We start from the raw sequence: 72,089 nt of genomic DNA on the forward strand, positions 1-72,089 counted from the left end.
CTACTATGTTATAAGTGAATATCAAATTATTATGAAATCGTTTTGAATAAGCATTTCAAAGGATATATTATCATGTTATAGTGATTTCATAAACCACCTCTGGGATGTTTGATTGGTTAATGATTAGCTATAGTTAATGGGATCATAAGTGGATGAACAAGAATGATAAATGATTAACTTTGGCTAATGGCATCCTAAGTGGATGACCAAGATGAACAAATGATTAGATGACCAAGATGATAATGATTAGCTCGGCTATTAATGGATGACCGGGATGATAATATGATTAGCTTCGGTTAAAGTCATCCTAAGTGGATGACCGGGAATGATAATATAATTAGCTTCGGCTAATGGCATCCACTTGGGATGAACAAATGATTAGCTTTGGCTAATGGCAACATAAGTGGACGACCTAGATGATAAATTATTAGCTTCATCTAATGGTATCCTGGGATGGATAAATGATTAGCTTCGGCTAATGGCATCTTAAGTGTATGTTCGGGATGGATAAATGATTAGGTTCAGCAATTGGCATCCTAAGTGGATGACAGAGATGAATAAACAATTAGCTTCCGCTAATGGCATCCCAAAGTGATAACCGGGTTGTTTGTTTCAATAATTGATGCGTTCATGTGTCCTATATTTTGAATATACCAAGTGTATGAAAGAATTATAATTGTTATGCTTTAAATAGAGAATAATGTTAGTTTTGTTGATTAATGATATTCGAGATGGATGACTGGGTTTGAGTATTGTAATTAGTCTCGGTAATTGACAAATTATTAAGGGTGGTATTTACATAAGTAAGGATAAATGAAATAATTATACTCTTTTGGTCCATGAATGAAATGTAACGTTAAATATTGCTAAGTTATTATGTTTCTTTAAATTGCCTATAATGCTTCAAATTACCTTATGTTGTAATAGGGATGACACAATCAAAAAATTGATGTCTTATACCAAATGTAGGAGTATCAAAGTAATAAATAGCTCGGCAAAACCGGGATCGAACACAGGGAGGTTTAAACTAAATAAATTATAAATAATAATAATAATATAATGAGTTTAAAGAAGTTTTGAGATGTGAGATTTAATGTGAGGATTAAACAATGATAAAAACAATGTCAATGTTAGAGGATCCATTAATGATATTTCAAATAAGTATAATATAAGCTATTTTTATTACTCAACTGGAGAAACCACACACAAAGGAGGTTTCAATCAAATGATTTGTTCATTAATAGCTCATTATAAATTGTTAACATGATCATATTAGTTATCTTTATTTAAGTAACACCAATACTTTTAAATATTGTCAGGAATTCATGATGCTAACTTATGTTAACAACAAATCAAGTTCCTTTCATATCACATGTGTCGATTATACCATAGAGTTGCCTACAAAGGATCAAGCATTTATTGTACCAAGTGTTATACAACACAAATCTAAATTAACCATTTAAACAAGTAAGGTATTAAGATTAGTAAGATAGAAAGATAAGACATGTTAATAACAAACTTTCTTGGATATAAACATTAAGTCCATCTTGATTTATATAATACATATTCTAAACCATTAGTGAAACCTTTTCACCTTGACATAATTAACATAGCTAAACATAATGAAGAAGAAGAAGAAGAACATAAATAAACTAGATAGAACATAAGTTTATGATGAAAAGCATAAACAAGAAATTAATGAAAGCAAAACTTAAACGTTACAAAAATACAAAGAGGGAAAGCAAGAATATGATCTGATCTGAAAACCAAGATACTAAAAGCATGGTAAAGGCTTATTTAATAGGCTAAAATTCAAAACTATTATTTGAATTTGACTAATTGTTGTTGATTTTGAGTATCCACCTCTTGACTTAGTAACAATCCTGGTGTCTTTTGTCTACTAAAAAATGTCATTGCTAACATCATAATTTAAATGATAGTTGACTCATGAAAGTTCTAGAAAATTTATCTCGGCTTTTCAAGAAAATAAAAATGATTGGGCTTTTATTGGAAAAAACAATATTATATTCTTAATGTTTTTTCTAAGGTTAAACTCCTTTGGGTTGAGATTATTATTATCATTTTCTTTTCTTTTCTTTTCTTTTAAATAAAACACAATGCATCCATAACCCATATAACGATCTTTAGGCTAATGACTCGTAGACCAGTTTGGTCTTAGGGCATTAGGTGTTGAGATACCGCTTCTTCGAACTTAGTAACTCAGGCTGCAGATACTAATATGAAGATAATGCAATGTTTGATTTACTTAAGCTTTTCGCCCCAACCTATGTAACGAGCTTTGGGCCAAAAGTTCCCAAGTCAATCGAATTTAGGGTACTAAGTGTTAAAACACCAACTTCAGACTTAATTGCTTAAGTCAATGAGGTTATGAAAACCAAACTTATCTATTTTTTATTTATTAAATTTTTAATAAGTGTGTGTGTGTGTGTGTGTGTGTGAAAATAAAGGTTTATGAATACTTGTTTGCTAGGTATATGAGCAGAATCAATTGATAATAATGTAAGAGTTTGTAAACCCGAATATCATAAGAAGTATTCTAATATACCTTGTTAAGAATGTTTACTAAGATACCTCTCAAGAGTCACTAAAATTCCTCCTTTACTCTACCGTCATAGTAACAATAGTTTTGCAAATGGTTTTAATAATACAAAACACAGTTAGTTAATTTGTTTTTAATATCAACCACAACCCTCTCCCCCTAACTAAAATGAGATATTGTCCTCAATGTCCTAAGGTAGAAAGATAGAGTATAAAGACATCACCTGAAACAAAGAACACTGACAAACCTAAAACGCACTTAAACAAATATAAAAACGAACAAAACACAAATAATATGCTATTCATAAAACCAAAAGACACAAGGTTTTATAAACTAAGGCTCAAATCCAATCTACGCTTTTTATGGCATTCTGTGATTGACCAATTGATTTGACTCATAGAGGGATCAACTACAAGGATGAAATATTGTAGTTCATCAATCAATTGCTCAACAATAACAGCAAATATGAGGATTTATCATGCTGAAAATGTTAGAAATTGTTGTTCCACAACATAATCAAGGAAAGACAATAAATTAGTATAAAAACCATTAACATTTAACAAACCTATAGGTTTATGGTGAATGTACAGTTGGGCCTAAGAGGAAATATGAAAGATCTCTTCCAATGTGCCTAAACCACCTAGTAAGGCAATGAAGGCGTCAGCATAGTTAAACATTGTAGTCATTCGATCAGACATTGTGGAGACCTGTAGTTCCTCTCCAATTATTTTTCCAATGATATCCCCTTTGGCTAAAGGTTTGGGGACAACCCCCAAAACTTAATTGCCTCCTAAAAATGCGGCTATTGACACACTCCCTATTAAACCAAGGCTGCCTCCTCCATACTATAAATGAATCCTTCTCTTAGCTATTACCTGACCAAGATGATTTGTTGATTCTATAAACTCTGTCTTTCTCAAGATAGGATCCACCAAAAACATAAACATTTTTTATTGTAAGAGCTGAGGATGCCTCTATTTGTTACACTACTCTATTCTTGGTGGTTGTATGGGTTGAGTAGAAATAAGAGGAAGGAAAAGAAGATTTATTGGTCCATAACCACCCATATTGCATCATCCCCTCACCTTTTTTTTTAAACCTTTACAGCTTTACCTTTACATCATAAAGAGCTAGTTTAAATTGTTCCACTATATGTAGACTAGCAATAACCTTTTATGTAGAATCCAACATTAAACTATTACATTTTCATACAATTATATTTGCAAAATTCAGCACATTCTTACACCATCATGATGTTGTTATAACCTTTAATCGTACATCATTAAGTTATCCAACATGACCTTTGTTTGTCCGTAACTTATTTATCAAAACAACAACTTCGTCTCCCTCTTTAAGGCCTTCACTTTAGTTCTCATTCCTCGGATTTTAAATTATGTTCACCACCTTTGGTTCTTTAGACTTATATAAATTTTAAATTTGCTTACGCTCCCTTCACTTTCATTGTACCGTGATTTTCTTAATTTCATTTGTATGAATTATCTCAAATCATTCTCATCACGTGATTTCCAAGTGTACTCCATCATGCTCATCGATCATATCACAAGATGTGTATCATCTTGTGCTATATATGCAACATCCATTTATATGCACAACTTTCATTCCTCCCAAACATTGTCGGTAAGAATACGATTGGGTATAGTACTTTATGTGATATTTTACTGAAAATGGTTCGGCATCATCGTTTTTTGTAATAAATATTCAAAACAAGTACAAAACAAGCATTTCATTACAATTCATGTGCAAAATCCCATCTCACCACTTCCTCCTTTTATTTCCTATTTAATTAGATTTTCCATTTAAGAAATCATAACAAAATCCCTTACATTTTCTTATCAACTTTATACACATTTTACATTGAGTCTACACACATTTTAAAACCTTTTCAAAACACGACTTCTAGAATTCCCATACTATATATAGTCAGTTCATATATTTCTACATTTCCCAGTTAATTTCTACAAATTCAAAAGAATCAAGCTCAAAAGACAACTTTCCCAATCGTTTTGGAACCATTTGAAAAGGATCATATGCTTCTCCTCCCTTTTTTTCTTCACTCTCTTATGGGCCCTTCCAATTTGTTCGGCAATTATGTTCAATATTTTACTAATATAAAATCATACATGTCATCATAGTGTTGGTCATATAACCGTTCAACATTCAAAATGGGTCCAACCTTTGTTAATTCATCCATCTCCTTAAAGTTCTCCTTATAATCCATCTAAATCATAAGGTTTCATCCCTAGCTCTTTATAAGTTAAGGGATCAAGAACCGCATAGTTGTTGATATCTTTATCCTGATTTGTCTAAACCATATAAGCAACTTAATTTCTTCATATCTGAAAAGCTTTTTATTATTTTTACTACCATTATATAACACTTATCAATACAACAATTTTTATTTGTGTTACCTTATGCATCATTTGCATCTTATAAACTCACTAAACCTTATCCGGTAGTTCTAATACCAACTGTAACGCCCCAATTTTTCATACGTGATTATAGTTACTTTCCTATGATTTGGTATGTAAAAATACAGAATTTTTTTCCCAATTCTCATATACAAGTTTACCGAAATTTCCACTAAAATTTTGGAAGAGTATCCCCTATACTAGAAGGTCCTAAGTTATTGACATATACCCTGTTTACACTTTTAATATCTTACATCTCATAACTCAATCATAACCCAATCATCCTGGGTCTCAATCCCACAAACATCATCATTAACATCACAACCACAACATATATAGCATACATTGAACAACAAATATCATTATAAATGAATAAGAGGGATAAACACACATACATCAAACATGATTATATGAATTTCATAATTAAGTTCATCTATTCAAGTTTAAACATCAATTATACAAATTAAGTTATAGAAAACTTTTTAGCATTTGTTGGTGTTCGATTGTTCCTTCCCCACTGTATAACATCTTCTCTACCTACTGTCTGATTATTGAGGGTCTCTCTTGTTTGAATCATGGGGAAATCTAAAAAGAAACTGATGATGCTTCGCGATGCCTAATTTGATAGTCCTCGCCTCACAACATAGGGCTTCCCTGCCGGACACCATTGCTCTCGACCTCTTCAAAGTGATTCACCCCCCATCTTCTCAAGATGTCCTGACTATTGGGTTGGCTTATCCTGACTCTTTGTCTTCTACTTTGTTGGCACCAGATTCTGAGGTGGTGGGCTTGCTACCTGTAACCCTAATCCCTTAGCAACAACCATATTCGTGCTAGCCACCTCTGCTGGACTGGGTAGATATCAAGCCATTATGGCTTATGGAAACCTAGAGGATTTGATAGGAGCTGGGTCGTTAAGGGCCATTATGGTGGTCACGCCTCCCTCTACTAGGATGGCTCTTGGTAGCTTTGAGAGCGCTTCGCTTATGACAATGACACTCACCTCTCCCCTACCAGGTATCTCTTTGTCCATTATTGATGATGATCATCCTAAGATTTCTATGCTACCTGTAGCTAAAGGCCCTGACCTTAAGTATATTCCATCCTCTAGTAACCTTGATTCATGTTCTCTATTACCTGAGGATTTTGGTGAACTTAAGGATATCTGGAAACAATGCTTGATTGGTTACTATTTTGGTAAACCTCCTAGATATACCATAATTGGAAAATTTATGGCTCATGTATGGAAATGTAATGTCACCCTGTATCTTCATGATTTGGGCTAGTTAATCTTTTGATTTTCAACAGAAGAGGATATGTTACATGTCTTGAACAGAGGTCTATACACTGTCTAAGGTCAACTGCTGGTTTTAAAACCAATGACTCCTTTTTTTATTTTTGTAAACCAAACTTGTCATCTGCACCGGTATGGGTGAGATTTCCCAACCTTTCTTTGGAATTTTTGTCACAAGCTTGTTTGTCAAAGATTAGTAGTATCATTGGCAAACCCATCCGCCGTGATGCTCCAACAAATTCCATGTCTCGGGTTTCATTTGCTAGATTTTTTATACAAGTTGATCTATATATGGATCTACCACCCTCTAGTAACATATCCATGCCATATGGCATCACAATTAACCAGAAGGTTATCTATGAATCCCTTCCAAAGATCTGCCCACAATGCTACAAGCTTGGGCATTCTGGTGCTACCTACTTGAACCTTGGTGCTAGACCTAAAGACTTGCCTACCCTTGTGCTAGCCAAACATATGCATGTATCTTCTACTCATATATCTTCTACTGGCCCTTCGGAGACCATGGCTAATGTGAAACCTGTCCTATGCCCTCCCCTAGGATTCTACACTATGGCTACAACTGTAACTAGAACTTGGGAAGCTAATAGAAGGAGGAAAAAGGCAAAACTTCCTGGAGATGCTATATTTGACTTGCATGTCTTGCCTAGCAATCTTGCAGATTCCTCTGGGTCTGATTTCTTTGGAAACAAGAAGCTTGGTTCTCCCTCTAGTACGAGCAAGGATCGTTCTCTGCCTAAGTGTGCTAGGTTAATGCCACAAGGTACTCCCATTATCTTGTCTGATGCTACTCTTGGTACATCTAATAGGAAAAAACAAGGAAACTTGTGGATGATTACTCCGCCCCTTGGATTTTTTTGATTGGTGTAGATACTCTGCCTATTTGGTTTGATTCATCTGTGGCTTGTTGTTTCTTGTTTTTGGTTCAGCTGATTGCTACTATTTGGGTTTTTCTTTTGGTTCGATGGCCAGAAGGGTCCAGTTGGTTGTTGTTGTTTGTTCTTTTTAGTGCTGTGTTTACTTGTTGATTATGATGGTTGTTGAAATGCCCTTTTTCATTAAGGGCGTGCTTGTTTTCGGAAGATTGTTCTTTGGCCTTAGGTTTTTGTTTCCACAACTTCGGTCTATATTTTGTCCATTTAAATATGCTAGCTTACATTTTTCTAGGGAGGCTGTTCCCTGTGCTTGTAAAGCAGGATCTACTGCTATTAATATCTTTTCGGATATATGGTTGTGCAAAGGAGTATGTTCTCTTACATATATTTCGGATTTATGGTTGTTCAAGGGAGTCTGTTCCCTTTCTTGTTCCTTATGTAAATATTATGTACCTTGCTGGTTCTCCAGCTCTATTTTTTATCTATATATTTCTTAAATTTGATAAAAAAAAAGTTATAATATTACAAAATACAAGGATATACTCCCTATAACCTAGACTATAAAAAATAAACTTAAGCTAGGATCTACTCTTGTCGTCCATGCGATGGTCCTAGAAAAAAATACATATTATTGAAACATGAAAAATCATAATAATATAGCAACACAAAAATTCAACAATTTAAAAAGACAATCATGCATTCATATTTTCTTCACTTCTCCCTTCTGGTTTTCATTGGAAACTCTTTCTCCTTCAATTACTAAAAATCATTTCCTCTTTGACACGACCAAAAGATTGATGTCTTCTCCCAAGTGCAGGAGTGTCGAAGTAATAAATAACACGGCAAAGACCAGGGTCAAACCATAGGATGGTTAACGATATATAAATTATAAACAACAACAACAACAATAATACTAATACTAATAATAACAATAATAGTAATAGTAGTAGTAGTAGTAGTAATGATATTAATAATAGTAATAGTAATAGTAATAGTAATAATAAAGAGAGCTTTGAGATGTAAGATTGATGTAAGGAATAAACAATAATAAAAACAAATGTCAATGTTAGAGGATCCACTAATGGTACTTCAAACAAGTATAGTATAAACTCTTACTACTCTATTGGAAACCACACATAAAGGAGGTTCCAATCATATTATAAATTATTAACATGATTACATTAGTTATCTTATTCGAATAATGCTAATACTTGTAAATGTTGTCAGACATTCATGATTTTAACTTATGTTAACAACAAATCAAGTTCCTTTCATAGCTCAGGTGTCGGTTATACCATACAATATGGGCTATGAAAGTGCCAAGTATTCGTTGTACCAACTGTTAGACAACATAAATCTAGATTAACCATTTAACAAGCAAAGTATTAAAAGTGAACAAGATAACAAATATAAAACATGTTAGTATCCAACGTTAAGGTCCATGTTAAGTTTATATTATACTTATTCTTACACCATTATTGTACCCTTTTCACTTGACATAATTAACTTAGTTAACATATTGAAAGAAAGAAACATAAAATGAACAAGATAAGAACATAAATGAGAAAGAAGTTAACTAAATAACAGAAAGGAAATGAAATGCATAAACTTAATTTTAATGAAAGCAAAACATAAGCAATACAAAAAGAGAAAGCAAGAGCATGATCTTGATCTAGAAACCAAGATGCCTAAATGCATGGCAAATGCCTCCTTTTATAGGCAAAAATTTGGAACTATTGATTTGTTGACTAATTGATGAGTGGGTGGCCACATCTTAACTTGGTGACAATCCTTATCTACTTGTCTGAGCAAAACATCATTGCTAACATCATAATTTGAATAAAAACCTCATAAAACTGTAACATGGACCTTAATGGTTTATAGATACCATTCCTAAAAAATGACATGTCGCCTTACAAGTCCATCTGGCACATCTGTGACAGATTTTCAGTCATTTTGCACAACGTTACTTTGCAAAAGTGCTTTTACCTGTTCCAAGCATGCTTCAGAATGACATAATTTAATGACACTACTTACCTCATTGTCAAGAATGCATCTTCGAAATATTTGATCAGAACAATATTTGAATAAATAAGGGTTACCCCAATAAAAGTTTTTCACTTCATTCAAGAACTTTCTTTTGTCTTGGGTACTCCAATGAGCTTGCAATTATCCTGAAACAAGAAAATTAACAATATTAGAAAATCAAGGCATTGTAGAAACAAAAAGTAAAGATTCATCGGGAAAGTAGTCATCGATTGGTATGATGTCAGATTTCGAATTTGTTGTCAATCTTGACAAATGATCTGCGACAACATTTTCGGTGCCTTTCTTGTCTTTGATTGTAATATCAAATTCTTGAAGTAACAAAATCCACCGCACCAATCTAGCTTTAGAATCTTTCTTAGAAAAAGAATTTTCAATGTTGTATGATCACTAAAAACAACAACAGATAAGCCAACAAGATAAGACTTGAATTTATCGCATGCAAATACTACTGCAAGTAATTCTTTTTTAGTAGTGGTGTAATTCATTTGAGTACTATTTAAAGTTTTACTTGCATAGTAAATCACATAAGGTTTCTTATCTTTTCTTTGTCCCAAGACAATACCCACGGCATAATCACTAGTGTCACACATTATTTCAAAAGGTCATGACCAATCAGGAGGTTGAATGACAGGAGCAGAAGTAAGCAAGTTTTTAAGTTTAACAAAGGCTTCTTCACAATGTTCAATCCATTAAAAAATATTATCCTTTGTTAGAAGGTTACTCAAGGGCTTAGATATTACACTAAAATGTTTGATGAACCTTTTGTAAAAACCAGCTTGTCCTAAGAATGATCTAACATATTTAACAGATTTTGGTGTTGGTAAAGTTTGGCAATTAACTCGATTTTAGATTTTTCAACCTCAATTCCTTTCGATGAAATAATATAACCAGTACAATGTCGTTTGTTACCATAAAGTGACATTTTTCCTAATTCAGTACAAGATTCTTCTCTTCACACTTGCTCAAAACCTTTTCTAAGTTAGTCAAACAATCATCAAATGAATCACCAAAAATAGAAAAATCATCCATAAAAATCTCAAGAAAACATTCAACCATATCACTGAATATGCTAAGCATGCATCTTTGAAACATGGCTGGTGCATTACATAATCCAAAAGGCATCCTTCGATATGCAAAAGTACCAAATGAACATGTGAAAGTAGTCTTCTCTTGATCTTCCAATGCAATTTCAATTTGATTTAACTTGAATAGCCATCTAGGAAACAATAAAATTCATGACCTACAACTCTTTCTAGGATTTGATCAATCAAAGGTAAAGGGAAATGATCTTTTCTAATCATTGAATTAAGTTTCCTATAGTCATTGCACATGCGCCAACCAGTAACAGTTCTAGTTGGAATTAACTCATTTTTCTCATTTGTTATCACAGTGACTCCAGACTTTTTGGGTACAACTTGGGTAGGACTTATGACACGACCAAAAGCTTGATGTCTTCTCCCAAGTGCAGGAGTGTCGAAGTAATAAATAACCCGGCAAGACTGAGGTCGAACCACAAAGAGGTTAATTGTATAAATTATAAATAACAACGCAACAATAACAATAATAACGATAATAACAACAAAAGTAGTACTAGTAATAGTAATAATAATAATAATACTCAGTACGTGGCGTTGTTATACCTGAGAATGATCTAAAAGATCGGGTCACAGGTTTCCAGCCTATATACTAAGTTTATGAACAGATAACAACAACAACAACAACAACAACAACAATAATAATAAAAAAGAGAAGGAAGAAATTAATGAGAACTTCGAGTTGAAAGATTAATGTAAGGATTAAACAACGATAAAAAGAAATGTCAAGGTTAGAGGATCCACTAATGGTACTTCAAACAAGTATAGTATAAACTCGTATTACTCAATTGGAAACCACACATAAAGGAGGTTCCGATCAGATTATAAATTTTTAACATGATTACATTAGTTATCTTATTCGAATAAAGCTAATACTTGTAAATGTTGGCAGACATTCATGATTATAACTTATGTTAACAACAAATCAAGTCCCTTTCATAGCTCAGGTGTCGGTTATACCATACAGTATGGGCTATGAAAGTACCAAGTATTTATTGTACCAAGTGTTATACAACATAAATCTAGATTAACCATTTAACAAGCAAAGTATTAAAAGTGAACAAGATAACACATATAAAACATGTTAGTATCCAACGTTAAGGTCCATGTTAAGTTTATATTATACTTATTCTTACACCATTAGTGTACCCTTTTCACCTTGACATAATTAACTTAGCTAAACATAATGAATGAAAGAAACATAAATGAACAAGATAAGAACATAAATGAGAAAGAAGTTAACTAAGTAAAGAAAAGGAAATTAAGTGCATAAACTTGATATTAATGAAAGCAAAACATAAGCAATACAAAGAGAGAAAGCAAGAGCATGATCTTGATCTGGAAACCAAGATGCCTCAATACATGGTAAGTGCCTCCTTTTATAGGCCAAAATTTGGAACTATTGATTTGTTGATTAATTGATGAGTGGGTGCCCACATCTTGACTTGGTGACAATCCTTATCTTCTTGTCTGAACAAGACGTCATTGCTAACATCATAATTTGCCCAGAATCCTTAGGAATGTTCTAGGAAATTGTCTCAGCTTTCCAACAAAAAAAAGATGAGGTCATTTGGACTTCTAGAACTCAAGATATGGGCTGAACACTAAATAGTGTCCGGGCTGCAGGACAGCTTCGGACTTCTTCGTTGTTCCTATAATTTGGACTTGAAAACGGCCTTCTTAGATCTTGGTGTTCAAATGAAAGTTGTAGGCCTATGTTTTACCTTTCCATCCATATAAAATGGACCTAAATCCGAGATCTAGAGCTCCAGATATGATCCAATTACCGAGCAATGTTCCGGATTGGACTGCACCGACATCTCTTTTCTAAGTTTGGCCATCTCTTTGTCCTTTAACTTTCAATGCTTAAACTCATCAATCAATCCTTTTATTTATGTGATAGTCCTGCATTTAACATAAATTAAGGTATCTTATAATATCAAACTTGTTATTATAAAACATGCTTTAGTTAAGGAGTTATTGATACTTCAAGTGCAAAATGATGATATAAAACCTTGATAAACATGCACTTTTAAGTACTTAATCACACCCCCAAACCAGCTTATTACTAGTCCCTAGTAATCTAAAGCGTTAAAATAGAGAAACAATTTGCAAGTTCCACAAAGCAAGGCATTCATCATTCAACTTCCATTAATCTATCTAGATAAACAAACTCTCATTAAATTTATATTCCTGCTTCATACTTCTTAAACAAGATATTAATAAACCTTCTTTTTTGTGTGCTCAATGAAAACATAGATGATGGGGCTTTTGTTGGAAGAAAACAATATTATGTTCAAATGTTTAAGGTGAACTTCCTTGGGTTGGGATTAATTTTTTTTTTTCTTTTTTTTTTTATTTATATACACATACAACTTAAAAACACAATGTATCTTTAACGACCATGTAACGAGTTTTAGGCTAATGACTCCCAGACCAGTTGGTCTTAGGGCATTAGGTGTTGAGACACCCCTACGAGCTTAACAACTCGGGTTGCAGATACTGATACGTAGATAGTGCAATGTTTTGATTCCCTTAAGCTTTTCTCCTTAACCCATGTACAAGCTTTGGGCCCCAATAGCTCCCAAGTCAGTTGACTTTAGGGTATTAGGTGTTAAAAAACACCCCCTTCGGGCTTAATTGATTAGGTTTAGGGAGGCTACGAAACCAAACTTATCTACGTTTTATTATCATCAATACTATCTTTTTTTTCTTTTTTCTTTTTTCTTTTTTTGCAAATTATATACTATCCTTTTCCCTTAGTTGTTACCTTCAACAAAAGAACATAATTAATGTAATAATCCAATGTGCAACCCACAATCATATGTTAAAGTGTGTGTGTGTGAAAATGAAGGTTTAATAATTACTTGTTAAATGAGTATATGAGCAGAATCAAGTGATAACAATGTGAGAGTTTGTAAACCTGAATATTTCAAGAAGTATTAATGATAGACCTTGGTAATGAAACTTACTAAAGATGCGTCTCTAGAGTCAATAAAAATTGATTCCATACTCTGCCATCCTAATAACAATTTTGTCAAATGGTTTTAATAATAGCAAAAAACAGTTAGCAAGTTAGTTTTTTTTTTTTTTTGAAGTACTACCCTCTCCCCCAACCAAAACGAGACATTGTCCTCAATGTCGTAAGGTAGAAAGATAGAGTATAGAAGACATCACCTGAAACAACGAATAATGACAAAACCTGAAATACACTTAAACAAACATAAGAAGTAACAAAACAAAATAATATGCTATTAATAAAACCAAAAGACACAAGTTTTCACAGATGAAGGCTCAAATCTAATCTAAGCTTTTTACGGCTTTCCTTAGTTGACCCAATCTAGGCGACTCATGCAGGGATCAAATGATAGGTGATGAAAGATTGTAGTTGGTCAATCAATTGTTCAGCAGTAGCAGCAGAGATTATGATTTGTCGTGTCGAAGATGTTAGAATTCCTGTTCCACAGCTTGATCAAGGAAAGATAGCAAAACTTATCATAAAAACCATTAACATTTAAACAAACCTATAGATTTTATGGTGAATGTGCAGTTGGGCCCAAGATGAAATATGAAAGATCTCTTCCAATGTGCCCAGACCACCTGGTAAGGCAATGAAGGCATCAACATGGTTTAAACATGGTATTCAGTCGGTCAGACATTGTTGGGACTATAGTTCCTCTCCAATTGTTTTTCCAATGATGTCCCATTTGCTAAAGCTTTGGGGACGACCCCCAAAACTTGACTGCCTCCTAAAAATGCAGCCATTGAAACACCTCCCATTAACCTAAGGCTGCCTCCCCCCATACACTAAATGAATCTTTCTCTCAGCTAGTACTTGACCAAGATGATTTGCTGATTCTAAAAAACTCTTTTTCTTTCCCAGGGCTAGATCCACCGAAAAACACAATATTTCTTATGTGATGACTTGAGAAACCTGCCATTTCTACACACTTCTATATTTGATGAATGTATGGGATGAGTAGAAATGAAGGGAAGGAAGAGAAGAATTTATAAATGAAAAAGTGAAAATACAATCATACCACCTACATGTAGGCCAGCTGTAGTCTCACACTCTCTCTCTTTATTTATTTATTTTGACAAAGCATGTATGTACAGGTAGTTGTGATTGTGGCTCACATCTTCCCTTGGTTTTACGTCCAAGAACGGCTTAAACACCTTCTATGGGTCGGGGATAGGCTTCCCATCCAGTTTTCTTAAAAACTGGCAAAACAGGGTCTTTTTAGTCAGATTCCCAAGACTAAGTCGATCATGTTCTTTATGGAATTGTGGCCATAAATCATGAATTACACGATGCACATCTCCACTAGGATGCGTCTCAAGGGTCAATAAAAGATTATCTAAAGACCCCTTACTCAGGCCATCCTTAATGAATTGTATTTTATCTTCACGATTTACAGATACCATTCCTAAAGAACGACATGTCGCATTACAAGTCATCTGGCACATTTGTGACAGACTTTCAGTCGTTTTGCACGACGTTTCTTTGCAAAAAGTGCTTTTACCTGTTCCAGGCATGTGTGAAATGAAAGAATTGGAGGACTCACCTGATAATCGGACCTTTGCTTCAATCAGCCAACGAATATCATTCAGGAATTCCATGGTTCATTAACAACCTCAATCTTTCACACCTAGCACGGTAAATTTTGTAATCGCATTCTGAGGCAGAGCGGGAAAATACTTTTCAATTTTTCAAGAGTGGTGTCCATTTTTAAATGTGAATTGGATGGGAGATTTCAAAGAAAGAAGAAAAGAGCAGAGAATTGCACAATTATATACACAGATATCAGTTATCATGGGAAACTGAAAGAAACCGACTTAAGAGTCACGGAGTACCGTTATCCGCCATTTGACCGGGGTGAGAGAAACTAGCAAAACAAAAGATACACCAAAACAAACACAAAACAATGTGAGAAAAGAATCAATCTTTATATACAGGATCACTCAATTCAGTAGAGTCATTTTCAACTGAAAAATTGTCAAAATAAACTTTCAACCGATGCCCATTTACCTTGAAAACATTGCCATTCTTTGAATTCTCGATATCACAGGCCCCACATGGATACACATGTTTCACAATAAAAGGACCGCTCCATCTTGATCTTAGTTTTCCAGGAAATAAATGGAGTCGAGAATTATAAAGCTAGACTTTTTGACCAACATTGAATGTTTTTCTCAGTATTTTCTTGTCATGAAACTCTTTGATTCTTGCTTTATGAATTCTTGAATTGTCATATGCATCATTTCTAATTTCCTCAAGCTCATTTATTTGCAATTTTCGCAGCTGACTAGCATCATCAATATTTGAATTGAAAGCTTTAATAGCCCAATAAGCTTTATGTTCAATTTCCACAGGCAAGTGACAAGGTTTTCCATAGACTAGTCTATAAGGTGACATACCTAATGATGTTTTATATGCAGTTCGATAAGCCCAAAGTGCATCATTAGTAATAATAATAATAATACTCAGTACGTGGCGTTGTTATACCTGAGAATGATCTAAAAGATCGGGTCACAGGTTTCCAGCCTATATACTAAGTTTATGAACAGATAACAACAACAAACAACAACAACAAATAATAATAAAGAAAAGAAGGAAGAAAATTAATGAGAACTTCGAGTTGAAAGATTAATGTAAGGATTAAACAACGATAAAAAGAAATGTCAAGGTTAGAGGATCCACTAATGGTACTTCAAACAAGTATAGTATAAACTCTTATTACTCAATTGGAAACCACACATAAAGGAGGTTCCAATCAGATTATAAATTGTTAAGTATGATTACATTAGTTATCTTATTCGAATAAAGCTAATACTTGTAAATGTTGGCAGGCATTCATGATTATAACTTATGTTAACAACAAATCAAGTCCCTTTCATAGCTCAGGTGTCGGTTTACCATACAGTATGGGCTATGAAAGTACCAAAGTATTTGTTGTACCAAGTGTTATACAACATAAATCTAGATTAACCATTTAACAAGCAAGTATTAAAAGTGAACAAGATAACAACATATAAAACATGTTAGTATCCAACGTTAAGGTCCATGTTAAGTTTATATTATACTTATTCTTACACCATTAGTGTACCCTTTTCACCTTGACATAATTAACTTAGCTAAACATAATGAATGAAAGAAACATAAATCAACAAGATAAGAACATAAATGAGAAAGAAGTTAACTAAGTAAAGGAAAGGAAATTAAGTGCATAAACTTGATATTAATGAAAGCAAAACATAAGCAATACAAAGAGAGAAAGCAAGAGCATGATCTTGATCTGGAAACCAAGATGCCTCAATACATGCTAAGTGCCTCCTTTTATAGGCCAAAATTTGGAATTATTGATTTGTTGATTAATTGATGAGTCGGTGGCCACATCTTGACTTGGTGACAATCCTTATCTTCTTGTCTGAACAAGACGTCATTACTAACATCAATAATTTGCCCAGAATCCTCAGAATGTTCTAGGAAAATTGTCTCATCTTTCCAACAAAAAAAAGATAAGGTCATTTGGACTTCTAGAACTCAAGATATGGGCTGAACACTAAATAGTGTCTGGGCTGTAGGACAGCTTCGGACTTCTTCGTTGTTCCTATAATTTGGACTTGAAAACGGCCTTCTTAGATCTTGGTGTCCAAATGAAAGTTGTAGGCCTATGTTTTACCTTTCCATCCATATAAAATGGACCTAAATCCCAGATCTAGAGCTCCAGATATGATCCAATTACCGAGCAATGTTCCGGTTTGGACTGCACCGACATCTCTTTTCTAAGTTTGGCCATCTCTTTGTCCTTTAACTTTCAATGCTTAAACTCATCAATCAATCCTTTTATTTATGTGATAGTCCTGCATTTAAAATGAGCATTTACCGTAAATTAAGGTATCTTATAATATCAAACTTGTTATTATAAAACATGCTTTAGTTAAGGAGTTATTGATACTTCAAGTGCAAAATGATGATATAAAACCTTGATAAACATGCACTTTTAAGTACTAATCAACTTACCCATTTGTTGTCAAAAATAGGATAAATGATTCCATTATCTAGAAGATTAATGACTCAATTTTTCACTACTTCTTTCATATTAGGATTAAGCCTTCGTTGCATTTCTCTAGAGGGTTTAGCATTTTCCTCCAAATAAATCTTGTGTGTGCAAATCAAAGGGCTAATTCCTTTTATGTCAGCTATGGTCCATCCTAATATATTTTTGTGCATTTTTAGAGTCTGTAATAACTTACCTTCTTGATGTGCATTGAGACTTTGAAAGACTGAATATGGAAGTAAATTTACACTAGCTCCATCATCAAGTAAGGCTCTTTCAATTTTATGTTCTCCAATAAAGCAAGAAATTGTAGAACAACCAGAGTCTTTATATTTCAAAGCATTATTGTTCTGAAGAATGACACTTACTTGTTCAGCTAAAAATGCTTTCTTTTTCACATTCAGTTTTCTCTTCATAGTGCACAGATCTTTCAAAAATTTAGCATAGGAAGGAACCTGTTTAATAGCATCCAACAAAGGTATATTGATCCTTGCCTGTTTAAAAGTTTCAAAGATTTCAGAGTTGTGATTGACTTTCCTTAAAGGTGCATATCCATGAGAATTTTGAAAATTATGGTGTGCATTGTTGCTATCACTCTTCCAACTGAAATTTGGGTGATTTCTCCAACCAGGGTTGTACATTTGTGAGTATAGGTTATGGTTGGGCCTTTGAAAACTGTTTAAGCATGAGCTTGTTCAATGGAGGGCATTCCCTAAAAGAAGGAAAAGTTGGACAATCATTTGTTGAGTGTTTCATTGGTTTCACAGATTTTGACACACAATGTCTTGAAAGATTTAATTGACCATTCCTTTTCAATTCAAGTGCTTCAACTTTTCTAGCTAAAGATGCAAACTTGGCCTAGAGGTCATGATCTTCCCTAAGGTTGTGCATACCTCCACTAGATGTATGAGGTTAAGTTTTACTTGCTGCCTCATAAGTACTTGTGGTGTCCTAATTTTGAGCATTTTCGGTTAGCAAGTCTAGGTACTCCATTACTTCATTAAAGTCTTTATCTTCGAAAGTTCAATTGCACATCAATTCAATCATTTACCTATCTCTAGATGTTAACCCTTCATAAAAATGTGAAACCAATCTCCATGTTTCAAAACCATGATAAGGGCATGTATTAAGCAAGTCTCGATACCTATCCCAACATTGGTAAAATGCATCTCTTTTCTACGTTTGACCATCTCTTTGTCCTTTCAATTTCATTACTTCAAATCATCAATCAATCCTTTCATTTATGTGATAGGCCTGCATTTAAGATGAGCATTTACCATAAATTAAAGGTATCTTATATTATTAGATATGTTATTATAAAACATGCTTTAGTTAAGGAGTTATTAATACCTCAAGTGCAAAATGATGATATAAAACCTTAATAAAAATGCACTTTTAAGTACTAATCACTCTTCCATTATCAACCTCCATTAAAGATTTCATTAGATAAACCATGATCATTTTCGCTTAACACATTACTGATACCAATTTCATTGGTATCATTATCACCCCGTAAAAGTCGATGCAAGGTGATCCCTTATCCCAGGATTCCTACAAACACTAAATGTATGCTAGCCAATATATGGTGATCCCCTTACCCGAGATCCTAATATACATTAAATGTATGCTAGCCAACAGGTGGTGACCCCTTACCCGGGAATCCTAACATACATTAAATGTGTATGCTAGCGAACACGTGGTGATCCCCTTACTCAGGATCCTAACATACACTAAAATATTGCTAGAGTCGAAACACATATTAACACTTCTCATATTTTGTTTGTTAATGGAATTCCATCACTTGGCAATGCACACAAGGGTAGTCCCCTTAAACACACATATATTTCAGAATACTACCGAAAAAACATCATTACATATACCAACTTCCATCATTTCACATAATATCCAATGTTGCCCATTTACATCTCACATTATTAACATATTAAAATCTTAAATTTAACTAAAAAGCTTAGGTGAGGATCACCTACCTGCAATAGAAGCTCTACTCGTGCTCCCCTGTTATTGTTGTTGCACAACACTTGTGGTCCCTCCTGCAAATCACAAGTTTAACTCATAAATTTTCCTTACTCAATCATATGTTTTATAATAACCATATCAACAGCCAATAAGTCTTTCTTTCAATCATTTCTTCATATTTGAACTGTTACTGTCTAAACCTTGAATTGTTACTGTCCAACCTCTTCTTAGATTTTTTACTATATCTAGAGTTATAGAACTCTGTTTCAAGCAAAGATTGGCCTTGTTGGAAATCTAAGACATGAGGCGGATTACAGGTTATCTGAGCAGAGAAAAGAAGGAAAACCCAATTCTGTCTCTAAGATAGTCAAATTTGCTCATGCAACGGCCTTAACCATAAGATTGTTACTTGTCCAACAATTATTGTCTTGATATTGAACTGTTACAAGCTCCAACCTCTCATTAGATGTTTAACTATAGCTAGAGTTATTGAACTCCATTTCAAGCATGATTAGTCTCGTTGAAAATCTAAGACACGAGGTTACAAGTTCTTTGAAGGAAGCAAAACCCAATTCTACCTTTAAGACAGTCAAAATTGCTCATCAACAAACATTGGACTATTACTGTCCAACAATTATTGTCTTGATATTGAACTATTATTGTCCGACCTCTCATTAGATGTTTAACTATAGCTAAAGTTATAGAACTCCATTTCAAAGTGTGATTTGTGTCTCTTTGGAAAGCTAAGACACGAGGCTACAAGTTTCTCTCTAAAAGAAAGGAGAATCCAGTTTCTGTCCTTCAAGACAGTCAAAATTGCTCATCAATAAACATTGGACTGTTACTGTCCAACTGTTACTATCTTGGATATTGAATTGTTAATGTCCGACCTCTCCTCAGATGTTTAATTATATCTTGAGTTTTAGAACTCCATTTCAAGCGTGATTGTTTTCATTGGAAAGCTAAGACACGAGATTACAAGTTCTTTGAGAAAGAAGAACCTAGTTTTGCCTCTAAGTCAATCAAAATTGCTCATCAACAACATGGTATTGTTACTTTCCAACTGTTATTGTCTGATATTGAATTGGTTTATTGTCCGACCTCTCCTCGGATTTTTAACTATATCTAGAGTTATAGAGTTACATTTCAAACACAATTTGTCTTGTTAGAAATCTAAGACATGAGGCTACAAGTTCTCTAAAGGAAGGAGAACCTAGTTCTGCCTCTAAGATAGTCAAAATTGCTTATTAACAAATCATATCTATTGCCTTACAAGGTCTGTCATGACCCAATCTTTATTGGTGACCCATAGTTGGAGTTCTACAACTCAAAATTGAGCAAAATCAATTTTCTTAGTTAGCTAACATCCAAAACTATAATTACTATAAAGAAACTTGATTCCTAATTCCCTCATTCTTCTACTCGAATTCTCTTCCAAAAGTTAGGAGGAACAAATGTGTCCAGATTCATCAATCCTTTTTGTCCCATTTTACACACAACATCCACATTTAACTTTTTTCCTCTTTTAAACTCAACCCCTAGTCCGTATCAAAAAACATGTCAATTTAAGAGTGTCAAAAATATCTTATTCAAGAGCCAATTTAAAATCTTATTTATTTCAATCTTCCCTCTTAATGTCAAAAATAAAACATTGTTATCGATTTTTACAAACTTTTCCCCAAACAATATTATTTCTAAACACATCAATGACAACATTCAATCAACCATAATAACAAACGATAATATTACAAACAATACATTTACGATCAGTTATTAATGGCATTATTATAGTATAGAACATATTAAATATCAATTTCATCAAAATTGGTGAAATTTCTAGAAATATAGGTTTAAACCGAACTGACCTCAACTTGCCCAACCTGCTATGCGAGAACCAACAACTTTCTATATTAAGTGGGTTATTTCTTATCTCCATCATTTAGAAAAATCTAGAAAGCATCAGGAAGAACAAACATATCCAAATTATATCTGAGCCAAAAGTGGCCCGAAGGAGAAAGCAGTCAGCCGAAAGAAGACTGTCCAAAAAGGTGTATTTTCCCAGAAAATTGGTCCTCCACCGGCGATATCTCTCAAACCGAGGACTGGATATAGAAAATATCCCTTTGGTGCCAATGTACAATGAACAATGGTGAGGAGAACAAATAATATCCAAATATCCGTTCTAATCCAACAATGGAAGGTGGAAGTTTATTAACTATCGTATGTTTCTGCCATCATATGTCTTTCTCTCCAGCCTCTCTCTAAACTCTCTCTTGCTCTTGCAAGTCACTCCAAGAGAGAATAGAAATGATATTATAGTTTCTATCATCTTTGTTAATTGCACATTTATCCCTATCCTTTTTATCATTTGTACAATAAACTCTCAACCTTCGGTTAATTTCAAAATATTGACATCTCTTGGTCTTTACGTTTCATTTATCCTCACAAATATTTTTCTTTTCAACAATTTTAGTAACTATATTCACTTTTTTATTTTTCTTTAATTCACTATTTTTATCTGGATTTAGGTTTCTTTACTTTAGATCTAACCCATTTAACTATGGTTAAATTTTCTCAATTTTAATTAACCTAAGAAAAATTTATAACGGGGGGTTTAAACATAGGCCTAGTCCAAAAAGAAAAAAAAAAATCATTTTAAAAAAAATTTCTATGTTTTTCCCGCGTATTTTTTCTACCAAATCACTTTAATAATGGATTGTGTTTTATTACTGTAAAGATACAAAATCAAAGTATTAAAATACCTAGTTTTCAAAATCAAACATTAAAAATAAAAAATGTTTTTTGTTTTCATGCATACGACCAAAGTTCTCAAAGCAAAAAAAAAATCATATTGGTATTTTTCAAACGACAAAGACAACTTCAAACAATAAATTTTAGCATGCATTTTAGCTTTAATAACTAGTTTATTAAAGTCACGAGAACTTAGCCAATATTTCAAAAAATCCAAAAAAAAATTATGTTGCTGTTGTTTTAAATGTATGGGAATTACGAGTTTTAATCAATGTAAAACATGTTCCCGATAATTAAAAAGGTGGTTCTTTTATAGACGTTAGAATGGTTTTTAGGGCTTTACCCGAAATAGTAAAGACTTTCCTTAACCCATGAGGGACTTTTCTCCTTAATCCGTAGTAGACGAACAATTACAATAGCAATGAAAAACCTTTGCATACTAAGAAAATTAAACAATGCAAAGCTTACCTTAGGTAAGGTGTAATTTTGGGGTGTTAATACATTTCTTTATGGCAACCGGCAGTCTCCGTACCTAATCTATGAGAACCAGTTAGAGTTCCTAGTAACCAAAACTAAGGTGGGCGACTCTCATTCTATGTTTTACTGATAAGAGACAAGAATTCATCGTCTCCCTATAATTTGGGCAATATTCAAATAGACATAACTATACCTGAGAGTGGTGGATGATTGTCGCGACACTCCAATACATGTGCGACAAACAACATCATTACGCCAAACTTTTTCATTCTTTCATATGAATATTCAAACATTCCACTAATTCACATTTTAACATCAATAACAGTATTAAATCAATGTAATTTAACTAGAAAAGCATAGGTACTGATTATCTATCTAACTGTAAAAGCTATACTCATGCTCCCTTGTTTGCCCTGCTGTTGCACATTCCACATCTGTGGTCCCTCCTATGATCATAGGCAATATTCTCATAAATTATCCCTTATGTTAAGGATACATTTCAATAATAACCATATTAATAGCCCAATATAAAGATCTTTCTTTCAATTATTCTTTTCTTTAATATTTTATGTTTTTCTCATTTCAACTCATTTAATAACTATAATTCTTTGTCCGACCATAGCCTATCATTATAAAATTTCCCATTTCGGAGCATGGGCTTCCATTAAATTTTGGAAAAAGCAAAGATATAATATCACATGTCTTTCTTGAAGGTAAGAGGCGAACCAATTTTTTTCAACCCTTAATGCATCTAGATAGTCGCTTTAGTGACTTTTCAAATATGTTAGCATAGGTCGCTTTCTAACCTCTCCTCATATTTTTTACTATCTAGATTTTTAGAACTCCATTTTCAAGTGAGGTTAGTCTTGTTGGAAAGCTTAGACATGATGCTACAAGTCCCATAAAGGGAGGAGAACCTAATTATGCCCCCAAGACACTTGAAATGTCTTGTACACGAATCTGACCTACTACCATATAAGGTTTGTCATGACTCATTCTCAGTTGGTGACCCATAACTAGCAGTTCTATAGCTTCCAAATTGAGTAAGACACAATTTTCTTAGTTATTCAATATCAAAAACTACAATTTATATGAGTAACTGAAATCCTAATTCTCTCATCTCCCACTTGAATTCTTTCTAAAAAATCAGGAGATGAATCTATCTAGATTTGTCAGCATTCTTTTTACACACAACATGCCACAATTTCAACTTTCCATTTTTAATCTTTTATTTTTTTCCCCCCCCCCAACCCCCCACCCTAAAAGGGGCCATATCCCACATACCATATAAAGAATATATCTCTTAAGAGCCAATTTACTCTTACTGTGTTTTATTTCAATCTTCCCTCTTAACATCAAAATAGAACATTTTTATCAATTTTACTTACTTTCCAAACAATATTCTTCTAACACACATCCTTTCTATTTCAATATGTATTTTTTCCTCATTTCAACATAATTAAATACATGTCATCAAGTTAAATATGTCAAATTAAACATCCTCCCCCTTTGATGCATAATTGGCCGAAAAGCATGGCTTTAAGGAACCAATAGTTGCCTCATTCCCAGTTAATGCTAATTTTCAATCAATTTACACACACATTCACATAAAAAAAACATATTATAATAAATTCAATAAAGAAATCATAGTTTCCCCCTTTCTCTCTTTTGCTTCTTCATATGGTCGGCCACGTATAACTCCATTACCCCATCGGGCCCGAAGCATTTTTTGTGAATGAATCATCAATGATTTCATGGCCTCCAATCATAACAACCACATGAATTAACTTAATTTTTAACAATTAAATATATTTCCCCAATTCAAGTCCTAAGAACCCTAATCCTAAATTCAACAATAAGGCATCAATTTTGTAGTCGAATTTTGAAACTTATAAACCATGTTTAGAACTCCTTGTCTGGTTAGAATCAAGGTCTCAATCCTCAACCAGTCAAATTTTTTAACTATAAAAGTGTTTATTCTAACTATAAACTGTTAACTCTTGGAATGAGTTTTTAGGATTTTTTGGTGTTTTCTCTCTTGATTTGCGCAAGAATAGAAAGAAGAAAAACTCCACCACTCTCTTTTTAAATGGTTGCTGTCAGTTTTTTAATATGAAAGGGAGTGGTATTTTACCCCATAATTTCTCTTATTTGCGACTTAGGCCCCATTTTCCTTTGAGTGTCTTATCTTTGCCCCCATATGTTTTCTTCTTATTTATTCCTTAAGGTTTACAGGATGAATCCATGTCGACACCTATACTTAGAGAAATTTCTAAGGGGCGGAGAGGACAAACCTATATAAGGTGATGTTATTCCATCAGAGAAACCAAGTTCATCATTTGGAGAGTGGTCGCATTGGAGTTTGAAAGACATGTGACCTCTTTAAGATGGCATGAGGGCATGAAAGCCCTTAATTAGAGAAAGATCTCACTGAAGAGTGGGAGGTTTGTAGCCTATTAGGTGATGGTGTGGGGGCTTAGGAGCTCCCCGATCGAAAAGTATGCCATTTGACTTTCCTAGCATTATCATGGGGTATGGAAACCTTACTAGAAAGTCATTCCAGTTCAAATTTGTATTGGAGAGGCTAGAGATCCAAGATCAATCTCTGACAAATTGGTGAGAAGAGCTTTGACATCATTTAGAGAACACGCTTGTTCAAGACTACACTAGAGAATGGGAAATCTGAGATCAACCACTAGTGAATTAGTGAGAGGCCTTTAGGCATCAAACACTAGAGAACTGTGTCAGTCTAAAGACTGTACTAGGAGAATTAGCGGGATCCAAGATCAACCCCTAAATAAAATTGGTGAGAAGCCCTTGGACATCACTTGAAGAAATGATGTTATTGTAATAAAGAGATCTATAAATAAGATATGTTTTTGTTAGAGAATACATTATGGGCTTTTTTTTATTTAAAAAATAAACTTTACATTCCTCTTAAAAAGTAATGCAATCTTAAGGTGATCTAAGTGATAGGTGTGGGGGAGGTTTTTAAGAGGAACATGTCTTGAAGGTGGCACCAAAGTGTTTGCTTTGATTACCCTGATAACGTGGGAATAAGTGAATCATATTCAAGAAGAGTTATAAATCCTTAGAATACACTAAATACCTATGGATTGATCCCTCATTGTTCTTCCTCAAGCTTTCATTTCTATTAGGAGAATGATTTCACTTGAAAAGGTTCTCTAATACCAGTTGCCCTTGTAAAACAAAGGAGGCTTATTGTCGTAGCAAATTAAGCCTCTTTTACCCGTATGTGATTTTTCCATGGCTTGCTTCACCTTGAGCAAGCTTCTGTCTAGTAAGGCATAAATGTTTTTTCTAGAGGACAATGAGTTCCCCTTACTAATTAGGGTACTTAAAAGTGCATTTTAAAGATGCCAAGGTTTTATATCATCATTTTGCACTTGAAGTATCAATAATTCCTTAACTAGAGCATGTTTTAGAATAACATGTCTAATAATATAAGATACCTTTAATTTATGGTAAATGTTCATCTTAAATGTAGGCCTATCACATAAATCAAAGGATTGATTCATGAGTTTAACTACTAAAATTGAGAAGACAAAGAGAGAGCTAAGTGACACGACCAAAAGGTTGATGTCTTCTCCCAAGTTTAAGAGTGTCGAAGTAATAAATAATCCAGTAAGATCGGGGTCGAACCACAAAGAGTTTAACTATATAAATTATAAATAATGACGATGATGATGATGATGAGGTAAAGAGGACTTTGAGATGTAAGATTAATTTGAAAATTAAACAAGGATAAAATAATTGTCAAGGTTAGAGGATCCACTAATAGAATTAGAAATAAGTATAGTATAATTTTTTTTTTTAATAATCAACTAGAAACCACACACAAAGGAGGTTCCAAAATCAGATGATTTATCCTTAATTAATTCATTATAAATTTTTAACACTGATCATATTAATTATCTTATTTAAGTAACACCATACTTTTAAATATTGTCAGGAATTTATGATGTTAACTTATGTTAACAACAAATCAAGTTCCTTTCATAGCACATGTGTAGGTTATACCATACCGTTGGCTATGAAAGTGCCAAGCATTTGTTGTACCAAGTGTTATACAACACAAATCTAAACTAACCATTTAACAAGGTATTAAGAATTAGTAAGATAAAAAGATAAGACATGTTAATAACAAACTTTCTTGGATATAAACATTGAAGTCCATGTTGAGTTTATATTATAACTATTCTAACACCATTAGTGAAACCTTTTCACCTTGACATAATAAACTTAGCTAAACATAATGAAGAAGATAAACATAAATAAGCAACTTAAGAACATAAGTATAGTAAAGGAAATGAAAAGCATAAACAAGAGATTAAGGAAAATATAATATGAAATAAAACTTAAACATTACAAAAATATAAAGAAAGAAATAAAGAGCATGATCTTGATCTGAACCACCAAGACGCCTAAATGCATGGAAAATGCCTCCTTATATAAGCTAAAATTTGGATCTATTGATTTAATGATTAATTGTTGAGTGGGTGGCCAACTCTTGACTTGGTGAAAATCCTTATCTTCTTGTCTGAACAAAACGTCATTGATAACATCAGAATTGGAGCCAACTATATGCATGAAAGTTCTAGGAAATTATCTTATCCTTCCAGGAAAAAAAATTGAGGTCATTTGGACTTCTAGAACTCAAGATATGGGCTGAACACTGAATAGTGTTTGGGCTACAAGACAGATTCAGACTTCTCTATTGTTGCTACAATTTGGACTTGAAAACAACATTTTTAAATCTTGGACTCCCATAAAAGTTGTAGGCCTATGTATTAACTTTCCATCCATATAAAGCAAACCTAAATCTGAGATCTACAGCTCCAGATATGACCCAATTACTGAATAGTGTTCTAGTTTGGACTGCACCAACATCTCTTTTCTAAGTTTGACCCTCCCTTTGTCCTTTCAATTTCAGTATTTAAACTCATCAATCAATCCTTTCATTTATCTGATAGGCCTGCATTTAAGATGAACATTTACCATGAATTAAAGGTATCTTATATTATTAGATATGTTATTATAAAACATGCTTTAGTTAATGAGTTATTAATACTTCGAGTGTAACAGTCCGAACTGTACGACTCGATCAATGTTAAAAGATTCCAACATATCCTCTTTATTTAAGGGTTTTTTTTCCCAAAAATTTGGCAGAGTTTCGTTTACATTTAGGACATCCCAAGTTATCGACTACTATCAATTTACTTAATTAACCCATCATCACAAGGTCCTATAATTTCGGACCTTATATCAAACCTCATAATTCCACACAATATATATATCCTACGAGCAAGTTAAATACATTAATTCCCTTTTGTTTAAGTTAAATATTTACATAAGCTTCACAAAGTAGAGTCCTGGATGTTTGATGGACCTGTTACATAAATAAACATACCATTATATTGATAAAGAATATATGTATGCTCATGTAATGAATACGAATGAAGTATTAACTTTCTATCGAATCCATGAGAATTATAACAGAGAACTTATATTTTGCTTGTAAATCTTTTAAACCAATTAACACTCATTTGTATATTCTTAGTTGAATAATCTTATTTACTTCCACAAACTGGGTGACCTTGCAAAGTCTAATCTTGTAATTTATTTCCCAGCAATCCTATTGCAGATGCCATTAGCCGAAGCTAATCTTGTAATTCATCTCCCGGCAATCCTATCACGGTAACCATTAGCCGAAGCAAATCTTGTAATTCATATCATGGATGCCATTAGCCGGAGCTAATCTTGTATTTACACTAGACTTTATTTACATTGAACAGGATGTTTATTAGAATTGCATTTGCCAGAAGAATTTTAAATTATATAAGTGCAAATAGGAGGAAAATCATGCACTTGCTTCGCTTGTCTCGCGACCTCCCCTAGCAGAAGATCCAATCCTGGTTGCCCCTCCTGAATCACAAGGAAGTTTTTTTGGTTATGATTCCTTCAAACCGATATTATACAGAATTCATATTCATCCATTACTCATATGTTACTTTCTATGCATGTTCATTTCCTCATCATAACATACATATATATATCATATATATTTTCAGAGTTAGTATCTCAATGTGTAAGTGTTCGTATGACTCAATTCTTTTATATTGTTATTTATAGTATTCACATGAAAGTCTACTATTACTATTTAACTTTGAACTATTACTGTCCAATTTCCAACTGTTATTGTTTGACTTTGAATTGTTAGTGTCTAATTTCCAACCGTTATTGTTTGACTTTGAACCATTACTGTCTCACTTTGAACCGTTACTATTCAATTTCCAACTGTTACTGTCTGAATACTCATCATATTTTTAACTATATCTAAAGTTCTAAAACTCCATTTTAATTGAGATTGATCTTGTTAGAAAGCTAAGACACGAGGCTACCAGATCTCTAAAGGAAGGAGAACCTAGTTCCGCTTCCAAGATAGTCAAAATTGCTCATCAACTAATTAGTCCTACTACTCTACATATTCAATCACGACTTAGTCTCGGTTGGTAACCCATAAGTGGAGTTCTACATCTCCAAATTGAGCAAGACCATTTTTCTTGGTTAGCTAACATTTAAATCTATAATTTCTATGTGGAATCCAATCCTAATTCCCTCATCCACCTACTTGAAATCTCACCAAGAGTCAGGAGACAAGTCCATCCAGATTTGTCCCCCTCCCTTCACATAATAGTTTTCATAAACTACATACCACACATATGAATTAACTTAATCTCAACGATAAGTACTTTTTCTCCTATTTATGTTTAAGAACCCTAACCTATGATTCAATATTTAAGCATCAATTCTTTATCAAATTTAAAGAATGAATTTTTTTAAGATCATGTTTAAAATACCTTACCCGATACAAATTAAGATTTTGATCTTCTAACTCCCTCCTTTCTTTTCTTCTTGTTCAATTTCCCTCCTTTCTTTTATTCTTGTTCAATTTCTTGGTAATCCTTTGCTCTCAATTGTTTATCCCATCTATAAGCTCTTAATCTTGGATGGATTCTTGAAATTTTAGTGTTTCTCTCTTGATTTCTCAAGAATGGATATAAAACTCCCTATCTTCTCTCCTTATAGTTCTTACAGATTTTTTTTTCCGGTGAGGAGAGAGTATTTATACTTTATATTTTCCCTTATTTGCTTTTAGGCCCCCGTTTTCCTTTTAGGTGTATTATTCTCTTCAATTAAATCCAACCCTCAACAGTACCGGGTTTATTATAATGTCTTGAATTATTTCGCCCGGAAATTTATATTCAAAAATTTGTGAATTTCTATTTTTATTTAACCATATGCATGAATTTCTTCACTTTTATTTATTTATTATTTTTCCTGGGGTTTACATTCTCCCTTCCTAATAGAAATTTCATCCTCGAAATTTAAGTGATGTACCTGAGTTTATAAACAAGTCGGGGAATTTTCGTCTCATTTCTGATTCTCTCTCCTATGTTTTTTCCTCAATTTGTGAGCTTCGCCATAAGACTCTGATGATGGGAACTTTCTTATTATGAAGTTCTTTCTCACCCCAATTGAGTATCTTTATCGGTCTTATCTCAAGTGTTAAGTCTTCTTTTACCTCCACTGGAACTTGAGGTAACACTCTCGAAGGGTCTACATCAACTTTTCGCAACAAAGAAACATTGAATACATTGTGAACCTTGGCCAACTATAAGGGCAAGTTTATTTCATATGCTACAGGTCTGATACGTTTTTGGATTTCAAATGGTCCCATGAACCTGGAGCTAACTTCCCTTTCATACCGAATCTCAGCATGTGCTTCCATGGAGCTACCTTCAGAAATACTTTATCTCCAAGACAAAATTCAAGTGGTCTTCTTCGAATATCTGTATACTTCTTCTGTCTATCCTAAGCCACCTTCATTCGATCCTTAATAATCCTCACTTTTTCAGTAGTGATTTGTACTAATTCTGCCCTATATAGCTTTCTGTTTTATGTCCCTAACTTCTTCCCAACACAAAGGTGTCCTACACTTTCTGCCATAAAGAGCTTCAAATGGGGCCATTCTAATTATTGCCTGATAGCTGTTGTTATACGTGAATTCCACTAGTGATAGGTGCTCCTCCTAGTTTCCACCAAATTCCACGACACATACCCTTAGTAAATCCTCTAAGATCTGAATAATTCTCTTAGATTGGCCATCAGTTTGTGGATGAAAGGCAGTACTGATACTCAAATTTGTTTCCAAGGCACATTGTATGCTCGGCCAGAGACGAGAAGTAAATCTTGGGTTTTGGTCTAAAATAATTGATATTGGGACTCCATGAAGCCTTACAACTTCGTTCACATAAATCTTAGCCAACTTGTCAACTGGATCTGTCATCTTTACTGGTAGGAAAAGGGCAGACTTAGTTAGTTGATCCATAATGACCTAGATTGCATCATTTCCCCTCTTTCCTTTAGGTAGTCCCGACTCAAAGTCCATTATGATCATCTCCCACTTCCACTCAGGGATTGATAATGGTTGTAATAGCCCTGCCGATTTTCGGTGTTCTACTTTTACTTATTGGTAAATACTACATTTTTCCATGTAACTAGCCACTTCTTTTCTCATATTTGGCCACCAGTAGTACTATTTTAGATCCTAGTACATCTTAGTACTACCTAGATGTATAGTGAACTTAGACTCGTAAGCCTCTCGTAGTAACTTTTGTTTAAGGGCTTTGTTGTCAAGCACATACATACATTGCCCCAACATCACTATTCCATCATCACCCATTCGAAAAAGAGTTTCACCCCCCGATTCCAGTTTGATTCTTACTTTTTAACACCTCATCATCATGTTGTGCCTTTAATATTTGCTTTTGATATCCTGAATTCACCCTTAGTTAAGCCATTAAGGATCCTTCCAGACTAACACTTAATATTGCCCCCAACCTCTTTAGCTTAATCATGGTTTCCTCATTCCAAGTCGTTGGTCCACCCCTAATCACCTTGTCTTTACGGCTGAAAGCATCCGCAACTACATTCGCTTTTCCTGGATGGTAATCTATAATACAATCGTAGTCTTTAATGAATTCTACCCATCTTCGTTGTCGCATATTCAACTCCTTCTACGAAATTAGATATTTAAGGCTCGTATGATTCATGAAAATTTGGACCCGGGATCCATATAAGTAGTGCCTTCATACTCATAAAGCAAAAACTATTGTTGCCAATTCTAAGTCATGAAATGGGTAGTTGACTTCATGAGTCTTTAGTTGTCTCGATGCATAGGCAACTTTCCATGCTGCATTTAGAACATAACCCAGTCCTTTTCTTGAAGCCTGCATTAGAACATAACCCAATCCTTTTCTTGAAGCATCACTGTAGACCTGAAAGCCTTCTGTTCTGGATGAAAGGATTAGTATGGGGGCAGTAGTAAGTCTTCTCTTCAATTCTTGACAGCTCTCATCGTACTCCTTTGACCACTCTCATCTTATGTTCTTCCTAGTGAGTCGTGTCAATGAAGTTGCTATAGTTGAAAACCATTTGATAAATCTTCTATAATACCCTACCAATCCGAGAAAACTATGAATTTCAATTACCGTAGTAGGCCTTTCCCATCTTAAAACTGCTTCCACCTTCTGAGGGTCCATAAAAATGCCTTTTTAAGACACTACATGCCTAAAAAAGGTAACTTCTTTTAACTAGAAGTCACATTTATCCAACTTGGCATACAACTGGTGGCTCCTTAGAGTCTGTAGTGTCTGTCTCTAGTGTTGTTCATGCTCCTCATAGGATTTGGAGTAAACCAAGATGTCATCGATGAATACGACAACAAACTTATCAAGGTATAGTTGGAATACTCAGTTCATTAAATCCATAAAAAGTGTTGGAGCATTAGTTAATCCAAAGCGTAGCACTAAGAACTCAAAGTGTCTGTAGCGAGTTCTGAAGGTAGTTTTTGGCACATCTTGTCCCTTGATTTGCATTGGTAGTATCCTATCTGTGGAAGTGGATATCTGTTATTTACCGTCACTTTATTCAGCTGACTGTAATCTATACAAAGTCTCAATGTTCCATCTTTCTTCTTCACCAATAATACAGGTGCCCCCTAAGGTGAGTTGCTTGGTTGTATGAACCCTTTGTCTAAAAGCTCCTGCAATTAAATTTTCAACTCATCTAATTCTTTTGGGGCCATTCTATACGGTGGTTGGGCTATAGGAGACACCCCAGGCAATATATCTATGGTGACTTCAACGTCTCTTTCTAGGAGTAGTCCTAGCAATTCTTCCGGAAATACGTCTAGAAATTCCCTCACAATTGGAATGTTAGACAATCCTATTTTACCTTTTTTCGAATTCATCACATAGGCAAGGTATGCTTTACAACCCTTCTTTAGTAGTTTTCTCGCAACCATACCCAAGATCATATTTGTAAAGTTAGAAATTCTCTCCCCCTTAAAAACCATTGTTTAACCCTTAGCCCTTTGGAAGGTTACTCTTTTTTGCCCAATCAATTCATACCTAGAATTATATCAAAATCACTTAATTTTAGGGGTATTAAATCTGCTTTTAATTCACACCCATTCATGTTAATTCCCACCCCTTCAAATACAACATTTGTTTCCACAATTTCACCCAAAGGTGTCCGAATAATAAATCCTTTCTCTACCCTTTTTGTTTCCTTTCTCAATTTGGTTACATTTTTATTTGCTATAAAAGAGTGAGTGGCACCATAATCAAACAAAACATGCATTTGATAGTCATTCATTTGTAGCATACTTGCCACCACATTTGATACTGCTCTAACATCCTCCTAGGTCATATGGAAAACCCTTCCTTGATCCCTTTCATTTTGCACTCTGGATCGTCCCTTATTTGAGTTAGCTCCTGATTGAGTCGACCTTCCCAGTTTGTTTACTATGATAGACTGCTGATGACTCTGACTTTACTGCCTATGTCTCTAAGGCTGTTTAGTGTTTAACTAGGGGCATTCCCTTTTAAAATGACCCTTCTCACCACAATGATGACATCCTCTTCCCAAGTACTAACAGGTTTTCCACTTATGACCTTCTCCTTGACATATATAGCATCGTCCAGGAGAAACCATACAACTCCCGGGTTGTCTTTGTTCACACTAAGCACATCGAGGGTAGCCAATTTCCTTCTGATCATTATGCCCCCTTGTAGCTATAGCCCTGGAATGGGTTTGACCACTTCCCGACCTTCCACCGATATCCTGTCAGAAACTAGTTGATGTCCCCCTTTTCTTTTTGAATTGAAGGAACTGTTCACCTCTACCTTTCTTTGGAAGCGGTAGCCTGCCTAAAAGTTCCATATCCTTTCGTTTTCCTGCACCCCAATAACTCTGTTAGCCTTCTTCCATACAAGCCTCCAAGGCCTGTGCTACTTCAATCAGTTCCCTTACTGACCTGAACTGTAAAGCAATCAACCCCTGCTTCAATTCTTGTCTGAAGCCATCCCTTAACTTTTCTATCATGTGTTGTTCTGATGTGACATAATGTGGTGCGAATAGTGAGAGGTCATGAAATCGTCTCTTATACTCAAGTACTGACATTCCCTCCTGTCTCAAGGCTAGGAATTCATGTTCTTTCATCTTTCGATGATATTTGGAGTAATATTGATTCTCAAACTCTATCTTGAAATCATTCCAGGATAGGGTTTCTGTAGCCCTACTCAACTGAACTGTCTCCCACCAAGTCATAGCACCGTCTGATAGAAATTGAGTAGCACAATCTACCCGCAGATCATGTGGTATCTTAATTTGAATCATGGTTTTCTCCACCTTTCTAATCCACCTTCTCGCCACTTCAACATTCTGTTCACTTGAGTAGGGTTCACAACTCATTTCTCTCATACTTTTCACCAAACAAACTACGTGTACCACGTCATTAGTAGCTGTAGTTGTTTTTGAAATGATTGCTATGATGGGTGCAGGTGGGGGTGCTAGCATAAGAGTGGCAGCATTAGCCATACCATTACTTCTTTGACCAGCTAGGCCAAGAGCATCGGATCAACATAAGAAATAGATGGCCCTGTAGGTGTAGTCTGAGGGGGCTCCTCTACTTGTTCCTGTGGGGCTAACATGGTTGGTCGAACATCCCAAGTTTGCCTTGGTGCCTGTCTAATTTGAGGCCCTGATGATTCTTTATGCCCTGCTTGAGTCGATACTACCGGTGCATGTGAAGTAATATCTTCCTAAGGGCTATCTTCTTGCCCCTTGGAAAAGTCTATATTTCTATTTCCACCCCTGCAAAGGATAGATCTATTCTAATCTCTTGATGAGTACGTACCATCCTGCAATAAATTAATGAACATCAACAACCTCTTTTGATTTCTTCCCAGAACCTATACCAGGGCTCTAATACCAACTGTAATAGTCTGAACTGTACGACTCGATCAATGTTAAAACATTCCAACATATCCTCTTTATTTGAGGGTTTTTTTTTCAAAAATTTGGCAGAGTTTCGTTTGCATTTAGGACATCCCAAGTTATCGACTACTATCAATTTACTTAATTAACCCTCATCACAAGGTCCTATAATTCCGGACCTTATATCAAACCTCATAATTCCACACAATATATATATCCTACGAGCAAGTTAAATATGTTAATTCCCTTTTGTTTAAGTTAAATATTTACATAAGCTTCACAAAGTAGAGTCCTAAACTAATGATCTTCCTGGATGTTTGATGGACCTGTTACATAAATAAACATACCATTATGTTGATAAAGAATATATGTATACTCATGTAATGAATTCGAATGAAGTATTAACTTTCTATCGAATCCATGAGAATTCTAACATAGAACTTATATTTTGCTTGTAAATCTTTTAGACCCAATTAACACTCATTTGTATATTCTTAGTTGAATAATCTTATTTAGTTCCATAAACTGGGTGACCTTGCAAAGTCTAATCTTGTAATTCATTTCCCAGCAATCTTATCGCAGATGCCATTAGCCAAAGCTAATCTTGTAATTTATCTCCCGGCAATCCTATCACGGTTACCATTACCCAAAGCAAATCTTGTAATTCATATCACGGATGCCATTAGCCGAAGCTAATCTTGTAATTCACATCTCGACAATCCTATCATGGATGCCATTAGCCGGAGCTAATCTTGTATTTACGCTAGACTTTATTTGCATTGAACACGACATTTATTAGAATTGCATTTACCAGAAGAATTTTAAATTATATAAGTGCAAATAGGAGGAAAATCATGCACCTGCTTTGCCTGTCTCGCGACCTCCCCTAGCAGATGATCCAATCCTGGTTGCCCCTCCTGAATCACAAGGAAGTTTATTTGGTTATGATTCCTTCAAACCAATATTATAGAGAATTCATATTCATCCATTACTCACATGTTACTTTCTATGCATGTTCATTTCCTCATCATAACATACATACATATGTCATGTATATTTTCAGAGTTAGTATCTCAATGTGTAAGTGTTCGTATGACTCAATTTTTTTATATTGTTATTTATAGTATTCACATGAAAGTTTACTGTTATTATCTAACTTTGAACTGTTACTGTCCAATTTCCAACTGTTACTGTCTGACTTTGAACCATTACTGTCTGACTTTGAATTATTACTGTCCAATTTCCATCGGTTACTGTCTGACTTTGGACCATTACTGTCTCACTTTGAACTGTTACTGTTCAATTTCCAATTGTTACTATCTGAATACTCATTAAATTTTTAACTATATCCAAAGTTCTAAAACTCCATTTTAAGTGAGATTGATCTTGTTAGAAAGCTAAGACACGAGGCTACTAGTTCTCTAAAGGAAGGAGAACCCAATTCTGCTTCCAAGATAATCAAAATTGCTCATCAACTAATCAGTCCTACTGCCCTATATAATCAATCACGACTCAGTCTCGGTTGGTAACCCATAACTGGAGTTCTACATCTTCAAATTGAGTAAGACCATTTTTCTTGGTTAGCTAACATTCAAATCTACAATTTCTATGTGGAATCCAATCCTAATTCCCTCATCCTCCTACTCGAAATCTCACCGACAGTTAGGAGACAAGTCCATCCAGATTTGTCTCCCCCTCCCCTTCACACAATAGTTTCATAAACTACATACCACACACATGAATTAACTTAATCTTAATGATAAGTACTTTTTCTCCAATTTATGTCTAAGAACCTAACCTATGATTCAATATCCAAGCATCAATTCTTTATCAAATTTAAAGAAAGAATTTTTTTTAGATCATGTTTAGAATACCTTACCCGGTACAAATTAAGATTTTGATCTTCAACCAATTGAAGATTTTCAACTCCCTCCTTTGTTTTCTTCTTGTTCAATTTCCCTCCTTTCTTTTCTTCTTGTTCAATTTCTTGGTAATCCTTTGCTCTCAAGTGTTTATCCCATCTATAAGCTCTTAATCTTGGATGGGTTCTTGAAATTTTAGTGTTTCTCTCTTGATTTCTCAAGAATGGGTATAAAACTCCCTATCTTCTCTCCTTATGGTTCCTACAGTTTTTTTTTTTTTTTGTGCGGAGATAGTATTTATAATCTATATTTTTGCTTATTTGCATTTAGGCCCTCGTTTTCCTTTACGTGTATTATTCTCTTCAATTAAATCCAACCATCAACAGTACCGAGTTTATTATAATGTCTCGAATTATTTCGCCCAGAAATTTATATTAAAAAAATTGTGAATTTCTATTTTTATTTAACCATATGCATGAATTTCTTCACTTTTATTTACTTATTATTTTTCTTGGGGTTTACATCAAGTGCAAAATGATGATATAAAACCAGCTTATTACTAGTCCCTAGTAATCAAAGATTTAAAATAGAAAAATAATTTGTAAATTCCACAAAGCAAGACATTCATCATTCAACTTCCATTAATCTATCCACATAAACAAATTCTCATTAAATTCATATATTTGCTCAACACCTCTTAAACAAGATATTAATAAATCTTTCTTTTGTGCTCAAAAATATCAACATATAGTTTATGGGCCTTTACTTGAAAGGAAAAAAAAATTTTGTTCTAATCTTTAAAGTTAACTTCCTTAGGTTGATATTATTATCTTCTTTTTTTCTTTTTCTTTTTTTAATATATATACATATAGTTTAAAACACAATGCATCTTTAACCCATTGATTAGTACTTAAAAGTGCATTCTCATTAAGGTTTTATATCATCGTATTGCACTAAAGTATCATTAAATTCCCTAACTACAACATGTTTTATAATAACAAGTCTGATAATATAATATATCTTTAATTTATGGTAAATGTTTATTTTGAATGCAGATATATCTCACAATTCAAAGGATTTATTGATGTGATTAACTATTGAAAGTGAAGAGACAAAAAGAGGACTAGGCTAAGAGAAGAGATGCTAGTTCAATTCCAAACTCGAACACCATTCGGTTATTGGATCATAACTGGAGTTCTAGAACTCGGATTTAGGTCTACTTTATATGAATCGAAAAGCTAAGACATAGACCTACAACTTTCATGAAGAGTCCAAGACTCAAATCTGCCATTTTCAAGTTCAAATCTTAGGAACAACGGAGAAGTCGGAACCTGTCCTGCAGCTCGGACACTGTTCGGTTTTCAGCTCATATCTTGAGTTCTAGAAGTCCAAATGATCTCTGGTTTTTTTTGTTGGAAAGCTAAGACAATTGCCCACAGCTTTAATGGAACAAAGGGCTCTAATTATGATGTTAGCAATGATGTTTTGACCAGCCAACAATATCAATAACCAGCCAATAATGTCAAGAACCAGCAGCCAACATTGTCAAAAACCAGCCACCAAATCAATGGTTGGCCACCAACTAAATAGTTTGTCAACCAATCAATAGTTCTAATTTTTAGCCTATAAAAGGAGGCATTTGCCATGTATTTATATATTAATTTTCAGATCAAAATCATCTTCTTGCTTTCTCTCTTTGTAATGTTCAACTTTTCTTTCATGCTATATTAATATCTTGTTTATGCTTTTTTTCATTTCCTTTCCTATACTTAGTTAACTTATATCATGTTTATGTTCTTATATTGTTTATTTATGTTTTTCTTTTCATTATGTTTAGCTAAGTTAATTATGTCAAGGTGAAAAGGTTTCACTAGTGGTGTTAGAATAGATATAATATAAACTTAACATGGACTTTAATGTTTATATCCAAGAAAGATTGTTATTAACATGTTTTATCTTTTTATCTTACTAATTCTTAATACCTTGCTTAATGTTTAATCTAGATTTGTGTTGTATAAACACTTGGTACATCAAATGCTTGATCCTTCATAGTTTTCGGCCGACATCATTATTATGATAGGAACTTGATTTGTTGTTAACATAAACTAGCAACATGAATGCCTGATGATATTTATAAGTATGGTGTTACTTAGATAAGATAATTAATATGATCATGTTAACAATTTATAATGAGCTAATAATGATAAATCATCCGATTGGAACCTCCTTTTGTGTGTGGTTTCCAGTTGAGTAATAAAAAGAGTTTATATTATATTTATTTGAAATACCATTAGTGAATCCTCTAACCTTGACATTTGTTTTTATTATTTTTTAATCCTTACATCAACCTTACCTCTCAAAGCTCTCTTTATTATTACTACTACTATTATTATTATTTACATTCTTGTTATATTATATGTACGTTAAGTATGCTCTGTGTTTGATCAAGGATCCTGACATTGTTGGTCTTGCCTTGTTCATTCGCATCAGAAATCTGTTTATATTATATAATATATCTCTTTAATATTTTCATAAACTCAGTATATAGGCTGGAAACCTGTGACCCGATCTTTTAGATCATTCTCAGGTATAACGACGCCACGTACTGAGTATTATTATTATTACTCTTAGTATTACTATTATTATTGTTGTTATTGTTGTTGTTGTTATCGTGTTGTTATTTATAATTTATACAATTAACCTCCCTGTGGTTCGACCCCGGTCTTGCCGGGTTATTTATTACTTCGACACTCCTGCACTTGGGAGAAGACATCAATCTTTTGGTCGTGTCAAGTTTTTGGCGCCGTTGCCGGGGAAGGTAAGTATTGTATAAATTATATATTTCTTTTATTTTCTTTTTGTTTTACTTTTATTTGTTTTTCTAATTTTTGTTCTTTTTCTTTTTCTTTTCTTTGCACTTGCATGAGAGTTTGGACACGTACATTAAGTGGTAGACTTTCTAGGAAATCCTCATTTTCTTTAGAAAACATGGCCGAAGAAGATAACCAGTCAATTCATAATGAGAATAATGAGAATAATGAGAATAATCGTGCGAGAACACTTAAAGATCACATGAATCCAATAAGAACAAGTGCACCATCATGTATTGTTTTTCCTCCTGATGCGTCTCATTTTAATTTTAAGCCAGGTATTATTCAACTTTTACCCACTTTTCATGGCTTAGAATTGGAAAATCCATACTTGCATTTAAGAGAATTTGAAGAAGTTTGTAACACCTATAATGAATTAAATTGTAGCATGAACACTATCAGATTAAAGCTTTTTCCTTTTTCATTAAAAGATAAAGCTAAAACATGGCTACAAAATATTAGGTCAGGATCCATTCGTGCTTGGGATGAAATGCAACAACAGTTTTTAAAGAAGTTTTTCCCTTCTCATAGAACAAACTCTTTCAAAAGACAAATCACCACTTTCACTCAAAAACCAGGAGAAACATTTTACAAGTGTTGGGACAGATATAAAGACTTGCTTAACACCTGTCCTCATCATGGTTTTGAAAGATGGAGATTGGTTTCACAATTTTATGAAGGGTTAACACCTAAAGATAGGCAAATGGTGGAATTGATGTGCAATGGAACTTTTGAAGATAAAGACCCTGATGAAGCAATGGAGTACCTAGACTTGTTAGCTGAAAATGCTCAAAATTGGGACACAACAGGCACGTGTGAGGCACCAGGTAAAACTCAACCTCATACATCTAATGGAGGCATGTACAACCTTAGGGAAGATCATGACCTCCAAGCCAAATTTACATCTTTAGCTAAAAAAGTTGAGGCACTAGAATTAAAAAAGAGTGGTCAGTTAAAATCTGTTCAAGAAATTGTGTGTCAAATTTGTGAAACTAATGAACACTCAAACCAATGATTGTCCAACTTTGCCTTCTTTTAAGGAATGTCTCCATGAACAAGCCAATGCTTTAAATAGTTTTCAAAGGCCAAGTAATAACCCATACTCACAAACATACAACCCTGGTTGGAGAAATCACCCAAATTTCAGTTGGAAGAATGGTAACAATAATGCACAAACTTCACAGCCACCATTTCAAGCACACCATAATTTTCAAAATTCTCATGGATATGCACCTCCTTATGTTCCCCTCCTAGAAGAAATCTTGAGGAAACACTGCATACATTCATTGAAAAGCAAGAGACAATCAACACTCAAAATGCTCAAACCATGGCAGATCTAAAAGATACTCTTGCAAAGTTCACATCTGCTCTTAGTTTTCAGGAGAAAGGTAAGTTTCCATCTCAACCACAACAAAATCCCAAAGGGCAATACAATTCAAGTGCAAGTGGTTTCCGGAAACCAACATATGGATCAAGTCAAATCAGTCACTACTCTCCGTAGTGGTAAGGTTATTGAAAAACCCACTCTTGAACATTGTGAGAAAGATGAAGAGTCTATCTCTGAGGGTAAGGAAGGGGTTGAACCTGAACATTGCAAAGAAAAGGCTGATTCACCGCCAGCACTTCCATTTCCTCATGCCATGACCAAACAAAGGAAAGTCAATCATAATTCTGATATCTTTGAGACTTTCAAACAGGTAAAGATCAATATACCTTTGTTAGATGCTATTAAACAGGTACCGTCTTATGCTAAATTTTTGAAAGATCTGTGCACTGTGAAAAGAAAACTGAATGTGAAAAAGAAAGCCTTTTTAGCCGAACAAGTAAGTGCCATTCTTCAAAATGATAATGCTTTGAAATATAAAGACCCTGGTTGTCCTACAATTTCTTGCTTTATTGGAGAACATAAAATTGACAGAGCTTTACTTGATCTTGGAGCTAGTGTGAATTTACTTCCATATTCGGTTTTTCAAAGTCTCAATCTAGGTGAGTTGAAACCTACTGCTGTAACTCTTTTACTTGCTGATAGATCTGTAAAAGTGCCTAGAGGAATAGTTGAAGATGTGTTAGTACAAGTTGATAAATTCATCTTTCCTGTGGATTTTTATTGTGTTGGATACACAACCTGTTGAAGCATGCAATCCAATTCCTGTTATTTTAGGACGTCCATTTCTTGCAACCTCTAATGCATTAATTAATTGTAGGAATGGAGTGATGAAGTTATCTTTTGGAAACATGACATTGGAGATGAATGTTTTTAACATTTACAAGCAACCTGGAGATAATAATGATTTACAGGAAGTAGATTTTATTGAAAAATTAATCTATGATCAATTTGAAAATTCTTCCAGTGAAACTGAGTTTAATGAATCTGAAGATTTGCAAATGGTTTATTTTCAGGAAAAGTCAAAGGCAAATAGTTGGAGACCGAAAATTGAGGAATTGCCCACCACGATCAATTGAGTCCATACCTTCAAGTGTTCAACCACCAAAAACCCGATTTGAAGCCATTACCATTTAATCTCAAATACTCATTTTTGGGAGAAATGAAACTTTTCCGGTAATAATTTCTTCCAAACTTAATGTTCATCAAGAAGGTAAGTTATTACAAACTCTGAAAATGCACAAAAATGCATTAGGATGGACCATAGCTGACATAAAAGGAATTAGCCCTTTGATTTGCACACACAAGATTTATTTGGAGGAAAATGCTAAACCATCTAGAGAAATGCAACGAAGGCTTAATCCTAATATGAAAGAAGTAGTGAAAAATGAAGTCATTAAGCTTCTAGATAATGGAATCATTTATCCTATTTCTGACAGCAAATGGGTAAGTCCTACCCAAGTTGTACCCAAAAAGTCTGGAGTTACTGTGATAACAAATGAGAAGAATGAGTTAATTCCAACTAGGACTATTACTGGTTGGCGCATGTGCATTGACTATAGGAAACTTAATTCAATGACTAGAAAAGATCATTTTCCTTTACCTTTCATGGATCAAATCCTAGAAAGAGTTGCAGGTCATGAATTTTATTGTTTCCTAGATGGCTATTCAGGTTACAATCAAATTGAAATTGCATTTGAAGATCAAGAGAAAACTACTTTCACATGTCCATTTGGTACGTTTGCATATCGAAGGATGCCTTTTGGATTATGTAATGCACCAGCCACGTTTCAAAGATGCATGCTTAGCATATTCAGTGATATGGTTGAACGTTTTTCTTGAAATTTTTATGGATGACTTTTCTGTTTTTTGGTGATTCATTTGATGATTGTTTAAATAACTTGGAAAAGGTTTTGAACAGGTGTGAAGAGAAGAATCTTGTGCTGAATTGGGAAAAATGTCATTTTATGGTAACAAATGGTATTGTTCTTGGTCACATTGTTTCATCAATAGGAATTGAGGTTGACAAATCTAAAATCGAGTTAATTGCCAACTTACCAGCACCAAAATCTATTAAAAATGTTAGATCATTCTTAGGACATGCTGGTTTTTATAGAAGGTTCATCAAAGATTTTAGTGTAATATCTAAGCCATTATGTAACCTTCTAACAAAGGATAATGTTTTTGAATGGACTGAACATTGTGAAGAAGCCTTTGTTAAACTTAAAAGCTTGCTTACTTCTGCTCCTGTTATTCAACCTCCTGATTGGTCATTACCTTTTGAAATAATGTGTGATGCTAGTGATTATGTCATGGGTGCTGTTTTAGGACAAAGAAAAGACAAGAAACCTTATGTGATTTACTATGCAAGTAAAACTTTAAATAGTGCTCAAATGAATTACACTACCACTGAAAAGGAATTACTTGCAGTAGTATTTGCATGTGAAAAATTCAGATCTTATCTTGTTGGCTCACCTGTTATTGTTTTTAGCGATCATGCAGCGTTGAAATATCTTCTTTCTAAGAAGGATTCTAAGGCTAGATTGGTGCGGTGGATTTTGTTACTTCAAGAATTCGATATCACAATCAAGGATAAGAAAGGCACCGAAAATGTTGTCGCGGATCATTTGTCAAGATTGACAACTGATTCAAGATCTGACATCACACCAATTAATGACTACTTTCCTGATGAATCTTTACTTTCTATCTCTACAATGCCTTGGTTTGCTAATATTGTTAATTTTCTTGTTTCAGGACATTTGCCAGCTCATTGGAGTACTCAAGACAAAAGAAAGTTCTTGAACGAAGTGAAGAACTTTTATTGGGATGACCCTTACTTATTCAAATATTGTCCTGATCAAATATTTCGAAGATGCATTCCGACAATGAGGTAAGTAGTGTTATTAAATTTTGTCATTCTGAGGCCTGTGGGGGTCATTTCTCATCAAGAAAGACAACTGCAAAAATCTTACAATGTGGATTTTATTGGCCCACCATGTTTAAAGATACGCATGCATTCTGCAAAACTTGTGAAAACTGTCAAAAGTTAGGATCTATTTCAAAACGTCACATGATGCCTTTAAATACTATTCTTGTCATTGAAATCTTTGACTGTTGGGGTATAGATTTTATGGGTCCATTTCCTCCATCATTTGGTTTTGTTTACATATTAGTCGCAGTAGACTATGTTTCAAAATGGATAGAGGCAATTCCAAGTCGTAATAATGATCATAAAACAGTGATCAAGTTTTTAAGAGACAATATTTTGAGTCGATTTGGAATCCCTCGGGCCATGATAAGTGATGGTGGAACACATTTCTGTAACAAGTCATTTGAGTCTTTAATGAAGAAATATGGAATTACACACAAAGTTACCACCCCTTATCACCCCCAGACAAATGGACAAGTAGAACTTGCTAATAGGGAGATCAAACAAATCTTGGAGAAAACCGTTAACCCTAATAGGAAAGACTGGTCTTTAAGACTTAATGATGCACTTTGGGCTTATCGAACTGCTTATAAAACATCATTAGGTATGTCACCTTATAGACTAGTTTATGGGAAACCTTGTCACTTGCCTGTGGAAATTGAACATAAAGCTTATTGGGCTATTAAAGCTTTCAATTCAAACCTTGATGATGCTAGTCAGCTGCGAAAATTACAAATAAATGAGCTTGAGGAAATAAGAAATGATGCATATGACAATTCAAAAATTCATAAAGCAAGAATCAAAGACTTTCATGACAAGAAAATACTGAGAAAAATATTTAATGTTGGTCAAAAAGTGTTGCTTTATAATTTCTCGACTCCATTTATTTCCTGGAAAACTAAGATCAAGATGGAGCGGTCCTTTCATTGTGAAACATGTGTATCCATATGGGGCCTGTGATATTGAGAATCCAAAGAATGGCAATGTTTTCAAGGTAAATGGGCATCGTTTAAAAGTTTATTTTGACAATTTTTTCAGTTGAAAATGACTATATTGAATTGAGTGATCCTGTATATAAAGATTGATTTTTTTTTCCTCACATTGTTTTGTGTTTTGGTATAACTTTTGTTTTTCTAGTCTCTCTTTCACCCCGGTCAAATGGCGGATAACGGTACTCCGTGACTTAAGTCGGTTCTTTCAGTTTCCCAAATTACTGATATTTGTATATATTTGTACAATTCTCTGCTCTTTTCTCCCTTCTTTGAATCTTTTCCCCAATTCTCATTTGAAAATGGACACCACTCTTGAAAAGTTGAAAAGGTATTTTCCCGCTCTGCCTCTAAATGCAATTACAAAAAATTTACCGTGCTAGGTGTGCAAGATTGAGGTTGTTAATGAATCATGGAATTCCTGAAGATATTCGCTGGCTAATTGAAGCAAAGGTACGATTATCAGGTGAGTCCTCTAATTCTTTCATTTCACACATGCCTGGAACAGGTACAAGCACTTTTGCAAAGAAACGTCGTGCAAAAACGACTGAAAGTCTGTCACAGATGTGCCAGATGGACTTGTAATGTGACATGTCGTTCTTTAGGAATGGTATCTGTAAACCGTGAAGATAAGATACAATTCATTAAGGATGGACTGAGTAAGGGGTCTTTAGATAATCTTTTGTTGACCCTTGAGACGCATCCTAGTGGAGATGTGCATCGTGTAATTCATGATTTATGGCCACAATTCCATAAAGAACATGATCGACTTAGTCTTGGGAATCTGACTAAAAAAGACCATGTTTGCCAGTTTTTAAGAAAACTGGATGGGAAGCCTATCCCCGACCCATAGAGGGCGTTTAAGCCGTTCTTGAACGTAAAAACCAAGGGAAGATGTGAGCCACAATCACAACTACCTGTACATACATGATTTGTCAACATAAATAAATAACTAAATAAAGAGCGAGAGAGAGAGAGTGTGAGACAACAGCTGGCCTACATATAGGTGGTATGATTGCATTTTCAAATTCTCATCTATAAATTCTTCTTTTCCTACCTTCATTTCTACTCAACCCATACATTCATCAAATATAGAAGTGTGTAGACATGGCAGGTTCCTCAAGTCATCCTATCAGAAATATTTGTGTTTTCGGTGGATCCAGTCCTGGGAAAGAAAAAGAGTTTTTAGAATCAGCAAATCATCTTGGTCGGGTACTAGCTGAGAGAAAGATTCATTTAGTTTTATGGGGGAGGGAGCCTTGGGTTAATGGAGGTGTGTCAATGGCTGCATTAATGGGAGGCAGTCAAGTTTTGGGGGTTGTCCCCAAAGCTTTAGCACAAGGGGACCTCATTGGAAAAACAATTGGAGAGGAAGTACGGGTCCCCACAATGTCTGATCGGATGAATACAATGTTTAACCATGCTGACGCCTTCATTGCCTTACCAGGTGGTCTGGGCACATTGGAAGAGATCTTTCATATTTCCTCTTGGGCCCAACTGCACATTCACCATAAACCCATAGGTTTATTAAATGTTAATGGTTTTTATGATAAGTTACTGTCTTTCCTTGATCATGCTGTGGAACAGGAATTTCTAACATCTTCGGCACGACAAATCATAATCTCTGCTGCTACTGCTGAACAATTGATTGACCAACTACAATCTTTCATCCCTGTAATTGATCCCTCCATGAGTCGCCTAAATTGGTCAACTACGGAAAGCCGTAAAAAGCTTAAATTGGATTTGAGCCTTAGTTTGTAAAAACTTTGTGTCTTTTTTTTTTATTATTATGTTTTGTTATTTCTTATATTTGTTTAAGTGTGTTTCAGGTTTGTCAGTGTTTGCTGTTTCAGGTGATGTCTTCTATACTCTTTCTTTCTGCCTTAGCACATTGAGGACAATGTCTCGTTTTGGTTGGGGGGAGAGGGTAGTTGATATATTAAAAAAAAAAAAAAAAAATTATTAACTAACTGTGTTTTCTATTATTAAAACAATTTGACAACATTGTTATTAGGATAGCAGAGTATAGAGTCAGTTTTATTACCTCTTGAGACACATCTTAGTAAGTATCTTTATTAGGATGGTAGAGTAAGGAGGAAATTTTATTGACTCTAGAGACGCATCTTAATAAGTATCATTACCAAGGTCTATCATAATACTTCTTGAAATATTCAGGTTTACAAACTCTCACATTGTTATCACTTAATTCTGCTTATATACTCATTTAATAAGTATTCTTAAACCTTCATTTTCACACACACACACTTTAACATATGATTGTGGGTTGCATATTGGATTTTTACATTATTCATGTTCTTTTGTTAAAGGTAACAACTAAAGGAAAGGGATAGTATATAATAAAAACAAAAAAAAAAAAAAAACAAACAAACAAATTGAATTAAAAAAAAAAAAAAAAAGTAGATAAGTTTGGTTTCGTAGCCTCCTTGATTTAAGCAATTAAGCCCGAAGGGGTGTTTTTAACACCTAGTACCCTAAAGTCAACTGACTTGGGAGCTATTGGCCCAGTGCTTGTTATATGGGTTGAGGAGAAAGCTTAAGGGAATCAAACATTGCACTATCTACATATCAGTATCTACAACCCGAGTTACTAAGCTCGTAGGGGTGTCTCAACACCTGATGCCCTAAGACCAACTGGTCTGGGAGTCATTAGCTTAAAGCTCGCTATATGGGTTAATGATGCATTGTGTTTTAAGTTATATGTATATATATATATATATAATATATATAAAAAAGTATTAATCCCAACCCAAGGCAGTTAACCTTAGAAAAAACATTAGAACATAATATTGTTTTCTTCCAATAAAAGCCCCATAATTTATGTTTTCATACATTGAGCACATAAAAGAAGGTTTATTAATATCTTGTTTAAAAAGTATAAAGCAGATATATAAATTTAATGAGAGTTTGTTTATCTGGATAGATTAATGGAAGTTGAATGATGAATGCCTTGCTTTGTGGAACTTGCAAATTGTTTTTTCTATTTTAACGCTTTGATTACTAGGGACTAGTAATAAGCTGGTTGGGGGGTGTGATTAGTACTTAAAAGTGCATTTCTCATTAAGGTTTTATATCATCGTATTGCACTAAAGTATCATTAAATTCCCTAACTACAAACATGTTTTATAATAACAAGTCTGATTAATATAATATATCTTAATTTATGGTAAATGTTTATTTTGAATGCAGATATATCTCACAATTCAAAGGATTTATTGATGTGATTAACTATTGAAAGTGAAGAGACAAAAAGAGGACTAGGCTAAGAGAAGAGATGCTAGTTCAATTCCAAACTCGAACACCATTCGGTTTATTGGATCATAACTGGAGTTTCTAGAACTCGGATTTAGGTCTACTTTATATGAATCGAAAAGCTAAGACATAGACCTACAACTTTCATGAAGAGTCCAAGACTCAAATCTGCCATTTTCAAGTTCAAATCTTAGGAACAACGGAGAAGTCGGAACCTGTCCTGCAGCTCGGACACTGTTCGGTTTTCAGCTCATATCTTGAGTTCTAGAAGTCCAAATGATCTCTGGTTTTTTTTGTTGGAAAGCTAAGACAATTGCCCACAGCTTTAATGGAACAAAGGGCTCTAATTATGATGTTAGCAATGACGTTTTTGACCAGCCAACAATATCAATAACCAGCCAATAATGTCAAGAAACCAGCAGCCAACATTGTCAAAAACCAGCCACCAAATCAATGGTTGGCCACCAACTAAAATAGTTTGTCAACCAATCAATAGTTCTAATTTTTAGCCTATAAAGGAGGCATTTGCCATGTATTTATATATTAATTTTCAGATCAAAAATCATCTTCTTGCTTTTCTCTCTTTGTAATGTTCAACTTTTCTTTCATGCTATATTAATATCTTGTTTATGCTTTTTTTCATTTCCTTTCCTATACTTAGTTAACTTATATCATGTTTATGTTCTTATATTGTTTATTTATGTTTTTTCTTCTTCATTATGTTTAGCTAAGTTAATTATGTCAAGGTGAAAAGGTTTCACTAGTGGTGTTAGAATAGATATAATATAAACTTAACATGGACTTTAATGTTTATATCCAAGAAAGATTGTTATTAACATGTTTTATCTTTTTATCTTACTAATTCTTAATACCTTGCTTAATGTTTAATCTAGATTTGTGTTGTATAACACTTGGTACATCAAATGCTTGATCCTTCATAGTTTTCGGCCGACATCATTATTATGATAGGAACTTGATTTGTTGTTAACATAAACTAGCAACATGAATGCCTGAATGATATTTATAAGTTGGTGTTACTTAGATAAGATAATTAATATGATCATGTTAACAATTTATAATGAGCTAATAATGATAAATCATCCGATTGGAACCTCCTTTGTGTGTGGTTTCCAGTTGAGTAATAAAAAGAGTTTATATTATATTTATTTGAAAATACCATTAGTGAATCCTCTAACCTTGACATTTTGTTTTTATTATTGTTTAATCCTTACATCAACCCTTACCTCTCAAAGCTCTCTTTATTATTACTACTACTACTATTATTATTATTTACATTCTTGTTATATTATAATGTACGTTAAGTATGCTCTGTGTTTGATCAAGGATCCTGACATTGTTGGTCTTGCCTTGTTCATTCGCATCAGAAATCTGTTTATATTATATAATATATCTCTTTAATATTTTCATAAACTCAGTATATAGGCTGGAAACCTGTGACCCGATCTTTTAGATCATTCTCAGGTATAACAAGCACGTACTGAGTATTATTATTATTACTCTTAGTATTACTATTATTATTGTTGTTATTGTTGTTGTTGTTATCGTGTTGTTATTTATAATTTATACAATTAACCTCCCTGTGGTTCGACCCCGGTCTTGCCGGGTTATTTATTACTTCGACACTCCTGCACTTGGGAGAAGACATCAATCTTTTGGTCGTGTCACCCATGTAACGAGCTTTGGTCTAATGACTCCTAGATCAGTTGATCTTAGGGCATTAGGTGTTAAGACACCCCTACTAGCTTAGTAACTCGGGTTGTAGATATTGATACATAGATAGTGTTAAGACACCCATGTAACAAGCGTTGGGCCAATAGCTCCCAAATTAGTTGACTTTAGGGTATTAGGTGTTAAAACACCTCTTCAAGCTTAATTGTTTAGGTTAGGGAGGCTACGAAACCAAACTTATCTATATTTTTATTATCATCAATTTTTATTTTATTTTTTTGGTTTTTTTTTTGCAAATTATATATTATCCATTTCCCTTAGTTGATACCTTTAACAAAAGAACATAAATAATGTAATAATCTAATGTGCAACCCACAATCATATGTTAAAGAGTGTGTGTGTATGTGAAATGATGGTTTTAAAATACTTGTTAAATGAGTATATGAGTAGAATCAAGTGATACGAGTTTGTAAACCTTAATATTTCAAGAGAAGTATATGATAGAGCTTGTTTTAAATATTACAAATAACCATTGGAAAATGTTTAGTAAGATGCGTCTCAAGAGTTAATAAAATTCTCCTTTACTATGTCATCGTAGTAATAGCAATTTTGTCAAATGGTTTTAATAATAGCAAAAAAGCTAGTAAGTTTTTTTTTTTAATGTCAACTATTACCCTCTCCTCCCAACTAAAACGAGACATTGTCCTCAATGTCCTAAGGTAGAAAGATAGAGTATAAAAGACATCACCTGAAACAACGAACACTGACAAACCTGAAACACACTTAAATAAATATAAGAAATAACAAAACAAAATAATAAGTTATTAATAAAACCAAAAGACACAAGGTTTCACAAACAAAGGCTCAAATCCAATCTAATTTTTTTGCTACTTTCCTTAGTTGATCAATTTATGCAACTAATTGAGGGATCAATTACAGGGATGAAATATTGTAGTTGGTCAATCAATTGTTCAGTAGTAGCAGCAGAGATTATGATTTGTTGTGCCGAAGATGTTAGAAATTCATGTTCCACAGCTTGATCAAGAAAAGACAACAAATTATCATAAAAACCGTTAACATTTAACAAACCTATAGGTTTATGGTGAATGTGCAGTTGGGCCTAACAGGAAATATGAAATATTTCTTCTAATGTGCCCAGACCACCTGGTAAGGCAATGAAGGTGTCAGCATGGTTAAACATTGTATTCATTCGATCAAACATTGTGGAAACCTATAGTTCCTCTCCAATTATTTTCCAATGATGTCCCTTTTTGCTAAAGCTTTGGGGACGACCCCTAAAACTTGACTGCCTCTTAAGAATGCAGTTGTGGACCCACTCCCCATTAATCCAAGGTTGCTCTCCCATATACTAAATGAATATTTTTCTCAGCTAGTATCTGACCAAGATGATTTGCGGATTCTATAAACTCCTTTTCTTTTCCAAGACTGAATCCACAAAAAACACAAATATTTTTTTATTTTAAGAGCCGAGGATCCTGCCATTTCAAGACCTGTTTATGCTTGTAGAATATATGGGTTGAGTAGAAATGAAGGGAAGAAGAAAAAGGTTTTATAGATGAGAAAAAGAAAATGCAATCATATCACCTATATGGAAGCCAGTTGGAGTCTCTCTCTCTCTCTCTATTTATTTATTTATTTATTTCAAAAAAAGCATGTGTATGTACAGGTAGTTGTAATTGTGGCTCACATCTTCCCTTGGTTTTACATTTAAGAACGGTTTAAACGCCCTCTATGGGTCTAGGATAGGCTTCCCATTTAGTTTTCTTAAAAACTGGCAAACATGGTCTTTTTTTAATCAGATTCCCAAGACTATGATGAGCATGTTCTTTATGAAAATGGGGCCATAAATCATGAATTGCACGATGCACATCTCCACTATGATGAGAGTTAAGAGTCAATAGAAGATTATCTAAAGACTCTCTATGTTTTGAAATAAATCCCACCTTTTGACAATTTTCACAGGTTTTACAAAATACATATGAGTCCTTAAACATGGTGGGTCAGTAAAATCCACTTTGTAAGATTTTTGCAGTCGCTTTTTTTACGAGAAATGATCCCCACATGCTTTAGAGTGACAAAATTTAATGACACTACTTACCTCATTGTCGGGAATGCATCTTTCAAATATTTGATCAAGACAATATTTGAATAAGTAAGGGTCATCCCAATAAAGGTTTTGCACATCGCTCAAAAACTTTCTTTTATCTAGGTTATCCAAATGAGTTGGCAAAAATCCTAAAGCAAGAAAATTGCTATTTTTAGCAAACCAAGGCATTGAACTAAGAGAAAGTAAAGATTCATCAAGAAAGTAATCATTGATTGATGTGATGTCGGATGTTGAATCTATTGTCAATTTTGACAAATGATCCGTGACAACATTTTAAGTGCCTTTTTCATCCTCGATTGCTTCCTGTTTGGTCATGGCATGAGGAAATGGAAGTGCTGGTGGGGAATCAATCTTTTCTTTGCAATGGTCAGATTCAACCCCTTCCTTACCCTCAAAGATTGACTCATCATCTTTCTCACAAGGTTCAAGAGTGGGTTTTTCAATAACCTTACCACTGCAAAAAATGATGTTTGTGCATTATTGTTATCACTCTTCCAACTGAAATTTAGGTGATTTCTCCAACTAGGGTTGTATATTTGCGTGTATGGGTTATGATTGGGCCTTTGAAAACTGTTTAAAGCATGGGCTTGTTCATGGAGGCATTACTTAAAAAAAGGCAAAGTTAGACAGTCATTGGATGCATGTTCATTTGTTTCACAGATTTGACACACAATGTCTTGAACAGATTTTAATTGACCACTCTTTTTACATTCAAGTGCCTCGACTTTTCTAGCTAAAGATGCAGATTTGGCTTGGAGGTCATGATCCTAGCTAAAGATGCAGATTTGGCTTGGAGGTCATGATCCTAGCTAAAGATGCAGATTTGGCTTGGAGGTCATGATCTTCCCTAAGGTTGTACATATACCTCCACTAGATGTATGAGGTTGAGTTTTACCCGGTGTCTCATTAGTGCCCGTAGTGTCCTAATTTTGAGCATTTTTAGCTAGCAAGTCTAGGTACTCCATTGCTTCATCAGGGTCTTTATCTTTAAAAGTTCCATTGCCATATATTCCACTATTTGCTTATCTTTAGGTGTTAATCCTTTATAAAAATGTGAAACCAATCTCCATGTTTAGTGAAAAATGAAGTCATTAAGCTTCTAGATAATGGAATCATTTATCCTATTTCTAACAGCAAATGGGTAAGTCCTACCCAAGTTGTACCCAAAAAGTCTGGAGTCACTGTGATAACGAATGAGAAAAATGAGTTAATTCCAACTAAGACTGTTACTGGTTGGCGCATGTGCATTGACTATAGGAAACTTAATTCAATGACTAGAAAAGATCATTTCCCTTTACCTTTCATGGACCAAATCCTAGAAAGAGTTGCAGGTCATGAATTTTATTGTTTCCTAGATGGCTATTCAGGTTACAATCAAATTGAAATTGCATTGGAAGATCAAGAGAAGACTACTTTCACATGTCCATTTGGTACTTTTGCATATCGAAGGATGTCTTTTGGATTATGTAATGCACCAGCCACGTTTCAAAGATGCATGCTTAGCATATTCAGTGATATGGTTGAACGTTTTCTTGAAATTCTTATGGATGATTTTTCTGTTTTTGGTGATTCATTTGATGATTGTTTGACTAACTTAGAAAAGGTTTTGAGCAGGTGTGAAGAGAAGAATCTTGTATTGAATTGGGAAAAATGTCACTTTATGGTAACAAACGGCATTGTACTTGGTCACATTGTTTCATCGAAAGGAATTGAGGTTGACAAATCTAAAATCGAGTTAATTGCCAACTTACCAACACCAAAATCTGTTAAAGATGTTAGATCATTCTTAGGATATGCTGGTTTTTACAGAAGGTTCATCAAAGATTTTAGTGTAATATATAAGCCCTTGAGTAACCTTCTAACAAAGGATAATATTTTTGAATGGACTGAACATTGTGAAGAAGCCTTTGTTAAACTTAAAAACTTGCTTTCTTCTGCTCCTGTCATTCAACCTCCTGATTGGTCATTACCTTTTGAAATAATGTGTGACGCTAGTGATTATGTCGTGGGTGCTGTCTTGGGACAAAGAAAAGATAAGAAACCTTATGTGATTTACTATGCAAGTAAAACTTTAAATAGTGCTCAAATGAATTACACCACCACTGAAAAAGAATTACTTGCAGTAGTATTTGCTTGTGATAAATTCAGATCTTATCTTGTTGGCTCACCTGTTGTTGTTTTTAGTGATCATGCAGCATTGAAATATCTTCTTTCTAAGAAAGATTCTAAGGCTAGATTGGTGCGGTGAATTTTGTTACTTCAAGAATTTGATATCACAATCAAAGACAAGAAAGGCACCGAAAATGTTGTTGCAGATCATTTGTCAAGATTGACAACAGATTCGAAATCTGACCATCACACCAATCGATGACTACTTTCCCGATGAATCTTTATTTTCCATTTCTACGATTGCCTTGTTTGCTAATATTGTTAATTTTCCTTGTTTCAGGACAATTGCCAGCTCATTGGAGTACCCAAGACAAAAGAAAGTTCTTGAACGAAGTGAAGAACTTTTATTGGGATGACCCTTATTTATTTCAAATATTGTCTGATCAAATATTTTGAAGATGCATTCCTGACAATGAGGTAAGTAGTGTCATTAAATTTTGTCATTCTGAGGCATGTGGGGGTCATTTTCTCATCAAGAAAGACAACTGCAAAAAAATCTTACAAAGTGGATTTTATTGGCCCCACCATGTTCAAAGACTCACATGCATTCTGCAAGACTTGTGAAAATTGTCAAAGTTGGGATCTATTTCAAAAACGTCACATGATGCCTTTAAATCCTATTCTTGTCATTGAGATCTTTGACTGTTGGGGTATAGATTTAATGGGTCCATTTCCTCCATCATTTGGTTTCGTGTACATATTAGTCGCAGTAGATTATGTTTCAAATGGATAGAGGCAATTCCAAGTCGAAACAATGATCACAAAACAGTGATAAAGTTTTTGAAAGACATATTTTGAGTCGATTTGGAATTCCTCGAGCCATAAATAAGTGATGGTGGAACACATTTTATGCAACAAGCCATTTGCTTCTTTAATGAAGAAATATGGAATCACACACAAAGTTGCCACCCCTTATCACCCTCAGACAAAGTGGACAAGTAGAGCTTGCTAATAGGGAGATCAAACAGATCTTGGAGAAAACGGTGAACCCTAATCGGAAAGACTGGTCTTTAAGACTTAATGATGCACTTTGGGGCTTATCGAACTGCATATAAAACATCATTAGGTATGTCACCTTATAGACTAGTCTATGGAAAACCTTGTCACTTGCCTGTGGAAATTGAACATAAAGCTTATTGGGCTATTAAAGCTTTCAATTCAAATATTGATGATGCTAGTCAGCTGCGAAAATTGCAAATAAATGAGCTTGAGGAAATTAGAAATGATGCATATGACAATTCAAGAATTCATAAAGCAAGAATCAAAGAGTTTCATGACAAGAAAATACTGAGAAAAACATTCAATGTTGGTCAAAAAGTCTTGCTTTATAATTCTCGACTCCATTTATTTCCTGGAAAACTAAGATCAAGATGGAGTGGTCCTTTTATTGTGAAACATGTGTATCCATGTGGGGCCTGTGATATCGAGAATCCAAAGAATGACAATGTTTTCAAGGTAAATGGGCATCGGTTGAAAGTTTATTTTGACAATTTTCAGTTGAAAATGACTCTACTGAATTGAGTGATCCTGTATATAAAGATTGATTCTTTTTCTCACATTGTTTTGTGTTTGTTTTGGTGTATCTTTTGTTTTGCTAGTTTCTCTCACCCCGGTCAAATGGCGGATAACGGTACTTCGTGACTCTTAAGTCGGTTCTTTCAGTTTCCCATGATAACTGATATCTGTGTATATAATTGTGCAATTCTCTGGTCTTTTCTTCTTTCTTTGAATCTCCCATCCAATTCTCATTTAAAAATGGACACCACTCTTGAAAAATTGAAAAAGTATTTTCCCGCTCTGCCTCAGAATGCGATTACAAAAATTTACCGTGCTAGGTGTGAAAGATTGAGGTTGTTAATGAACCATGGAATTCCTGAAGATATTCATTGGCTGATTGAAGCAAAGGTCCGATTATCAGGTGAGTCCTCCAATTCTTTCATTTCACACATGCCTGGAACAGGTAAAAGCACTTTTGCAAAGAAACGTCGTGCAAAACGACTGAAAGTCTGTCACAGATGTGCCAGATGGACTTGTAATGCGACATGTCGTTCTTTAGGAATGGTATCTGTAAACCGTGAAGATAAAATACAATTCATTAAGGATGGCCTGAGTAAGGGGTCTTTAGATAATCTTTTATTGACCCTTGAGACGTATCCTAGTGGAGATGTGCATCGTGTAATTCATGATTTATGGCCACAATTCCATAAAGAACATGATCGACTTAGTCTTGGGAATCTGACTAAAAAAGACCCTGTTTGCCAGTTTTTAAGAAAACTGGATGGGAAGCCTATCCCTGACCCATAGAGGGCGTTTAAGCCGTTCTTGGACGTAAAACCAAGGGAAGATGTGAGCCACAATCACAACTACCTGTACATACATGCTTTGTCAAAATAAATAAATAAAGAGAGAGAGTGTGAAACTACAGCTGGCCTACATGTAGGTGGTATGATTGCATTTTCACTTTTTCATTTATAAATTCTTCTCTTCCTTCCCTTCATTTCTACTCATTCCATACATTCATCAAATATAGAAGTGTGTAGAAATGGCAGGTTCCTCAAGTCATCATATAAGAAATATTTGTGTTTTCGATGGATCCAGCCCTGGGAAAGAAAAGGAGTTTTTAGAATCAGCAAATCATCTTGGTCACGTACTAGCTGAGAGAAAGATTCATTTAGTGTATGGGGGAGGCAGCCTTGGGTTAATGGGAGGTGTTTCAATGGCTGCATTTTTAGGAGGCAGTCAAGTTTTGGGGGTTGTCCCCAAAGCTTTAGCAAATGGGGACATCATTGGAAAAACAATTGGAGAGGAACTACAGGTCCCAACAATGTCTGACCGACTGAATACCATGTTTAACCATGCTGATGCCTTCATTGTCTTACCAGGTGGTCTGGGCACATTGGAAGAGATCTTTTATATTTCATCTTGGGCCCAACTACACATTCACCATAAACCTATAGGTTTGTTAAATGTTAATGGTTTTTATGATAAGTTGCTATCTTTCCTTGATCTAGCTGTGGAACAGGAATTTCTAACATCTTCGGCACGACAAATCATAATCTCTGTTGCTACTGCTGAACAATTGATTGACCAACTACAATCTTTCATCCTTGTCATTGATCCTTGCATGAGTCGCCTAGATTGGTCAGCTAAGGAAAGCCGTAAAAAGCTTAGATTAGATTTGAGCCTTCATCTGTGAAACCTTGTGTCTTTTGGTTTTATTAATAGCATATTATTTTGTTTTGTTACTTCTTATATTTTAAGTGTGTTTCAGGTTTATCATTGTTCGTTGTTTCAGGTGATGTCTTCTATACTCTATCTTTCTACCTTAGGACATTGAGGACAATGTCTCGTTTTGGTTGGGGGGAGAGGGTAGTAGTTTAAAAAAAAAAAAAAAAACTAACCAACTAACTGTTTTTGTTTTTAAAAAAACCATTTGGCAAAACTGTTATTACTAGGATGGCAGAGGAAAGAGGAATTATTCTTGAGACGCATCATAGTAAAAAATTTCTAATGGTTATTTGCAATATTCATAACAAGGCCTATTAGAATACTTCTTGAAATATTCAGGTTTACAAACTCTCGCATTGTTATCACTTGATTCTGCTCATATACTCATTTAACAAGTATTATTAAACCTTCATTTTCACACACACACTTTAACATATGATTGTGGGTTGCACATTGGATTATTACATTATTTATGTTCTTTTGTTGAAGGTAACAACTAAGGGTAAGGGTTAGTATATAATTTGCAAAAAAAAAAAAATGATGATAATATTGATGATAATAAAAACATAGATAAGTTTGGTTTCATAGCCTCCCTAACCTAAGCAATTAAGCCCAAAGGGGTGTTTTAACACCTAATACCCTAAAGTCAACTGACTTGGGAGCTATTGACCCAAAGCTTGTTACATGGGTTAAGGAGAAAAGCTTAAGGGAATCAAACATTGCACTATCTACGTATCAGTATCTCCAACCCGAGTTGTTAAGCTCGTAGGGGTGTCTCAACACCTAATGCCCTAAGACCAACTGGTCTGGGAGTCATTAGCCTAAAACTCGTTACATGGGTTAAAGATACATTATGTTTTAAGTTGTATGTGTATATAAATAAAATTTAAAAAAAAAAGAGAAGAAAGAAAAAAAAAAGAGAAAAAAAAAAGTAATAATAATCCCAACCCAAGGAAGTTCACCTTAAACATTTGAACATAATATTGTTTTCTTCCAACAAAAGCCCCATCATCTATGTTTTCATATATTGAGCACATAAAAAGAAGGTTTATTTATATCTTGTTTAAGAAGTATGAAGCAGTAATATAAATTTAATGAGAGTTTGTTTATCTGGATAGATTAATATAAGTTGAATGATGAATGCCTTGCTTTGTGATACTTGCAAATTGTTTCTCTATTTTAACGCTTTAGATTACTAGGGACTAGTAATAAGCTAGTTGGGGGGGGTGATTAGTACTTTTAAAAGTGCATGTTTATCAAGGTTTTATATCATCATTTGCACTTGAAGTATCAAAATAACTCCTTAACTAAAGCATGTTTTATAATAACAAGTTTGATACTATAAGATACCTTAATTTATGATAAATGCTCATCTTAAATGCAGGCCTATCACATAAATAAAAGGATTGATTGATGAGTTTAAGTATTGAAAGTGAAAGGACAAAGAGATGACCAAACTTAGAAAAGAGATGCCGGTGCAGTCCAAACCGGAACATTGCTCGGTAATTGGATCATATCTGGAGCTCTAGATCTCGGATTTAGGTCCATTTTATATGGATGGAAAGGTAAGACAAAGTCCTACAACTTTCATGCGGAGCCCAAGATTTAAAAAGGCCGTTTTGAAGTCCAAACTGAAGGAACAACGAAGAAGTCCGAAGCTGTCCTGCAGCCCAGACACTATTTAGTGTTCAGCCCATATCTTGAGTTCTAGAAGTCCAAATGACCTCATCTTTTTTTTGTTGGAAAGCTGAGACAATTTCCTAGAACATTCCTGAGGATTCTGGGAAAATTATGATGTTAGCAATGACATCTTATTCAGACAAGAAGATAAGGATTGTCACCAAGTCAAGATGTGGCCACCCACTCATCAATTAATTAACAAATCAATAGTTCCAAATTTTGGCCTATAAAAGGAGGCACTTACCATGTATTGAGGCATCTTGGTTTCCAGATCAAGATCATGCTCTTGCTTTCTCTCTTTGTACTGCTTATGTTTTGCTTTCATTAATATCAAGTTTATGCACTTCATTTCCTTTCCTTTACTTAGTTAACTTCTTTCTCATTTATGTTCTTATCTTGTTCATCTATGTTTCTTTCTTTCATTATGTTTAGCTAAGTTAATTATGTCAAGGTGAAAAGGGTACACTAATGGTGTAAGAATAAGTATAATATAAACTTAACATGGACCTTAACGTTGGATTAACTAACATATTTTATATTTGTTATCTTGTTAACACTTTTAATACTTTGCTTGTTAAATGGTTAATCTAGATTTATGTTGTATAACACTTGGTACAACAAATACTTGGTACTTTCATACCCCATACTGTATGGTATAACCGACACCTGAGCTATGAAAGGAACTTGATTTGTTGTTAACATAAGTTACAACCATGAATGCCTGCCAACATTTACAAGTATTAGCTTTATTCGAATAAGATAACTAATGTAATCATGTTAACAATTGATAATCTGATTGGAACCTCTTTTATGTGTGGTTTCCAATTGAGTAATAAGAGTTTTATACTATACTTGTTTGAAGTACCATTAGTGGATCCTCTAACCTTGACATTTATTTTTATCGTTGTTTAATCCTTACATTAATCTTTCAACTCAAAGTTCTCATTAATTTCTTCATCTTCTTCTTCTTGTTCTTTTATTATTATTATTATTATTATTATTATTATTATTATTATATTATTATTATTTTTCATTCTGTTTATATTATATAATATATCTCTTTGATCTTTTTCATAAACTTAGTATATAGGCTGGAAACCTATGATCCGATCTTTTAAATCATTCTCAGGTATAACAACGCCACGTACTGAGTATTATTATTACTATTACTATTACTATTATTGTTATTATTGTTGTTGTTGTTTATTGTTGTTGTCTTGTTATTCATAATTTATACAATTAACCTCTCTGTGGTTCGAACGCCCGGTCTTGCCGGGTTATTTATTACTTCGACACTCCTGGACTTGGGAAAAGACATCAGCTTTTGGTCGTGTCAAGTTTTTGGGCCGTTGCCGGGGAGGTAAATTCTTGTATAAATTATAAATATTTAATTTGTTTTCTCTTTTCACTTTTCATTTTATCTAACTTTTGTTTTCTTTGTTTTGTTTTGTTTCTTTTTCTTCTATTTTATTTTCTTCCTTTTACTGTCTTCTTACACGTGCATGAGAGTTTGGTCACGTACATTAAGTGGTCGACTTTGTAGGGTATCCTCATCATTTTTAGAAAATATGGCTGAAGAAGATAATCAATCGCTTCATAATGAGAATAATGAGAATAACCGTATGAGAACTCTTAGAGACCACATGAATCCCACAAGAACAAGTGCACCCTCATGCATAGTTTTCCCTCCTGATGCATCTCATTTTAATTTTAAGCCAGACATTATTCAACTTTTACCTTCTTTTCATGGTTTAGACCTAGAAAATCCATACTTGCATTTAAGGGAATTTGAGGAGGTCTGTAATACCTATAATGACTCAAATTGTAGCATGAACACCATTCGATTAAAGCTTTTTCCTTTTTCATTAAAAGATAAAACTAAAACATGGCTATAAAATTTGAGACCAGGATCCATTCATGCCTGGGATGAAATGCAACAATAATTTTTAAAGAAGTTTTTTCCGTCTCACAAAACAAACTCTTTCAAAAGACAAATCATCACTTTCACTCAAAAACCAGGAGAAATATTTTACCAATGTTGGGATAGGTATCGAGATTTGCTTAATACTTGCCCTCATCATGGTTTTGAAACATGGAGATTGGTTTCACATTTTTATGAAGGTTTAACACCTAGAGTGGTCAATTAAAATCTATTCAAGACATTGTGTGTCAAATCTGTGAAGCCAAGGAACATTCAACAAATGATTGTCCAACTTTGCCTTCTTTTAAGGAATGCCTCCATGAACAAGCCCATGCTTTAAACAGTTTCCAAAGACCCAACCATAACCCATACTCACAAACGTATAACCCTGGTTGAAGAAATCACCCAAATTTTAGTTGGAAGAGTGATAGCAACAATGCACAAACTTCACAGCCACCGTTTCAAGCACACCATAATTTTCAAAATTCTCATGGATATGCACCTCTTTATGCTCCACCTCCTAGAAGAAATCTTGAGGAAACATTGCATGCATTCATTGAAAAGTAGGAGACAATCAACACTCAACTTCAACTTGCTTAAATCATGACAGATTTTAAAGATGCTCTTACAAAATTAACATCTGCTCTCAGTTTCCAAGAGAAAGGTAAGTTTCCATCTCAACCACAACAAAATCCAAAAAGGCAATACAATGCAAATGCGAGTAGTTCTGGAAGCCAACACATGGATCAAGTCAAATCAGTCATCACTCTTCGTAGTGGTAAGGTTATTGAAAAACCCATTCTTGAACCTTGTGAGAAAGATGATGAGTCTATCTTTGAGGGTAAGGAAGAGGTTGAACCTGAACATTGCAAAGAGAAGGCTGATTCCCCGCCAGCACTTCCATTTCCTCATGCCATGACCAAACAAAGGAAAGTCAATCACAACTCTGAAATCTTTGAAACTTTCAAACAGGTAAGGATCAATATACCTTTGTTGGATGCTATTAAACAGGTTCCTTCCTATGCTAAATTTTTGAAAGATCTATGCACTGTGAAGAGAAAACTAAATGTGAAAAAGAAAGCCTTTTTAGCCTAACAAGTAAGTGTCATTCTTCAAAAAAATAATGCTTTGAAATATAAAGACCCTGGTTGTCCTACAATTTCTTGCTTTATTGGAGAACATAAAATTGAAAGAGCCTTACTTGATATAGGAGCTAGTGTGAATTTACTTCCATTTTCAGTTTTTCAAAGTCTCCATCTAGGTGAGTTAAAACCAACTTCTGTAACTCTTTTACTTGCTGATAGATCGGTAAAAGTGCCTAGAGGAATAGTTGAAGATGTGTTAGTACAAGTCAATAAATTCATTTATCCTGTGGATTTTATTGTCTTGGACACACAACCTGTTGAAGCATGTAATTCATTTCCTATTATTTTAGGACGTCCGTTTCTTGCAACTTCTAATGCATTGATTAATTGTAGGAATGGACTCATGAAGTTATCTTTTGGAAACATGACATTGGAGATGAATATTTTCAACATTTGCAAGCAACCTGGAGATGATAATGATTTACAAGAAGTAGATCTTATTGAAGAATTAGTTCATGATCAACTTGAATCTACTTTGAGTAAAATTGAGTTGGATGAATCTGATGATTTGCAAATGATTTATTCTCAAGAAGAAATCACAGATGAAAAAGGCACTAAAAATGTTGATGCCAATCTTTTGTCAAGAGTGACAGAAGATTTGACATCTGACATCCCACCAATCAATGATTACTCTCCTGACGAATCCTTACTTCTCTTAGTTCAATGCCTTGGTTGCTAAAAATATCAATTTTTCTTCCTTTAGGAGATTTGCCAGCTCACTGGAGTACTGAAGACAAAGGAAAGTTTTTGAACGAAGTGAAGAACTTTTATTGGGATGACCCTGACTTACTCAAATATTGTCCTGATCAAAAATTTCAAAGATGCATTCCTGACAATGAGGTAAGTAGCGTCATTAAACTTTGTCATTCTGAAGCATGTGGGAGTCATTTCTCATTAAGAAAGATGACTGCAAAAATCTTACAAAATGGATTTTATTGGCCCATCATGTTCAAGGACACACATGCATTCTGCAAAACTTGTGAAAATTGTCAAAAAGTTGATACTGGTCAAAAAGTTTTGCTTTATAATTCTCGACTCCATTTATTTCCTGAAAAACTAAGATCAAGATGGAGCGGTCCATTTATTTTGAAACATGTGTATCCTTATGGGGCCCTTGATATTGAGAATTCAAAGAATGACAATGTTTTGAAGGTAAATGAACATCGTTTAAAAGCTTACTTTGATGAGTTTCCAAGTGAAAATAATCCATTGGTTTGAATGATCTTATTGATAAAGGTTGATTATTTTGTTTTTCTCACATTTTTTTTGTTCCTTTTTGGTGTGACTTTTGTTTTGCTAGTCTCTCTCTCACCCCGGTCAAATGGCAGATAACGGTACTCCGTGACTTAAGTCGGTTCTTTCAGTTTCCCAAATAACTGATATCTGTATATATTTGTACAATTCTTAACCTTTTCTCTTTTCTTTGAATCTCTTCTCTAATTCTCTTTTGAAAATGGACACCACTTTTGATAAATTAAAAAAGTATTTTCCCGTTCTGCCTCAGAATGCGATTACAAAAATTTACCGTGCTAGGTGTGAAAGATTGAGGTTGTTAATGAACCATGGAATTCCTGAAGATATTCGTTGGCTGATTGAAGCAAAGGTCCGATTATCAGGTGAGTCCTCCAATTCTTTCATTTCACACATGCCTGGAACAAGTAAAAGCACTTTTGCAAAGAAACATCGTGCAAAACGACTGAAAGTCTGTCATAGATGTGCCAGATGGACTTGTAATGCGACATGTCGTTCTTTAGGAATGGTATCTGTAAACCGTGAAGATAAAATACAATTCATTAAGGATGGCCTGAGTAAGGGGTCTTTAGATAATCTTTTGTTGACCCTTGAGACGCATCCTAGTGGAGATGTGGCATCGTGTAATTTCATGATTTTATGGCCACAATTCCATAAAGAACAAGATCGACTTAGTCTTGGGAATCTGACTAAAAAAGACCTTGTTTGCCAGTTTTTAAGAAAACTGGATGGGAAGCATATCCCCGACCCATAGAGGGCGTTTAAGCCGTTCTTGGACGTAAAACCAAGGGAAGATGTGAGCCACAATCACAGCTACTTGTACATACATGCTTTGTCAAAATAAATAAATAAAGAGAGAGTGTGTGAGACTACAGCTGACCTACATATAGGTGGTATGATTGCATTTTCACTTTTTCATCTATAAATTCTTCTTTTCCTTCCCTTCATTTCTACTCATCCCATACATTCATCAAATATAGAAGCGTGTAGAAATGGCAAGTTCCTCAAGTCATCACATAAGAAATATTTGTGTTTTCGGTGGATCCAGCCCTGGGAAAGAAAAAGGTTTTTTAGAATCAACAAATCATCTTGGTCAAGTACTAGCTGAGAGAAAGATTCATTTAGTGTATGGGGGAGGCAGCCTTGGGTTAATGGGAGGTGTTTCAATGGCTGTATTTTTAGGAGGCAGTCAAGTTTTAGGGGGTTGTCCCCAAAGCTTTAGCAAATGGGAACATCATTGGAAAAACAATTGGAGAGGAATTACAGGTCCCCACAATGTCTAATCGACTGAACGCCATGTTTAGCCATGCTGATGCCTTCATTGCCTTACCAGGTGGTCTGGGCACATTGGAAGAGATCTTTCATATTTCATCTTGGGCCCAATTGCACATTCACCATAAACCTATAGGTTTGTTAAATGTTAATGGTTTTTATGATAAGTTGCTATCTTTCCTTGATCAAGCTGTGGAACAGGAATTTCTAACATCTTCGGCACGACAAATCATAATCTTTGCTGCTACTGCTGAACAATTGATTGACCAACTACAATCTTTCATCCCTGTCATTGATCCCTGCATGAGTCGCCTAGATTGGTCAATTAAGGAAAGCCGTAAAAAGCTTAGATTTGATTTGAGCCTTCATTTGTGAAACATTGTGTCTTGTGGTTTTATTAATAGCATATTATTTTGTTTTGTTACTTCTTATATTTGTTTAAATGTGTTTCAGGTTTGTCATTGTTCGCTGTTTCAGGTAATGTCTTCTATACTCTATCTTTCTACCTTAGGACATTGAGGACAATGTCTCGTTTTGGTTGGGGGGAGAGGGTAGTAGTTTAAAAAAAAAAAAAAAAACCTAACCAACTAACTATTTTTGTGTTTAAAAAACCATTTGGCAAAATTGTTATTACTAGGATGGCAGAGTAAAGAGGAATTATTCTTGAGACGCATCTTAGTAAAAAATTTTCTAATGGTTATTCGCAATATTCATAACAAGGCCTATTAGAATACTTCTTGAAATATTCAAGTTTACAAACTCTTGCATTGTTATCTCTTGATTCTGCTCATATACTCATTAAACAAGTATTATTAAACCTTCATTTTCACACACACACTTTAACATATGATTGTGGGTTGCACATTGGATTATTACATTATTTATGTTCTTTTGTTGAAGGTAACAACTAAGGGAAAGGGATAATATATGACTTCCAAAAAAAAAAATTGATAATATTGATGATAATAAAAACGTAGATAAGTTTGGTTTCGTAGCCTCCCTAACCTAAGCAATTAAACCTGAAGGGGTGTTTTAACACCTAATACCCTAAAGTCAACTGACTTGGGAGCTATTGGCCCAAAGCTTGTTACATGGGTTAAGGAGAAAAAGCTTAAAGGGAATCAAACATTGCACCATCTATGTATTAGTATCTGTAACCCGAGTTGTTAAGCTCGTAGGGGTGTCTCAACACCTAATGCCCTAAGAACAACTAGTCTGGGAGTCATTAGCCTAAAACTCGTTACATGGGTTAAAGATACATTGTGTTTTAAGTTGTATATGTATATAAATAAAATAAAATAAAATAAAAAAGAGAAGAAGAAAGGAAAAAAAAATAAAAATCATAATCTTTGCTGCTACTGCTGAACAATTGATTGACCAACTACAATCTTTCATCCCTATCATTGATTCCTGCATGAGTCGCCTAGATTGGTCAATTAAGGAAAGTCGTAAAAAGCTTAGATTAGATTTGAGCCTTCATTTGTGAAACATTGTGTCTTGTGGTTTTATTAATAACATATTATTTTGTTTTGTTACTTCTTATATTTGTTTAAGTGTGTTTCAGGTTTGTCATTGTTCGTTGTTTCAGGTGATGTCTTCTATACTCTATCTTTCTACCTTAGGACATTGAGGACAATCTCTCATTTTGATTGGGGGGAGAGGGTAGTAGTTAAAAAAAAAACTAACCAACTAACTGTTTTTTGTTTTTAAAAAACCATTTGGCAAAAACTGTTATTACTAGGATGGCAAAGTAAAGAGGAATTATTCTTGAAACGCATCTTAGTAAAAATTTTCTAATGGTTATTTGGAATATTCATAACAAGGCCTATTAGAATATTTCTTGAAATATTCAGGTTTACAAACTCTCGCATTGTTATCACTTGATTATGCTCATATACTCATTTAACAAGTATTATTAAACCTTCATTTTCACACACACACTTTAACATATGATTGTGGGTTGCACATTGGATTATTACATTATTTATGCTCTTTTGTTGAAGGTAACAACTAAGGGAAAGGGATAGTATATAATTTGCAAAAAAAAAAATTGATAATATTGATGATAATAAAAACGTGGATAAGTTTGGTTTCGTAGCCTCCCTAACCTAAGCAATTAAGCCCGAAGGGGTGTTTTAACACCTAATACCCTAAAGTCAACTGACTTGGGAGCTATTGGCCTGAAGCTTGTTACATGGGTTAAGGAGAAAAGCTTAAGGGAATCAAACATTGCACTATCTACGTATTAGTATCTGCAACCCGAGTTGTTAAGCTCGTAGGGGTGTCTCAACACCTAATGCCCTAAGACCAACTAGTCTGGGAGTCATTAGCCTAAAACTCGTTACATGGGTTAAAGATACATTGTGTTTTAAGTTGTATGTGTATATAAATAAAATAAAATAAAAAAAGAAGAAAAAAAAAACTAAATAATAATTATAATCCCAACCCAAGGAAGTTCACCCTAAACATTTGAACATAATATTGTTTTCTTCCAACAAAAGCCCCCATCATCTAATGTTTTCATATATTGAGCACATAAAAAGAAGGTTTATTAATATCTTGTTTAAGAAGTATGAAGCAGGAATATAAATTTAATGAGAGTTTGTTTATCTAGATAGATTAATGAAAGTTGAATGATGAATGCCTTGCTTTGTGAAACTTGCAAATTATTTCTCTATTTTAACGCTTTAGATTACTAGGGACTAGTAATAAGCTGGTTGGGGGGTGTGATTAGTACTTAAAAGTGCATGTTTATCAAGGTTTTATATCATCATTTTGCACTTGAAGTATCAATAACTCCTTAATTAAAGCATGTTTTATAATAACAAATTTGATACTATAAGATATCTTAATTTATGATAAATGTTCATCTTAAATGCAGGCCTATCACATAAATAAAAAGATTGAATGATGAGTTTAAGTATTGAAAGTGAAAGGACAAAGAGATGGCCAAACTTAGAAAAGAGATGTTGGTGCAGTCCAAACCGGAACATTTCTCAGTAATTGTATCATATCTAGAGCTCTAGATCTCGGATTTAGGTCCATTTTATATGGATGGAAAGGTAAGACAAAGGCCTACAACTTTCATGCGGGGCCCAAGATTTAAAAAGGCCGTTTTGAAGTCCAAATTGAAGGAACAACAAAGAAGTCCGAAGTTGTCCTGCAGCCCAGACACTATTTAGTGTTCAGCCCATATCTTGAGTTCTAGAAGTCCAAATGACCTCATCTTTTTTTTTGTTGAAAAGCTGAGACAATTTCCTAGAACATTCCTGAGGATTCTGGGCAAATTATGATGTTAGCAATGACGTCTTGTTCAGACAAGAAGATAAGGATTGTCACCAAGTCAAGATATGGCCACCCACTCATCAATTAGTCAACAAATCAATAGTTCTAAATTTTGGCCTATAAAAGGAGGCACTTACCATGTATTGAGGCATCTTGGTTTCCAGATCAAGATCATGCTCTTGCTTTTTCTCTTTGTATTGCTTATGTTTTGCTTTCATTAATATCAAGTTTATGCACTTCATTTCCTTTCCTTTACTTAGTTAACTTCTTTCTCATTTATGTTCTTATCTTGTTCATTTATGTTTCTTTCTTTCATTATGTTTAGCTAAGTTAATTATGTCAAGGTGAAAAGGGTACACTAATGGTGTAAGAATAAGTATAATATAAACTTAATATGGACCTTAACGTTGGATACTAACATATTTTATATTTGTTATCTTGTTCACTTTTAATACTTTGTTTGTTAAATGGTTAATCTAGATTTATGTTGTATAACACTTGGTACAACAAATACTTGGTACTTTCATAGCCCATACTGTATGGTATAACCAACACCTGAGCTATGAAAGGAACTTGATTTGTTGTTAACATAAGTTATAATCATGAATGTCTGCCAACATTTACAAGTATTAGCTTTATTCGAAATAAGATAACTAATGTAATCATGTTAACAATTTATAATCTGATTGGAACCTCTAACCTTGACATTTGTTTTTATCGTTGTTTAATCCTTACATTAATCTTTCATCTCAAAGTTCTCATTAATTTCTTCATCTTCTTCTTCTTCTTCTTCTTCTTCTTCTTCTTTTATTATTATTATTATTATTATTATTATTTGCATTCTGTTTATATTATATAATATATCTCTTTGATCTTTCATAAACTCAGTATATAGGCTGGAAACCTGTGACCCGATCTTTTAGATCATTCTCAGGTATAAACAACGCCACGTACTGAGTATTATTATTATTATTTTATATTATTATTATTATTATTATTATTATTATTATTATTATTATTATTATTACTATTACTATTATTATTATTGTTCTTATTGTTGTTGTTGTCTTGTTATTTATAATTTATACAATTAACCTCTCTATGGTTCGACCCCGGTCTTGCCGGGTTATTTATTACTTCGACACTCCTGCACTTGGGAAAAGACATCAAGCTTTTGGTCATGTCATTAAACCTTCATAAAAATGTGAAACCAATCTCCATGTTTCAAAACCATGATGAGGGCAAGTATTAAGCAAGTCTCGATACCTATCCCAACATTGGTAAAATGTTTCTCCTGACTCATCATCTTTCTCACAAGGTTCAAGAGTGGGTTTTTCAATAACCTTACCACTGCGAAGAATGATGTTTGTGCATTATTCTTATCACTCTTCCAACTGAAATTTAGGTGATTTCTCCAACCAGGGTTGTATATTTGCGAGTATAGGTTATGATTGGGCCTTTGAAAACTGTTTAAAGCATGAGCTTGTTCATAGAGGCATTACTTAAAAAAAGACAAAGTTAGACAGTCATTGGATGCATGTTTATTTGTTTCACAGATTTGACACACAATGTCTTGAACAGATTTTAATTGACCACTCTTTTTACATTCAAGTGCCTCGACTTTTCTAGCTAAAGATGCATATTTGGCTTGGAGGTCATGATCCTAGCTAAAGTTGCAGATTTGGCTTGGAGGTCATGATCTTCCCTAAGGTTGTACATACCTTCACTAGATGTATGAGGTTGAGTTTTACCCGGTGTCTCATCAGTGCCCGTAGTGTCCTAATTTTGAGCATTTTTAGCTAGCAAGTCTAGGTACTCCATTGCTTCATCAGGGTCTTTATCTTTAAAAGTTCCATTGCCATCAATTCCACTATTTGCCTATCTTTAGGTGTTAATCCTTTATAAAAATGTGAAACCAATCTCCATGTTTTAAAACCATTATGAGGGCAAGTATTAAGCAAGTCTCAATACCTATCCCAACATTGGTAAAATGTTTCTCCTGGCTTTTGAGTGAAAGTGATGATTTGTCTTTTGAAAGAGTTTGTTTTGTGAGACTGAAAAAAACTTCTTTTAAAAATTGTTGTTGCCTTTTCATCCCAAGCACGAATAGATCCTGGTCTCAAATTTTGTAGTCATGTTTTAGCTTTATCTTTTAATGAAAAGGGAAAAAGCTTTACTCTAATGGTGTTCATGCCACAATTTGAGTCATTATAGGTATTACAGACCTCCTCAAATTCCCTTGAATTCAAGTATGGATTTTCTAGGTCTAAGCCATGAAAAGAAGGTAAAAATTGAATAATGCGTGGCTTAAAATTAAAATGAGATGCATCAGGAGGGAAAACTATGCACGAGGGTGCACTTGTTCTTGTGGTATTCATGTGGTGTCTAACTGTTCTCATACGATTATTCTCATTATTCTCATTATGAAGCGATTGATTATCTTCTTCAGCCATATTTTCTGAAAATGATGAGGATACCCTACAAAGTCGACCACTTAATGTACATGACCAAACTCTCATGCATGTATAAGAAGAGAATAAAAGGAAGAAATGAAAAGAGAAGAAAATGAAACAAAACAAAACAAAAGAAACAAAAAGTTAGATAAAATGAAAAAATGAAAAGAGAAAATATATAAAAAAAAATTTAATAATTTATACAAGAATTTACCTCCCCGACGACGGCGCCAAAAACTTGACACAACCAAAAGTTGATGTCTTCTCTCAAGTGCAAGAGTTTCAAAGTAATAAATAACCCGGTAAGACCGGGGTCGAACCACAGAAAGGTTAATTGTATAAATTATAAATAATAATACAATAACAATAATAGTAATACTAATACTAATATTAATAGTAATACTAATAATAATAATAATAATACTCAGTACATGGCATTATTATACTCCTGAGAATGATATAAAAGATCGGGTCACAAGTTTCCAGCCTATATACTGATTTTATGAAAAGATCAAAGAGATATATTATATAATATAAACAGATTTCTGATGCGAATGAACAAGGCAACGACCAACAATGTCAGGATCCTTAATCAAACACAGAGCATACTTAATGTATATAAATATATAACAAAAATGTAAACAATAATAATAAATAATAATAATAATACTGGTAGTAGTAGTAGTAGTAGTAGTAGTTGTACTAATAATAATAATAATAAAAGAAGAAGATGAAGAAGTTAATGAGAACTTTGAGATGAAAAGATTAATGTAAGGATTAAACAATGATAAAAAGCAAATGTCAAGGATAGAGGATCCACGAATGGTACTTCAAATAAGTATAGTATAAACTCTTATTATTCAACTGGAAACCACACACAAAGGAGGTTCCAATCAGATTATAATTGTTAACATGATTACATTAATTATCTTATTCGAGTAATGCCAATACTTGTAAATATTATTAGGTATTCATGGTGATAACTTATGTTAACAACAAATCAAGTTCCTTCCATAGCACAGGTGTAGGTTATACCATACGGTTGGGCTATGAAAGTGCCAAGCATTTATTGTACCAAGGGTTGTTCAACACAAATCTAGATTAACCATTTAACAAGCAAGGTAGTAAGAGTAAGCAAGATGATAAATATAAAACATGTTAATATCAAGCATTAAAATCCATGTTGAGTTTATATTATACTTATTCTTACACCATTAGTGTAACCCTTTCACCTTGACATAATAGATTTAGCTAAACATAATGAAAGAAAGAAACATGAATAAACAAGATAGAACATATTTATACAAATAAAGGAAAGGAAATGAAAAGCATAAACAAGATATTAATATAGCATCAAATAGAACTTATACATTACAAAATACAAAGAAAGAGAGCAAGAGCATGATCTTGATCTGAACACCAAAATGCCTAAATGCATGACAAATGCCTCCTTTTATAGGCTAAAATTTGAAACTATTGATTTGATGAATAATTGTTGAGTGGGTAGCCACATCTTGACTTGGTGAAAATCCTTATCTTCTTGTCTGAATAAAATATTATTGCTAACATCATAACTAGAACCATATGTACTCATGAAAGTTCTAGGAAATTCT

At 34.0% G+C, this 72,089-nt stretch overlaps 2 pseudogenes; one reads left to right on the forward strand and one right to left on the reverse strand.

Moving 5' to 3' along the window:
• The first annotated feature begins 5,861 nt into the window (after positions 1–5,861).
• On the forward strand, positions 5,862–45,838 carry LOC140955879 (uncharacterized; annotated as a pseudogene).
• Positions 40,218–40,328, reverse strand: LOC118059282 (small nucleolar RNA R71; annotated as a pseudogene).
• Positions 45,839–72,089: the final 26,251 nt, after the last annotated feature.

Source organism: Populus alba, chromosome 8 (genome assembly GCF_005239225.2).
Source record: "Populus alba chromosome 8, ASM523922v2, whole genome shotgun sequence".
Lineage (NCBI taxonomy): Eukaryota > Viridiplantae > Streptophyta > Magnoliopsida > Malpighiales > Salicaceae > Populus > Populus alba.